The 72,089-nt window shown below is 39.0% G+C and overlaps 1 long non-coding RNA gene across 1 annotated transcript; it reads left to right on the forward strand.

Moving 5' to 3' along the window:
- The first annotated feature begins 15,510 nt into the window (after positions 1 to 15,510).
- Positions 15,511 to 27,291, forward strand: LOC140845493 (uncharacterized). Its single transcript, XR_012124292.1, has 5 exons — positions 15,511 to 15,711; positions 18,472 to 18,567; positions 23,483 to 23,557; positions 23,739 to 23,840; positions 27,157 to 27,291. It is a non-coding gene; the product is annotated as an uncharacterized lncRNA (long non-coding RNA).
- The last annotated feature ends 44,798 nt before the right edge of the window (positions 27,292 to 72,089 follow it).

The raw sequence follows: 72,089 nt of genomic DNA on the forward strand, positions 1-72,089 counted from the left end.
AGCCAATTGGAAAAAAAATCAATTTCTTTGGAAGAGTCATAAGGTGATAGAGCATGATTCTTTTTCCTGCATAAATTACAAGCCAGCTGTGTTCCAGAGCTATATGATTAAAAATCAAGTGATCTGGGGGCCAAACAAATAGGGAATTTAACCTGCTTAACCTAAATAATATTGATTGATTACATTTATGTAAATATGGTTCAAATGAGATAAATTTTTTCTTTCAACATATTTTATCCTGTTAAAAATTGCTGAAGGACAATAGACTTTATTTTCTTTATATTTCTCAGGTTATCTGATTAGTTTATGATCACATGGTAAAGACTGGGTACAACAGGGACAGTAACCCAGGTCTTTTGACTGTGAGGCCAGTCCCTTCCCTGTATTTGTCATTTTGTTATCTAGAGAACATTTTCCCTGGCCATCTGAACTACTCAGTATAGGCTGTTCCAGAGACAACAGGCAGGGAGACATACCAGTGCCCTAAGAAAACAGCTGTTTATCAAACATGTCATAACTGGAAGTATCTTAATCTGTATCCACATGACCATTTCATGTAAGTAGTAGTATTTTTGCCATAAAGCTGAGGTAAGTATATCTTAGACAGCTTTAACATTATGACCAAATCTACATAGATAATAAATGGAGAAATCAGGATTCAGCAATCATGTTCTAGAGTTTCAGCAAAATCACCGAGGATAAATGAACTCCCCTAGCATAGAAGGACAGGAAATGATGAGATGCCATGTCTAGGACCTTCATCTCTCAAACCATGTGCCTCAGTTCAGCAGTGTTTGCCCAGCACATGGTGATGCCAGGCACTTCGTGAAGCCATGCTGGCTATGCAGAATTGATGGGCATCTCCTCAGAAGGATCTCAGGATGGAGTTGCAAAGGAGATGGGTCACGAACGTCTCCAATGTAATGAAAGGAATGCCTACTAGACATAAATTAAAAATTCTGTGACAGCAACAAGGAGGTAGTTTCTAATACAGGCTGGGAGGAGGGAAAAGATTTATTAGAGGCAATGATATGTCCTTATGTCATAAAGGAAAGGGCACGTCTTAGTATAAGATAGGAGTACTAATTTCCAATGAATAAGAAAATGCATGTATCATACAAAAGTATAGGAATGTGGTTTTGTTTTTTATAAAATGGGAGGAAAAAATAGATTATAGGAATGATTTACAGGGATGATGGAAGGAGATCAGACTAAAGAGATAAACTGGACCGAGGTGTTTCAAACGTCCTAGGTCAGAGAGTCCCCTTTGTCTCTGTGTGTATGAGGTTCCCTTGGGCCATCGTCTCTCCTTTACTGCGGGTACTGCTATTGCTCATTCATGCACTGTTCTTACTCATCCTCCAAGGCTGAAGCTACTCATCCCAAAGGTGTGAAGGTGTTGGGCACTTGCACATGACAGGTTCTTGATGCTGACAGTGCGGAACTTCATCGGAGCCCTGTGCTCCTGGAAAACAGGTGCCATCAAGAATTCCCTATCTTCTGAGTTCTGGGAAACCTCTCACTACAAAGAATCACCCTTCGCCATGTGACTTAGTTAAGTATCCAGAATGAGCCAGTCCCTCTCTACCTATGATAAGGCCAGACGCTAGCCCTCCAAATTCCCATTCTTGTGGCATAAATGATGAGCTGAGCTCTTTGTCCATGCTGACAAATCTAGACAAAATTTTAGTAATTTGACTTGACCAATTTCAGTCACTTTTCTCTCCTCCAAGACACCAGAACTTTGACCGACTGTTGAGCTTCAGCAAACCTTGGGAGCTTAAACTGGCATTGGAAGGCAGAACATCTCTGCCTTGACAGTCCTGCCAGAGAATTGGCCTACTGCAGAGAAAGATGTTTCTTGCCCAACTGTCTGGTCATGCCACCTGCTCTTCAAGTGCCCTTATAGCTGCTGTTCTCTAGCCTTGTTTAAACCTCCCTATAAAAGAAAAGTCCTTCTGGCTTGACTTTGAGATGCTTATAGATCTTATCATTGAAGTATTCCCCCTATTGCAATAGGCCCCTCAGGAGATTGCAATAGGCCCCCCCCTGATTGCAATAGTTTTTTCAAATAAAATCTCTCCTTATTTAAGTTCAGACTCATTACTTATTTGACATTGGCTGCCATGGGCTACTGCAACCTGTCCACGGCAGACTCCTGGAACTCAACCACCAGGGGCTAGTTTTACTGGCACTCCACCGGCTTGTATTACTAGTCCCAATCTATGAGATGCTCGGAGTTCAAGTGACAGAATGTTTTTCCAGAGTGGTGCCAATAGAATAGCATAATCTCCCCTCCACAGTCCCCACCACTTCCCACCAAACCAAGAGGGGATACACAGACACTAAATATGTGCTGAAAACACCAAATATTTAACTCCCCAAGGGAAAAATTTGAGAATGCCCTATCCTTAGTCAGCATGTATATAATCACTTGAATTACTTAAGAGAATATTCATTATTGGAATTAGAGATCTCCATGGCCAGGGGTATTTAAAGGGAATGCTATAATTTGCAAATATTGGATTTATCTTTAAAAAATGATGTTCAAAGGACAAAATTACATGGAAAACCCCACAAAACTCCACTGAAATCTTCATGGAGCTGGGGTACTGTATCTCTGAGAGTACTATCTTAGCACTGTGATTAAGAAAGAAATTATTGAATTTTGTGGCTGGCAAGTCTGGGAAGTAATCCCAAGTCTGTGCATTATAAGGAAAGTGACTTTGGGAAAGTCACTCCGATTCTTTGAGTCTTTGTTGCCTTGACTAATAAGTGTGTCATGATGATCAGATGGTGTTGAAAAATTCCCTGGAGGGTTTCAGGTGCAAAGGAATGACCCAATAATTGAGTTTCCATCATTCTTGATTTTAACATGCGATCTTGACTCTCCTATGCTTTGATGCTTCCCAACAGGAGGTATTATATCTCTATACACTCTTGCACTCCAAATTGTTTGTAAGCACCCTGAGAATTGAGGTGATATTTTTTTCATCATTTTGCCTCTGATAACAGAGTGACTGACCCAGAGTAGGAACTCATTATGAATCTATTCATTCAGTGACTGATTAGAGATGACTTACTCAAAATGAACAATAGAAAGTTTAGTCTTATCATTTGGGAAGGTTTCTAGGTTAGAGACTGTCTGGGTTGCTTAATCATCTCATTATGCATAGTAAGAAACATTACAGAGTATTTAGCTATTTAAGTTTCCCCAGGGCAACCAAAAATATACAAGCTTCTTACAAAATGCGTTTCTGTTTGAATATAGATGAAGATCAAGTGTGGGTGGACTTATGATTGTGGACTAGAAAAATTAGCATTTATATCTATTCTCAGATATGGCCTTGTGTGGATAAAATGAGAATTCCTGTGGCCAAGATTCTCACCTGGCCCTGGTTGACTAGCTCACTGCACACCTGTGGGCAATACATGGCTGTTGACTCTATAAAAAGAGTTCTGCCCAGTGCTCTGGGCACGACATGGTGACAGGGCTGCAAGGCTGCAGGAGAGCCAAGGACAGAGGCCCAGTGGACAGCTGTGCAGGATGGCTGTGCAGACAGAGGGCCCCAGAGGACGGCTGTGTGGACAGAGGGGCTCAGAGGCAGAGCCCTGCTTGCTGCATGCAGACTTGCTCTGAGTGAACGGGATTTTAGTGCCTGACCTGCCACCTGGAAATAAAGTTGGGTATAACCCTTTCACCCCAAGAACGTTTTACTGTCGATTTCTTTGGTCACACTGTATCCATAGCAAACTTGCCCGGGGCTCAAACCCATTGGCAAGACACCTTGACATAAACAACAACAATAATAATAATAATACCAAACATTTCAGAAGTATGTTAGGGGAAAACATTGTGAGCAGAGTAGCCTGTATATTTTATTCTACTATATGTTATGTTCCCCTGATGCTTGCATACTCATTAAGGCAAGTCACAAATTCTTATTATCCCAGGAAAAATGGGTACCACATGGACAAAAATTTCAGTTAATAAGTTTTCACTCCAAAGTCACTGTCTTCAACCATTACTGAGAAAAACAGTGTTGAAATCCAAACTTTATATAAAGAAAAAAATATTTGTTTCCCTATATTCTAACCATTCGTTTTATGTTTCAAGTATCAAGGATATTATATTTTTATACTACATAATAAATTACAAGAAACGTAGTGGCTTGAAATAATGCCCATTTATTATCTCTCAGTGATTCTGTGTTAGGAGTCTTGGCATGGCGTCCCTGGGGACTATCTTCAGAGTCTCTTTGGGCCACTGTCAAGGTGATAGGCAGATCACATTCTCACCTGGAGGCTTGACTGCAGAAGATTGGAAGAATCTCCTTACAAATTCATGCAGGTTGATAGGACTCATTTTCTTTCAGGGAAAAGATGGAGCGCCCGGGCTTCTTCCTCACTGTCGGCTGGAGGCTGTCCTAATGTCCTAGAGGCAGGCTGCGGTTTTTTGCCATGTCTCTCTCTCCATAGGAAGTTCATAACATGGCAATTTTCTTCATTAAGCCCATTTTCTCTTTACACTGATTTTTAGCAATTTGATCGGATTAACTTGGTTTTGTTTCTTTTATCTCTCTTCAAGTTCATTGAGCTTCTTGGATCTGTAGGTGTATATTTTTCATCTGTGTTTTTGACTTATTAAATTTTTTTCTATTAACTTTTTTCTCTATAGTATCAGTTATACATATGTTATATCATTTCATATTTTCTTTGGTTTTTTTAATTTGAGTAATTTCCATTATTATGTCTTCAAGTTCACCGATATTTTCTTCTGTAATGTCTACTCTGTTGGTAATTTGTCTAATTTTTTTTATTTAAATACTATTTTTTTCAAAACTAGAAATTCAATTTTGTCCTCTTTATATCTTTATTTGTTTTTACATAATTAAATCTAGCCATAATAGCTTTCTAAAATCCTTATCTATTAATTAATCATCTTTATCATCTTTGGGTCTTTTTCTGTTTTCTAACATATCTTCTTGTTATGGATCACTTTTTCCTACTTCTTTTCATGGCAAGTAATTAATTTTGATTACAGACATTCGGAATTCTACTTTTTTTCATGCTAGATTTTGTTGTATTTCTTTGTACTATGTTGGACTGTTTACTGGCAGGCAGGTAAATTACTTGCAGATCACCTTAATCCTTTGAGATTGTTTAAACTATGATAGAGTGAGTTTAATGTAGTTTTCCTCTGGGTCAACTTCATCCCTATTACGAAAGAATGACCCTTCTGGGGTCCCTATTGAGTGTGGTGGTATGCAATAAGGACTCTTCTTTTCTGGCTGGTTGGAATTCACATGTTTCCCAGCTCTGCAATTCCTTGGGATTGTTTGACTTACAGGTCCCTACCCACGTGAAGCATCCTGTTCATCGACAGACTCACAGTGACAAGGCTACATTATCACGACTCTGCTGTGTATCTCCCTCCTCTGGTGCTGTGTAGCCACCTCTTATTACCTGCATTCCAATCTCTGTCTTTTCAAATCAGCAGGGCCCTTGTGTTCTCCTTGGTATTCTCCTGGCTGCATTGTGGTCTAGAAGATGTCTCTAGAAAAAAAAAACATTTTGCTTGTTTCCCTTCTTTTAGAGTTATTTTTTCATGTCCTTAATATTCAGAACTTCTTGATTTTTATTTATCCAGATCCAGAATGGAACATTAATTTATTTATCTATGGGGCATGATATTCTTCTTAAAGTTCTTTCACCTCCATTTTAGCTTATGCTCATTTGATCGACCTTGTAAGTTAATCATTGTCACCTGCATTTAATGAGGAACTTGAGATAAAAGTATCCCTGAGTTGGAGAGCTAGATTTGAAAGTTTCAAGTCTGGAAAACATGTCTTCTCATTCCAAGTCTGGTATTTCCCTGTTATATCAAGTCTTCTTCAATTGTATGCTAGGTTTATGAAAGATAAAAACTGCAAGGCCAAGCTCCCTGGCCTCAGACCTTCTTGTTCTTACTGATGAGTGTCCCTGACAGATTTGAGGAGAGCAATTTAATTCTGTTGAGACCCGACACTTCACACCCTCTCAAACTCCCTGAGGACCAGTGAGTTCATTACCTCTTTCTTCAGAGAGTTGGTCTGGCATATGGTGATGCCTTTGTGCTTCTCTCCTGCAGCTTTTCTGTAAATGTCAAGGGCCACTCCACAGACACTGGAGGAGGCTTCCTGCAGGGACACCAGCAAAGATGGATACAAAATGTAAATTGAACCCATGCCTTCTGCAATAACACAGTCTGCCAGGGAGACAAGCCTACATTGCATGTTTCGCCAACAGAGTTAGAAATTAATATCTGCATTTTTCAATGGCATGAAACTTTATAAACTAAACAGTTGAAAATTCATTATTTTTCCCTTTGTAATAAATATTGATTGGGTGTTTCCTATCTGTAACTTTCATTAAATATATTAATTGAATGAATATTTTAACCATATAAAGCAGGCATTATTTAATCTTCATATTTTACGTGTGAAAAATCTGTTATTCAGAGACAGGATATGGGTTTCCCAATGTTGCACAGCTAATAAATACTGCAGGAGGCATCAGCTCTTCACTGCTTGATTGAAAAGCAATCTTGACTTTTCTTTGATTTGCTGTCTCCCAAGATGTCCCTGCATAGATCTCCAGGGTGTTAAGGTTGCTGTAGTTTTTAGGAATTTTGAGTTATATACAGTAGAAATCAAATCAAGCTAAATGAAGCAAATTATGAAAGAAATATTAAAAGTATATAAAAATAATTAGAAGAGAAAAATAAAGAACCAGGTTCAGAAAGATAAGTCAGAAAGGCACATCTGGGATCCGGGGAACAGGAGCAGAAACAACAAAATAGTCCTATTGGGTCGCTGCCCCTGGACGCGTTCATCCCGGCCATGTTTCATTTCTTTCTCTTTTTTTTTTTTTGTACTTTTTATTACAAAGTATTCCAAACTCATAGAAAAGTATACAAAATAATAAAGTGAGTATTCGCATACTTACCAGATTTAATAAACTTAGTAGTTTGACATTTTGACTTCTAATATATTTTATTAAAAAAATATGGTAGACATAAATAAAAGCCTCACCTTGGTGTCTTCCCTAAGCATAATCTCTATCCTAAAGTTGTTCTAGATCCTCATTCATGCTTTGTATTTTATTATGTATTAATATAAATACAGTATCAATCAAGAATATATATTTTATATATTATAAAATATTTATATACATGTATGTATACATTTCCAACTAGCATTTTCCATCTAATATTGTTTAAAATTTTATCCATGTAAATTTTTCCTGATCTCATTTTTAATATTTTCCATTTCATTGAATAAATCAATTTATTAATATAATTCCCTATTGAAGAAAAAAGTTATTGGTATTCCTTTTTTTTTGCTGTAAAAGTGCTGCTGTGTTTTTATTCATAATTCCCCTCTAGAAGAGAATTGCTGAGCTGATGAGTACACCCACTTCTACTCTTGAAGATTTTTGCCAAGTTGCACTTCAAACTGCTATACTAGTATAGCAATCAACAATATAACTGGATTCCTATTTTTCTATATTCTTTCTTTTTTTATTAATATATTATTGATATACACTCTTATGAAGGTTTCACATGAAAAAACAATGTGGTTATTGCATTTGCCCATGTTATCATGTCCCCCCATATTCCACTGCAGTTCCAGCCCAACAGTATATAGTAAGATGCCACAGAGTAACTATTTGCTTTCTCTGTGCTATACTGCCTTCCCTGTGCCCCCTCACCCTACATTATGTGTGCTAATCGTAATGCCCCTTATTCCCCTTCACCTTCCTTTCCACCTACCCTCCCCAGTCCCTTTCCCTTTGGTAACTGTTAATCCATTCTTGGGTTCTGTGAGTCTGCTGCTGTTTTGTTCCTTCAGTTTTTGCTTTGTTCTTATGCTCCACAGATGAGTGAAATCATTTTTTACTTGTCTTTCTCCACCTGGCTTATTTCACTGAGCATAATACCGTCTAGCTCCATCCATGTTGTTGCAAATAATAGGGTCTGTTTTTTTCTTATGGCTGAATAATATTCCATTGTGTATATGTACCACATCTTCTTCATCCATTCATCTACTGATGGACACTTAGGCTGCTTCCATTTCTTGGCTATTGTAAATAGTGCTGCAATAAACATAGGGGGGCATATGTCTTTTTCAAACTGGGCTCCTGCATTCTTAGGGTAACTTCCTAGCAGTGGAATTCATAGGTCAAATGGTATTTCTATTTTTAGTTTTTTGAGGAACCTCCTTACTGCTTTCCACAATGGTTGAACTAGCTTACATTCCCACCAGCAATATAGGAGGGTTCCCCTTTTTCCAAATCCTTGCTAGCATTGGTTGTTCTTAGTCTTTCGATACTGGCCATCCTAACTGGTGTGAAGTGATATCTCATTGTGATTTTTATTTGCATTTCTCTGATAATTAGTGATGTGGAGCATCATTTCATGTGCCTGTTGGCCATCTGAATTTCTTCTTTGTAGAATTGTCTCTTCATATCCTCCACCCATTTTTAAGCAGGTTATTTGTTTTTTGGGTGTTGAGGCATGTGAGTTCTTCATATATTTTGGACATTAACCCCTTACCAGATATGTCATTTACAAATACATTTTCCCATATTGTAGGATGCCTTTTTGTTCTGCTGATGGTGTCCTTTGCTGTACAGAAGCTTTTTAGCTTGATGTAGTCCCATGTGCTCATTTTTGCTTTTGTTTCCCTTGCTCGAGGAGATGCATTCAGAAAAAAGTTACTCATGTTTATTATCAGGATATTTTTGCCTATGTTGTCTTTTAAGAGTTTTATGGTTTCATGACTTACATTCAGGTCTTTGGTCCATTTCAAGTTTACTTTTGTGTGTGAGGATAGACAATAATCCAGTTTCATTCTCTTGCATGTAGCTGTCCAGTTTTGCCAACACCAGTTGTTGAAGAGGCTATCATTTCCCCATTGTATGTCCATGGATCCTTTATCATATATTAACTGGCCATATATGTATGGGTTTATATCTGGGCTGTCTGGTCTGTTTCATTGGTCTATGGGTCTATTTTTGTGCCAGTACCAAATTATCTTGATTACTGTAGCTTTGTAGTAGAGCTTGAAGTTGGAGAGCATAATCCCCCCAGCTTTATTCTTCCTTCTCAGGATTGCTTTGGCTATTCAGTGTCTTTTGTGGTTCCATGTGAATTTTAGAACTATTTGCTCTAGTTTGTTGAAGAATACTGTTGTTATTTTTATAGGGATTGCATTGAGTCTGTAGATAGCTTTAGACAGGATGGCCATTTTGACAATATTAATTCTTCCTATCCATAAGCATAGGTCTTTCACTTCCTTCATTAGGTTTATTCCTTCCTAGGTATTTTATTATTTTTGATGCAGTTGTGAATGGAATTGTTTTCCTTGTTTCTCTGTCTGCTAGTTCATCATTACCATATAAGAATGCAACAGATTTCTGTGTATTAATTTTGTACCCTGCAACTTTGCTGAACTCAGATATTAGATCGAGTAGTTTTGGAGTGGATTCTCTAGGGTTTTTTATGTAAAATATCATGTCATTTGCAAACAGGGACAATTTAACTTCTTCTTTACCAATCTGGATGCCTTTTATTTCTTTGTTTTTTTCTGATTGCTGTGGCAAAGACCTCCAGAACTATGTTGAATAAAAGTAGGGATAATGAGCATCCTTGTCTTGTTCCCAATCTTAAAGGAAAAACTTTCAGCTTCTATCTGTTAAGTATGATGTTGGCTGTGGGTTTGTCATATATGGCCCTTATTATATTGAGGTACTTACCCTCTATATCATTTTGTTGAGAGTTTTTATCATGAATGGATATTGAATTCTGTTGAATGCTTTTTCATCATCTATGGAGATGATCATATGGTTTTTGTCCTTTTTGTTGATGTGGTGGATGATGTTGATGGATTTTTCTAATATAGCATCATTGCATCCCTGGTATAAATCCTACCAGATCATGATGAATGATCTTTTTTATGTATTTTTTATTTGGTTTGCTAATATTTTGTTGAGTATTTTTACATCTATGTTCATCAGGGATATTGGTCTGTAATTTTCTTTTTCTGTGGTGTCTTCGCTTGGTTTTGGTATTTGGTGATACTGGCGTCATAGAATGAGTTTGGAAGTATTCTCTCCTTTCCTACTTTTTGGAAAACTTAAGGAAAATTGGTATTGTCTTCACTAAATGTTTGATAAAATTCAGCAATTAAGCCATGTGGTTCAGGGGTTTTGTTCTTAGGTAGTTTTTTGTTACCAATTTAAATTCATTGCTAGTAATTGGTCTGTTCAGGTTTTCTGTTTCTTTCTGGGTCAACCGTGGAAGGTTGTATTTTTCTAGAAAGCTGTCCATTTCTTCTAGGTTATCCAGTTTGTTGGCATATAATTTTTCATAGTATTCTCTCATAATTCTTTGTATTTCTGTAGTGTCCGTCATGATTTTTTCCTTTCTCATTTGTGATTCTGTTTATGTGCATATACTCTCTTTTTTTCTTGATAAGTCTGGCTAGGGGTCTGTCTATTTTGTTTATTTTCTAGAAGAACCAGCTCCTGCTTTCATTGATTCTTTCTCTTGTTTTATTCTTCTTGATTTTATTTATTTCTGCTCTAATATTTATTATGTCCCTCCTTCTACTGACTTTGGGCCTCATTTCTTCTTCTTTTTCTAGTTTCATAAATTGTGAGTTTAGCCTGTTCATATGCGATTGAACTTCTTTCCTGAGGTAGACCTGTATTGCAAAATACTTCCCTCTTAGCACCACCTTCACTGCATCCCACAGATTTTTGTGGTTTTGAATTATTGTTGTCATTTGTCTTCATATATTGCTTGATATCTGTTTTTATTTGGTCATTGATCCATTGGTTATTTAGGAGCGTGTTGTTAGGCCTCCATGTGTTTGTGTGCTTCTTCATTTTCTTTGTGAAATTTATTTCTAGATTCATACCTTTGTAGTCTGAGAAGCTGGTTGGTACAATTTCAATCCTTTTGAATTTACTGAGGCTCTTTTTGTGGCCTAGTATATGATCTATTCTTGAAAATGTTCCATGCGTACTTGAGAAGAATGTGTATCCTGAAGCTTTTGAGGATAGAGTTCTATAGATGTCTGTTTGGTCCATCTGTTCTAATGTGTTGTTCAGTGCCTCTGTCTCCTTACTTATTTTCTGTCTGGTTGATCTGTCCTTTGGAGTGAATAGAGTGTTGAAGTCTCCTAGAATGAATGCACTGCATTCTATTTCCCCTTTTAATTCTGTTAGTATTTGTTTCACATATGTAGGTGCTCCTGTGTTGGGTGCATAGATATTTATAATAGTTATGTTCTCTTGTTGGACTGACCCCTTTATCATTATGTAATGTCCTTCTTTTTCTCTTATTACTTTCTTTGTTTTAAAGTCTATTTTGTCTGATACAAGTACTGAAATACCTGCTTTTACCTCCCTATTAGTTGCATGAAAAATCTTTTTCCATCCCTTCACTTTTAGTCTGTGTATGTCTCTGTGTTTGAAGTGAATCTCTTATGGGCAGCACAAAAATGGGTCTTGTTTTTTATCAATTCAGTGACTCTATGTCTTTTGATTGGTGCATTCAGACCATTTACATTTATGGTGATTTTTGATAGGTATTTACTTGTTGCCATTGTAGGCTTTAGATTTGTGGTTACCAAAGGTTCAAGGGTAACAGTCTAATTTAACTCACTTAGTATGCTATTATAAACACTATCTATAGGTTCTTTTTTATCCTCCTTTTTCTTCATCCTCTATTCTTTATATATTAGGTATCGTACTCTGTACTTTTTGTCTATCCCTTGATTGACTTTGGGGGTTGTTGATTTGATTTTACATCTGCTTAGTAATTAATTGTGCTACTTTCTTTACTGTGGTTTTATTTCCCCTGGTGACAGCTATTTAGCCTTAGGAACACTTCCATCTATAGGAGTCCCTCCAAAATGCACTGTAGAGGTTGTTTAGGGGAGGTAAATTCTCTAAGCTTTTGCTTATCTGAAAATTGTTTAATCTCTCTTCAAATTTAAATGATTATCTTGCATGGTAGGATATTATTGGTTCAAGGCCCTCTGGTTCATTGCATTAAATATATCATGCCACTCCCTTCTGGCCTGTAAGGTTTCTGTTGTAAAGTCTGATGATAGCCTCATGGGTTTTCCTTTGTATGTGATCATTTTCTCTATAGCTGGTTTTAAATGTCTGTTCTTATCCTTGATCTTTGCCATTTTAATTATTACATGTCTTGGTTTTGTCTTCCTTGAGTCCCTTGTGTTGGAAGATCTGTGCACTTCCATGGCCTAAGAAACTATTTCCTTCCCCAGATTGGGGAAGTTTTCAGCAATTACCTCCTCAATGAGACTTTCTTTCCATTTTTCTCTCTCTTGTTCTTCTGGTAGCCCTATAATGTGAATATTGTTCCATTTGGATTGGTCATACAGTTCTCTCAATATTCTTTCATTCTTAGAGATCCTTTGTTCTCTCTGTGCCTCAGCTTCTTTGTATTCCTCTTCTCTAATTTCTATTCCATTTACTATCTCTTCTACTACATCTAATCTGCTTTTAAATCCCGCCATTGTATGTTTCATTTCAGATATGGAATTTCTTAATGATTGAATCTCTGTCCTAAATTTGTCCCTGAGTTCTTTAATATTTTTCTGTACCTCCATGAGCATGTTTATAATTTTTATTTTGTACTCTCTTTCAGGAAGATTGGTGAGTTCAATTTCATTGGCCCTTTTTCTGTTGTTTGTGAGATTTTGCTTTGAACTAGGTTCCTTTGAGGTTTCATATTTGTATGTGGAGCCCTCTAGTGCCCAGACATTCTACTCTCTGGAGCTGCTCAGCCCCTGGAGTGATGTGCAGGGTTGCAGGGGAGCAGCACTGGTGCCTAGGGGAGGAAAGATCTGTTTCCTGCTTCCTGGCTGCAGTGCCTGTCTCCACTGTCAGAACCGGTGGACTTAGCACACAGGTGTGAGCCTCTGTGCTTTGTGTCTATAGCTACCATAAGCACTGCCTCCTTCTGGCTGGCCTGATGCCAGGAGAGGGGCTGCCAGTTTGTGAGCCAGTGCCGTCAGGCTAGGAGGAAGACGCAGCAAGCTGCGAATCACAGTGGGGGGCCTCAGAGTTGAGTAGGTGGCCAGGGGGATGGAGTGCCTGAAGCTCCTGAAAGTTCCCAACCTGCTAGGCAGAGCTCACCCAGACAACCTTTTCCACCTCTCCCTTCCTCTGCTCAGCAAACTGTGCAAACCCCGCCCCTTCAGCAGCCCCCTCACTGCTAGGAAGCCTCTCAGACCGCCCACCTTTCCTTTGTCCCAGAGCAGCCAGATGTGGATCCCTGTTCTTCACAAATGGCTGGAATCTCAGTCTCTCCAAGTATTCCACCTTTCTTAGCTTTCCAACCCCACCAATCTCCAGAGCACCATGCAATGTAGGTCCGTGCTCCCAAAGCAGATCTCCAGGGGTGGCTGTCTAGCCATCCTATTCTTCCACCCCCTCCCCACTCCATTTCTCTTCCTCCCACCAGTGAGCAGGGGTGGGGGAAGGGTTTGGGTCCCACTGGATCAAGGCTTTGGTACATTACCCTATTCCATGAGGTCTGCTCTGTTCTCCATGTGTATGCAGTTTGGTACAGCCTTCTTTCCTGTTGCTCTTTAGGATTAGTTGTATTAACTATATTTTGGTATTGTATGTGGTTTTGGGGGGAGTTCTCTGTCTCACCTCTCATGCTGCCGTCTTGAATCTGCCCTCTATATTCTTATTAATATTTGGCATTTCTGATCAATTTAGCAAGTGCTTATTGAGCACATACTACAACCTAATAATTCTTAACATTTTTCAGAATCCAAAGAGAAAAATGTGTGCCTTATACAACTTATACTTTGGTGTGGAAACATCTACAATAGGTAACAGTAACATAGTGAATAAAAGTTTTTGTTTTAGAAGATGATAAGTGTTATTGTTGGGAAAGATAGTCTCAGGTAGGAAGTCCCTGAGCTCCTCCCAGTCTTGGACCTGGAACACTTCCTTACTGAGGAATAAGGAGCCCACACAGCCTGTGAAGGGCTTATCACCTTGTGCAGGGATATCTTTCCATGCTATAGGACAATGAGAACTCTTGTCTCTGTTTGAAGTGTGTATATATGGCACCTGGCCAACTCCCCTGCTCTGTCTGCCCTCCACTGGGAGAGGACAGGACCTTCCACTGTGGAGGAAGGGAGAGGGGTGCGAGTGGGTGGACTGACTTGCAGAGGCTGCCTGGGAAGGCCCACTGGCAATGGGGAACCAATGCCCCCTGTGGGGGCTGGTCTTGCCGTGTATCTATTCTGTGAAGGTGGGCATTGTTCCATCCACTGCTTAACTGAGCTGTGTTTTCCTTGGCAACTCCAATATGATTTTCTTACTCTCAGCTTTTTTTAATGAGTGTTTTCCTGGTATAGGCTTGGAGCTACTTTTTCTTACTAAGGCCCCTTCTTTATCACTACCAAAAGTGTTAGGTGATGCCAGACTTCTTGCTGTTGCTCAGGGAAAGTGAATGGAATATCCCAAGGCATTTTTAATTGGTACTCTGGCCAAGGGCAATGGCCTCAGCTCCTGCTTTGATCAACCCAAGACTTTGGATGTAGTGTGCAAGTTAGAACCCGTAAGAGCAGTTATTACTGGTCCAGTACCCCACACCTCCCATCCCCTCAGGGCTGCTTTAGCATTAATTGTAACGCTCAATGCTCTGGTTGTAAACTATCTCTTCACTCCTTGCACCTGTGGTGTGTGGTTTTTTTTCTCTTGCAATTTTGTCTATGCATTTAGAATATTTTGATATTTATACAGAGGTTGATGATTTTTACCGGAATGGCTTCCACTATTGGTTGGTCTGCCATATTGATGAACACAAAATCTCCAATGATTTTTATTGTTCATTGGTACTTAAATTCAAGCAGTACTAAGTCTAAGGAGAGAGAGTCCAATTGCTATAGACTTGTTTCTCCCCTCATTTATCTTTCCACAGGGAGGATTCAGCAGCCTGTTTGAATAGCTTGTCATGAACACAAAGCAGTTATTCCAAAAGGAAAGAGGGATGCTCTTAGTACATCTTTTCATGAGAATGAAAAGCCAAACTAGAGTATGGGGCACAAGCAGTGCACCTCTTCGCCAATAACAAAGACAGGAAGCATGTGACTCCCTTTAGCAGTAAGGGGACCCTTGATTTTATCCCAGCATGTTTGTGTTTCTTTCCTACAGAAATGGGATTTTGTTAGTGAACAGAAAGGGGTTTTGGAGTCAAAGAGGATGTTCTCAGACACTGAGTCATGGGTGTACTCATCTGCCCCTGTGACCTCAGGGCTTTTTTACTTGTTTTGCCCAGTGAAATGTGACCACAAGTTACGTGTGGTCATTCCCAGTGGAGGCTTTAACAAGCACACGCCTTGTTTTCCTCTCTCTCTGTCTGTCATAATGGTTACAATATACCACATTGTGCTTCCTTTTTAGCCTCAGTTGTAGAGTGAGTGTGATGCTGGTCTGGGAGCAAAGACCCAGTCACTCTCCAGTGGATTCCAAGACCAGCAGGAAGTACATCTGCATTGTCTTATGAGCCTGAGCTTTGGCAGTTGTTCAGTGCCCCAGGGTCATACAGCCCTTAGAGACTCCTGCCGGGGCAGAGGGATGCACATGAACAATCAGCACTCTCTGCCATAGGTGAGTACTATGTGGTTTCTCGATTTTACAGATGAGGAAACTGAGGCTCAAGCAGGGTGAGTAATCTGCCCAACTGCATATAGCTAAGTTATAGTAGAGAAATTGTCCTCCCGAAACTGTATTTGTAAAACTATGCCACTCTGAATTATTAGATATCACTTTCATGATACACATGGTCCAAACTACTAGATACTGAAAGGATTTTCATATTTCAAAAAAAGACTCCTCCTGTATATGATATTTCCCCAGACAGCCCCAAACCACCAAACACTAAGCAACCCTATTTTTATTACAAATTGAATCTCTCAGAATGTTATCTAGTACACTTCATTTAACAGCAATTAAGTTTTTCATAGGTTTGCATTAAATAATGTATTAATGAACAGTGTTATAAATGTTCTGTCATTATGATTTGCAATTAAAATGTCTCATGGAGTCTTGAGCTAATGATAATAACTAAATTACTGACACCTTTAGAATCACTGTGGCTTTCAAATAAGTGGGCCTGGTATGGAAATTCAGCATATGGTTAATACCAACTTCAGCTGTCACAAGATGCCCAACTCTTCATGAATAAGCATTGTTCAACTCATTTCAAAATATATTCCAAACACCTGTTTCCAAATCAAAATAGAAATCTATTTTCAAAAGCACCAGTAAAATGTGCTAGCATATTAATACAAACCAAACTTTATTTTCGTCAGCCGATCTGCACCTGCGGCTCTTATTCCGTTGGACTGGGACAGTAAAAACACAGTGGTCTCTTTGGAGCCCCTATTTAGTTAATTTGTTAATCAGTGGCCCTAAATTACCCCCTTGATACTGCTAACCTGCCATTAAGAAAAGTACACCTTTAACAATTCCATTAATATCTAAAATTTGTATAGCATTTTTCTCCTTTCAAAGCACTTCCATATAAGCTCTCAGAAACGTGTCGGTTAGATTAATACCATTTTAGAAGTTGAGAAACTGAGGCTTAGATGTATTAAGCTGAGAAGGATGTAGTAGAGCTGTTACGGAGACTGTTCTTTGTACTTGAAGAGCGCTCTCTTGCCATTACACGGCAGAATGCAAGTACCTGCCAAGGACTTCCAAGGGACAATTACTCAGAGTCAAAGTAATTGGCTTACGGAGGGAAGCATCCTTAAGATGGCCAGGTAAAAGCTCTGTGACCTTTTAAGACCTTCCCTACTATTACTACAGACCCAAATGCACATAAACACGTGCAGGGGGAAATATTTAAGCTAATTTGGGGACAGACTCTTTATTGGAGTTGGAAGTCATATCTTGAAAGAGGTGATGTGGAGTACAGATCAAGGAGAGGATACAATTTAAAATGGCTTCAAGGATGGTCTGGTTACCTGTTGCACAGCAGACCACCACGTAACACAGCAGCTTAAAGCCACGGCAGTCTGTCATTTACAGACACTTGATCTGCAGTGTGGGCAGAGCTCTTCAGGGATCCTCCTCTCTGCCCCATGTGACATCATGTGTGTGTCAGAATCTTCTGAAGGATGCTAGCTGCCTGTTTGGACCCTAAATGGGACCCTCAACAACAACATCGACAAATGGCTCCTCCTTGGCTTGCACACAGCACGTAGTTGGGTTTTGAGAAGCAAGTCTTCCGAGGAATTCCAGTGGCAGCTGTGTGGCCTTTTCAGATCTTGTAAGACTGTTAAGACCCGGTTTCAGAAGCAACACAAGGCCCTTCTGTCATCTTCTATTTGTTAGTCTCAGTTGAGACTCTAAGGCTTGTCCAGATTCCCATGGAGGGTCAGTGGCCTCACCTCTCAATGGCAGGAGTATAGTATGTTGGCAGACATATTTTAAGCCATCACAAGTGTTTTAAGGACCAATACCCAAATATCATTAAGGCATGAAATAATGAGAAAAACAATGCAAAGGAATCATGTGCTTAATTTTGTATCATTTATATGAAATGTAACATATATTTATATTCACTTATCTCCCCCAACATGTTTCTTAGAGCCCAATAAATATTTGTTCATTGAATGAATACTGAATGGGCCAAAATTAGGCTCATCCCTGTCACTTATCCTTGTAGGTCTGTCCAGGGAGGCAAAGGGAATCAATAGCAAAGATTCTTTTACTCATGAAATCTCAAGTGAGATGGAGAGCGAGAGATGGGCCTTCTGAGGAGGGAAGGGCATTTTTACAGACACGATTGGGAGAGGTATAGAATATCTAGAAATGTGGGATGTCTTTAGGCCCTCAAATTTTACAGTGGCATTAGGTTCTTTAAGAGAGAGAGAAAGAAAAGTTGAGACAGGAGTGAGTACTAAGGAAAGGAACTGTGTAAAGTGTGTTGGATGGGGAGGATTTCTCACTCCGGGCTCCCTGGCATGGCCCGAGGGAAAGGCATGTGGCTTTCTTCTGAGCAATGAAAGGAGTTAAATAAGTTACATTCAAGAGAAGTCCTATCAGGCCAGACTGTGGGATGGCTTACATTTATTTCAGCAAAAGGGCAGGGCTGGCACCTAGCGGGGCCTGTGGGGACCTGAAGCAGAGAGAAGTAAACACATTGCACATTAACTGTTCCTGGAGGCCTGGGCAATGATGCCCTAAACTGAAGTTACATGGCTATCGTGAGCGTGTGGAGTTTAATGCTTAGCTGTATTTAACACACACCTTATACACTCACATGCCAGATACGGTTCTGATGTTGTTTAACACATATAATTCATTTAAGCCTCATGATATTATGAGAAAGGTACTATTATTACCACTTCTATTTTACAGATAAGGAAACTGAGGCACTGGGATCACAGGCTCCATGCGGCAGAGCAGGGATTCAGTCCTGAAGCCTGTCCTCCCTGAACATTCAGCCTTGCACAGGTAAGATCAGAGCTCTCTGAAGTGACCATTTGACCACTACACCGTGCTCCCTGCCATGAATTGAATCCATTCAAGGCTTTATTAAAATTACTATAAGCCCTGAATTTATGGAAGAGAAATAAAAGGGGACTCCAGTTGTAATAACATCAGTGGCTTCTGAACTGACACATCCTCTCTTCTGAGGAGATAAACTCAAGTACCGTCTAGCTGATTAAAAGCAGGTCCTAGGCTAGAAGCCAGGTTTTAACAGAATCCGTATTTTAATAAAACTCCAACCATAGACCCTGTTTTCCCTTCTAACTGCCTATCTTTGTAGGTAAAAAATGCAATGAGAAATCTGAACATACCCGATTTTGGACATATGCCTTCACACTCAAGGAACTGAAATCTGGAGACACTCTCAGAATCCGGCTTGTAGGTTTATCACACCCCAGTGTGGGAAGTGATTGTCAATTTGCCTTTCTTCCTTTATGGTAGGGAAGGCTTTTTTTCATTTTTTTCCTTTCAGAGTGATTCACAGGGTCTTGTAATTATGCATGCTGTTTAGAATATGTCTAATGGCACACAGAGCATTGCCTCTGAACAGGAGATGAAGGAAGGTGACATCAGGTGACATTTGCTCAGAGATGCAGGGGTAGAAAGCCCACAGGGCTTTGTTAGGAAACACCTCTCTTTGGAAATAGACCCCTATTCCCTTTGAATTGGGTCCTTCCTCCAGCCAGAACAGACCCACCTAGTCACTCAGTGTGACAGTTGCTTGGTATGAGAAGGGCAGCAGCAGGAATTGCAAGAATCCATTCCAAGATAAATAATTCTAACATGCTGCTGACTTACCATAAAGATGAATAGCTCTTCTAAGGAAATATCTACCTACTGGGAAGCTGCTCCTTTCCAATATATTATGGATTAATTGCTTGCTTTATGGTTGTTATTAGCTAGGCTAAATATTCCACTTACAATACTGAGGTCCCCAGACACACTGAAAGTTCGGAATGGAGTACTGTGGACCGGACTGATAGCATATAAGGTATTGCAGGTTTGCTTCTTTTTAAGATTCTATGTGAAACACTCCCATTTGCATTTTCTATGGTTCTTGCTTCCCTGTTTGTTTCTTCCTATAAATTGAAGCCTTCCGGCTCCCCCTCTTCCTCCCCACCCTTACATACTCTGCCGTTGGTGTTTCTCTGTGTCTCTGTTTTAACACCTCTGTAGCTCCTGGATCTCCCATCCCCAGTTCTAACTCCATCCCGTGCAGACCTTACTCCCAAATCCCTTTCTCCCATATAGATCCTTCCTTGGGCATCACACCTGGATATGATGTCACTTGCAGCTACCAGCATCCCAGGCAATAATGACAATATTAACCACATTCTTGTAGTGTTATCAGAGGCTATTAGTATTGTTTGTTGTCCTAGCTGCTGTTGTTTACTAACTTATGTACCTGGCACTCAGCGAAGCACTTAAGTGAATTAAATGAGGGTTTTAGAGATTGAGTGACTCGGTAACAAGTAAATGACTAAGCACGAGCTTGAATTCAGGTTCATCTGAACAAAATCTTTGCAGTGGACCACTTAAAACTACATGCAATCCTGGATTGTTGATGATCCAAATGAGTCTGTCTGTCCACCATGAGACCCTTGGATTTTCTCTACCCCAGTGCACTAGAATCCCCTCCTAAATCTCTGAGGCTATTGAGAAATTTGGCTGAGATCTTCATATCTAGCCATCTCCCACCTGAGACCAAGCAGTATTGTTTTTGTGGGCCCATCACAGCAAAGGCAGTAATCCTGACCACCTGCCACTTACACCAAAGAGCTTGTGTTAGTTACTGTGACTCATGGAAATGGAGTCGCAGCTGCCATTGCTGCGTGAGTGCTAATTGTACGGTGTGTGCCCCTAAAATGTAGCCGAGACAGTGAACTGGAAGGCTGATGTCTCCATGATGATGTGACACACACATCTATAGAGCCTGGGCCCAGAAAATCCTGACAGTATCCTGAGATTTGTTTTGTGGTTTCCACAAAACTCGTGAGCTGTCACAAAATGGCACCTGCTCACTTAGATGCCAGAGTGGCCAAGTATGGCCTACGGGTTCACCATAAATACTAGCAAAGGTGGATTCTTACAGTCAGCTATTGACAGAGCTTCAGACAATAAAGAATATCCAAAATTGCCTATTTCAATTAGATGTGGGCCTAAGAGGCAAAATGCTTACAGTATCTTCCAAACAATTTATGAATATAGGAGAAACACCTTTTCTTGCTCTTTGGTTGCAATATCTCATCAGTGGCTGATTCCAGGTTACTAAGGGCCATGTTTACCAGTACGTAGCGTAGGGTCTCGCAGACATCCTGTCCCCACATCAACTGTGGCATAGCCCAAGATTCTGGCTGTGCTTTCAGCTGAGCAATGAGCATCTGACATAGGGGTCGGTAGCTAATGAAGTTCTCTCTCTGCTCTACTTCCATTCAACCTTGAATATGTTTTCCTTTGTCTCACCTGACTTTACTAATATTAGGTGTTTATGTGTCCAATTTATGACAATACCTTACTGGGAAGGAAGAATGAGTTTTATTCACCTTAGCAATCCCATAATATTATAGAATGTTTCTGTGACTGCTAATATAGCTCCTCAAAATGTAGTGTCTTAAAACAATGACTGTGTATTTTACTCAGATCTGCAAATCAGGCAGGGTTTGGTGGGGACAGATCATCTCTGCTTGTCTTAGCACCGTCTAAGGCGACGCAATGGCTAGAATCATGTGAAGGCTCGCATGCTCATGTGACCACAACTGATGTTATTAGCTGATACCTGAAATGGGACTGCTGGTAAGGACATTTATACATGGCCTCTCCCTGTGGTTTGGGCTTCCTCACAACATTGCAACCGGGTTTCAAGAGTGTTGCCCTGAGAGAGAAATGGGTTAGGCACAGCTGTATCAGCTTTTATGGCCAAATCTCAAAAGCGACCCAGAGTCACTCTTACACATAATACTCATTAGGTCCTAGACTCAAAGACTGGCCCATGCTCATATTCAAAAGGAGCAATATAGATGGACCTGCTTATTGGAAGAACATAAACACTACATTGCAGGAAAAATATTAAGGGTGAAAGATATTGGTAAGACCATCTTTGGAAATTGCAATCTGCCACATGCAGTGTCTGACATTTAGAAATTTTTTTCTAAGCGTTTATTAGAAAGAATGAAGGAAGGAAGGAACAGAGGAAAGTATGTAGAAAGAATAATTTACTGTTTATATATGTTAGTAGCTTCCAACTACTCTTAATTTCCATTCCAAGTAAATGACTTGCACCCTGTACATTCTTGAACCTCCTAAATATTTGCTACCCCTGAGCGCCAAACATAGATACCCTCTTAATTGTTAAATCTTGCCTGCACAATCCCAACATCAGTCTCTGTATTCCTTGCAGCCAGCTTTCTCCTTTACTTTCCTCCTAAGCCTGATGTATAATACAACTAAAGATTTTTTCCTAAAATAAGAAATTGACCATGCCAAATATAAATTTTCTTCTGCCTTTCCTTGCTGCTAATACAATAAGCCCAAATTTATGTGGACTGTGATAAACTGATTTGTTTTAAATTTACTACACCCTTTCCTTGTCTTGAAGGCTGTTACTGACATTATGCTTAAGCTAGATTTGCTTTAATGAAGCTCGGGAATCAAGTGAAAAGTGGCTAGCATCAGAAGTCATTGCCAAAGTCCATGCTTCCTAGAGTGGAAAGACCACATTTGTTCTTGAGCATGACCATGTACACAAGCCCCCCTCGCTTGTTTTACTTTGCTTTCCCTTTGTCTTCTTTTTTCTTTAATGTCATCAGTTCCATCAGAAGAAGGTACACATCACTTGCAAAACCTACTGCTGTGTTTCTTCCTCTTTAGGAAACAGGGCATGAGTAAAGTAGGTGTCAGCACCCCCAGGAGCCTCTCCCCCCACCGCCAGGATGGAGTGGAGTGTTTGGCTGTGACATGTCACTCACTGGGCGCTCCACATGGCAAATTCCAGTCATTGAAACAGGGTCAGGTTTGCTTCCCTGATGTCTTCTTCAAACAAGATCACAGCCTCCAGCATCTCAAGAGCCCCTCCCCAGTCCAGCTTGTCCAGCCCCAGTCAGGAAGGCAGACTTGCTGCTGAAACAGTCATCCAGGTCCAAGAGAGGCCATTGCCCACACATCAGAGCAGATTTAATAGATCGGAGTCTTCCCACACTGTGAGCTTGCTCATTTTGCTTTGCCAGAAGGAACAAACGCATTTATGAAATTGAAAATATCCAAGAAATCATTTTTGAGGAAGAGCTTTCTTCTCTCCGGCTCTCTTTTCATATCCAAGTTCCCTGAGGCAAGAACAGGAGCAACACTCAATATGACTCGGCAGAATCACTTCCCTAGAAATAGTTGTTCTCAACATAATCTTTCCTATAAGCTTCTGGCCTAAAACCCAGGTCATCTATTGATAAAGACAATTGCTTAGTCATATGTTTCATAAAAACACTCAGCATGAATTCAAAGAATCTCATACTCATCTCAGAATCCTAGAATATCAAAGGCAGAAGATACCGAAGTCCATAGGATGCCAACCCATTCTTTATTCTCATAGAAGAAGGCCCTTTATGAGGGAGTGTGGGCATACAACTGTCTCAGATTTTCAATGCAGGTGTTTGCAATTCTTGATGCTATGCATCTATTGGGTATTCATTTGTTCATTCAATCCTTTATTCATCTACTTAACATCCTTGAATATCTACTATTTGCTGGACATATTGAGATGACATGGTAGCTAACTCTCACTGCTGTGCCTGCCTTATGCCAGGCTTAATTGTAAGTGTGTGAAATTCACTTAGTCCCAGTAACAACCCTATAAACTCAACACATATGTCTGCCCTCCTTCTTACAGATCAATACAGTGGAGTTAAGAGCTTCAGTCACTTGCCAGAGGCCACATGTGGGTGAACTGTACTTCTAGGAGCAGGTACATGTGTGTGACCTCAGTGTTTACCCTCACAACCAAGGCTATAATATAGGACATGCCTGTTCTGTCAAAACTGCTTGCAGTTTTGTAGAAGAACCAGAGAAACAATAAAATAACAAGTGCTAGAATAGGTGGGTACATCTTAGAGATGCTAAATACAATTTGTTTTTCCTCCTTAAAGTGAGCGGTTTAGAAGATAAGAAAGTGGACTGACACAGCTCCTTTCACTCTACCATCTTACTGCTGGAAAACAGGCACCAAAACTCTTATTATTTCTTCTGAGGTATGGGCTCATTATGTTTTCCTTACATACAACTTTCTGCAATCATTGTATAGCCAAAATATATGTCATATATGTTCAGAATGACTTATCCAAATCTATTTTACCTCATGGAGGCAGAGACATACTGATTTGCATACAGAGAAAATTAGAGTGATAAGAAATTATACTCCACAGAACATGCATGCAGATCTCAATACACGCTTAGTAACTATTTACTGAGCAGTGACTGTATGAGGCACTTCCTCTAGATTTTGGTCTGACACAGCATTATGATATGGGTGCTCCCCTTTTAAGTAAAGGCATCAGATATTCAGAAATGTTACCCAAATGCTTAAAGAATACAGAAAATCCAGAATTCTAATCCAGTTTTCTGACCCCTATCCAACTGCTTTTCCTCCTGGGCCATGCTACCTCATTCTAAAAAATGCCTCAGACATTTTTTGTCCATTCAGATGGTGTCTCCTCCCCACACCTTTATCCACTAACCACAGAATAGAATCCTAAAAAATGGAAAATGTAATTGGCTTTAGGATCACAACACGTTTAAAAGGGATAAGTCCTCACATAATCAGATCAAGGCAGATGTATACAAAGTTCACATTTTAAAATCATATGTGGCTCTTTCAAAGTCACACTAAAAGGATAAATTAATCAGCTTATGTTCTCTGAGCTGTCATAATGCTTTAAGTATCATTATCTTCCTGAATAGCACAGGCCTGCAATAGTTAACTTTATTCCAGTCCTAAAACTTATAATGCACTCTGTTTGACAGTAACATGAATTGTGTCATCAAATATTTAAAATCTGTGGATTTTTATTCTAATTTTACAGATAATGAAGCCAAAACAAAAAAATATAAGGTCACTTCCTAATGTGACATGATATGAAGTACAGATCCAAGAATCAAAGCCAAATCCATCTGACTCTAAGATTAAACTGTGACAAACATCCCTTCATGGAAGACACCAGATCGTCATATTTGTTTGACAGTTCTGGATGTCATTAATCATTTTATGATTTTCTTCTAAAAATCCTAAATTTCTATTTTGGGTGTGTGTGTGTTTAAGGTATCTAACAACCCCAGGAAACATGTATGGGCAAAGGGTGAGCAACAATCCCTATATGATGTTTTGTTACTTTCTAAAGTTTTATTTATTTACACACAACCTTTTCCATGCAAATGGAGAGCATTTACGTAGCCATGGCTACAATGTGGACTAAATTCTCTAACTACCACCACGGGATTTGGAGAGAGCCTGCTAAGGGCAGCTGTGGAGGTGTGAGCATTCCTTGGTGGTAGCTAATATTCCTACTTTGGAATTTGACAGATATCCCCTTGATTTGTTGTACAAATTATTTAGTAAGCATACACTGTCTCATTTTTAGGCTTCTGTAAAGCGAGGCCACTTCTTTTTCTCTCACACCAAGTCTTCAGTGGAGTTCTAATGGCTGGTCTTCCTTCTGCCTTTTTGTGCTGACGCACAGGCTCAGAAAGAAAAGTGTTGAATGGACAGGAGAGGAACCCAGGCCTGCACTCAGGGTCAAAGTCCCAGGCAGCACGGCAGCAAAGAAAAGTCAGCGCTTGGTTGCAGTGCTGCACTGGAGCTTCTGTTCTCCCTGGCCCATCACTGCAGCGGGGTCAGGAACGAGGTGGGGAGAAACATGCTGCGGGCTTGGCAGGGCTAGAGAAGGTGCCCTGTCTTCAGGATACATAGCCTACAGACTGTAGGCTCTTTGAGGGGACAGATAAGTTTCTTTCTTGCTCATTTCTATCCCCAGTGACCTTCACATGGCCAGGTACATAAGCACAGAATAGGTTTATGATAAATAGCATAAACAGATGGATAGATGGATGGATGGACAGATGGATAGATGGATGGACTACATTTAGCTTCCCCTGATGAAAGAGTAATCATTTGCTACAGATTTTGTGGACAGGATTGCATAATTATTGCAGCTTTGACTTTGACTAGGGAAGTTCTCTGTGCTTCATTTTATGTATCTGTCATTGTAGGGTAATAAAATATTCTGTACGCTTTTTATAAGTTGTTTTATCAAATGCTAAAATAACTATGCATTTATACATAGCAAGGTATATGGTACAGATAATGATCCTCAAGTGACTTCTGTGTTCTAGATGGTAATGCAAATATAAATAGGATATTGCCACTGAGCCCAAAGAACTTGTAGTCTAGTTGGTGGGATATAGAACAGGAGTTCAGCTAAATAAGGATGCAAAACAAATTAAGGTGTGTTCAGGTCTGTATGGTTTGGAGGTGAGATTTGGACATGAGACATGTAGATTTAATTGATGACATATCTCTGCTCCCTATTTCTGGGATGTAGTCACTATGGCTGGCTTACTTGATTATATAAACATATTAGGTATTTTGAATAATCTGTGGCTCTTGGACAGCTTTTAGGCTTCCCCTCATCTTGAAAGAGAAAGACTGTGGATAACATGAAAGTTCCTGTGGCCAGGATTCTCACCTGGCCCTGGTTAGCTAGCTCACTACACACATGTGTGGGCAATACGTTGCTATTGACTCTACATAAAGAGCTCCACCCAGTGCTCTGGGCAACACGCAGGGCTGCGAGGCTGCAGGAGAGCAGAGCAGAGGCTGGAGTGGTGGCAGCAGCGAGGACAGAGGCCCAGAGGCAGAGACCAGCTCGCTGCACGCAGACTCGCTCTGAGTGGACAGGATTTTAGTGATTGACCTCCCACCATGGGAATAAAGTTGGGTGTAACCCTTTCACCCCAAGAATGTCCTACTCTCATTTCTTTGGCCAGACTGAATCCATAGTGAACTTTCTGGGGCTGAAACCCATTGGCAAGACAAAGACATAGTCCTACTAATTTTCAATTTCCTTGGACTGCCACGTCTCCTCACTTCAATCCGATGGGACTGGCCACATCCCCTTATTTCCATGGCATCTGGGAAAATTGTGAAAAAGAAAATGAATCTTGGCTATCGTTCAGTTACTAAGATGTGAGTGATGATCTAGTGTGGAAAAGTCCCAAGAAAGTTCGAGTACTGGGAGAGACAGAATGTCCATGAGAGAAAAGAGCATCGCGACTGTGTTAGAGGTTAAGCACAGATGACCACAAAGGGAGGGCCTGCAGTGGCAAGGAGACCATGAGCAGAGGTGAGGCTGGTCATTACCCTACTCCACCCCACCTCAGTACATTTACTCCCCTGCACCCCATAGGCTGTAGCCCGTGAGCTGCATCCCTCAAGACCCGGGACGTGTTTGACATATTGGTTAAGCCTGGAACAAGTCTATTAAGAAACCTGCTTTGTTACAACACCTACAGGCCCGCCTCCTCACCCCCACCTGCGGGAGGGGCTGAGAGAAAGCACAGACAGCTGGCTGCTGAAGAGGGGACAGGCCGTGGTCATGGCGCTGGCGGATGAACTGGCGTGCAGCAGCATTGGCATGGGACAGCAGGCAGAGGGTAATCGGTGAGTTGGACTCGGTGCCACTCTATAGGCAGCATTCTAAAGTTGCCTTTAAACTGGGTTTGTGGAGAGATGGAGGCTAAACAAGTGGAAAATTGGGAGTTGTCATAATAGAGCAACAGCCAGCTATAATGTCAAGTTATATGTGAAAGTTTCCCGCAAAACTTCAGGCCCTTTGGGTAGGATAAAAACCCTTACGATGATTCTCATCAGCATCCACAAATCAGTGCTAGCGAGGAGGCAGGGGGGTCGAAGTGTACTATATGGTGATGAGAGCTGAAATGGGGACGTCCACAGCAAGTGCTTTGGCAGCCAACCGTTCTGCTTCCAGTGGTCAGGGGGAGGTGACATTTGAGCCGGCCTTGAAGGAGGACACAGGCAGCATGTATCTTCTGATTGCACAGCCTCTGCACATCCCAGAGACCTCTGAACTCATCAGCTTTATACAGAAACGTTAGTGATGGTTGGCTAGTTTGAGCTATTGCACTTCTCTGTACAAGTCAAATTGAGTCTAGTCTTGCTCATTTTGCTGGGGAGCGTTCAGATGCTGTGCAATAATTTGGCTATCCATCTGCATCAAATGTTGTATTACCAAAGAAAATCATTTCTTCAATTGGATGCAGGAAGTTCAAGGCTGACTGCAAACACGATCCATCTGTGAATGCAGCTTTCCTCTTGCCCTGATGATTGAATAGTACACAAAACCCCACGATATGTGGAATCCATGAAGCATCTTTTACTTTGAAACCTCAAAAAAAGGAAAAGTGATCATTTGGCTTTTGTGTCATGTTATTTTCCCTGAGTTTCCCAAGTGATTTTTTTCAGAAAACAGTCCCTTTTGGTGATATTGTCCATGCCACCCAATGCAGAAATCAGAAATTGAACCAGTTTCAGTGTTCACAGCTGACCAGTGCTCTGGGGCAGAGGCAGTGTGCCCCCTGGGTAAGGGCCCCTGTTCTGGAGGCAGCCTCCTGGGGTTCGAATTTCAGCTCCTCTCCTTACCAACCAAAAGTTCCCTGGTAAATTACTAAGTCTCTCTGCACTTCAGTTTCCTCATTAGTAAAAAGACAATCATAGTAGTACCCATCTCATGTGATTGCTTTGAGGATTAATTATGAATTATTTCTAAGATCAACAAATGTTGGCTGTAGCAGATTATTTTCTGAAAGGCTCAATGAAATGCTTAGAATTAATGGTTGACTCATCTCAAATCTCTTACTTTCTTTGAATCTTCCCTTAGCCTTACCTATTGCTAAATCAGTCTTTAAAATGCATCATTCGACTATACTGAAAAAATGTCTATTAATATTCATTAAATGATAATGGTTAAGATGATTTTAATAATGGCATTGCAACAGCAACATGAGTGGAAATTCTCTAAAAAAACAGTCACATCCAACATTCTCTGGCAATTGTATGCTCTGTGCAAATTGCTTTACCTACATCTTATCATTTAATCCTTCTCCAAGATCAGCAATTGGGATTGTGATTATTCACATTTCATAGAAACAAAAAGTGAGGTTCATAGCAATTAGGTAACTGGCTGCATGTCTCACTCCTGACAAGTACCGGGGCCTCGATTTGAATTTGATCAGTTAACTCCAGAACCTCCTGTATTAATCTAATTACTCCAGTCTCTCGTCTCTCACCCTGCACTGCACTCATTAATTTAAAATACTGTATCTCCCTGTACATTGTGACATAGAATCTGCCTTCTTTCTCATTTCTCCTGTACCCTTGTGCAAAACCCAGATCATTTTTCACATTATGCCAAGAGCATTAACACTACTTACAGCAAACATTTCTTTGACTTATTCATCTTCATTCAGTTATTGATCATTTGACAATTGTTTTTACTCTTTCTCTTCATCCTACCCCTTCACTTGAACTCAAATCTGTTCATATTAAGACTCTGCTGGAAACTCATCACTTTTCTTGGCGTGAAGACCAGATCTTTACCTTGGCTAGCAGATTCTGAAAGACGCAGCCCCACTGACCGCTGCCATCACAGGCAACTTGCTGTTCCCTCCTGTCTCTGCACTTCAGACACACTGGCTTTTTTCTGTCTTGAAGAACCTTGTTGTGCCAAATGGCAGCGACTCCTCTACCTGAGTGTGCCCTCCTCCCCATTTGCCCAGTCTGTTCAGTATTTCCTAGAGACCTCACATCAGCCAACATTTCCTGCACCTCCCTGGCTGGAACTACCCTGACTTCGTCTGTCTTCGTGGTGCCCTGCACCTCTCCTTCAGAATACCTGCTTCATTGTGTCTTTCTCAGTGAGGCTGTAAGCACTCTGAGGGCAAGGGCCAGCTTTTTTTAATATCTAATCACCATTGGGAAACATGAAGACAATTCATTCACAAAATTAATATGCTTAAAGGCCCTTCAGTTCTTTCCCATTAAAAAAATCAATTATATTTTCACTGCAACAGAGAAGATGGATTTTCATAATCTTATGCACACATACACACACAGGCTACAAAGTCATTTTCCAACTATTTGAGATGCTTTTTCTAAGCAGTTTTCAGTCAACCAAATGCAAAATTAAATTCAGGTCACTACTGGGACACCAGGGGATGCAGTGTCCCCAGGCACCCTGGTGGGTAGTACTTTATTACTTAGCATCTGCCACCATATGACCCCACTGTGTATATGCAACCTCATCACAGCCATGCTCTGAACCCACAAAACACCCTACCCCACCCAACTTCTGACACACTTGGCTGTCACACTTGTGAACTACCTGTCTTACATCTGGACCCTCGATTTATCTGGGCTTTTGCTTACTCCATTCCCTGTCTCCGTGCCTACTCATCCCATTAACAGGGCCCTTTAAAGACCTAAGAAGTGGAGTCAGACAGTGTTCGAGTCCCATCTGTCAAATGTGAATGTCACTGTTAGTTCTACAGGGATGCTGTGAAGGTGACCAGAGATAAGGACTGGTTTAAACAGGCACTGAGTAAATATTCCTCTACCACAATCCATTATTCAGGAACCAGAGCTAAATCCAGCTTCTCCAGGAAGCCTTCCTTGATTACACCCATCCAGTTTGACTTTCTACTTCCACATTCCACAGCTACTGACTGTGTTATACATTCCTAATTTCATTCCCTGGAATTATTCTGTAACTATTTCATATATATATATATATATCTGGTCTTTCAACTAGATTGTTCATACCAAGGGCAGAAAACCTGTGTCATGCCAACTTCTTTATTCCCACGCAGAGTCTATTAATATGTTAAGTGAATATTACAATAGCTTAATTTTGTAGAATGGAATTTATATCATGTAATATGTATCAGCTGTCAAATAGTGTATGAGGGTATTATGTATACCACTTCGTTAATCTCTGTAATATAGGTATTAGCCTCTGTGGACATCTAACTTGAGCTTTCTAACTAAGCATACAGTCATTTTGTTAATAAACAGCTTTGGCTTAAAGAAAGTATCCATATGGAAGAAGAGATTTCGTTAATGTGTTCGTTTTAATCTTATCATTGCATGATTACATTAACACACCTAAATCATTTTATTATTGATTTACACATGCAGGCATAAACATATTTGACAAAATTTTTAATGGTGTGAAAATATTCATAATATAATGTTAATTGACAAAGGAACACATAAAATATGTAGAGTGATCTCAGCTCTGTATAAAATTATAAATTATATACTAAAAGGGAAATCATTAAATTTCTACAAAGACTGATGTAAATGTGATTTTCAATATGATTTTTAAATATTTTTACATTCATTAGCATTTTTTTCAATCCATATAATAAATGCCTATTCCTTTTGCAATCAGAACACTTCAAAAATTTTTATTGTACAGATGTACAATCTACATGTTATAAATCTATATTTTAAATTCTTAATAAAATTACAATATTCCATAGGAAAATCAGAAATATATTCATTTATTACTTAACCTGTTTTTTTAATTAAGAGTTTTTCGTGAGTGTCTATTATGTGTTTCTGCTGATGGCACATAGCGCAGTTGCCTAGGCACAGAGAAAACGATAGCAAAATGTCACCATACTGGTCCCTCAAGTCTCCGCCCTTAGACTAGTAGCAAAAAAAGAGACAAGTTCAAGTCTAAACACGTATGAAAAGTGAAACTAAATCAATACAAGGTGTTAGTCCTCCAGGGAAACAACCCACGGAGAATGAGGGAGAGGGAACCTACTACAGGATATTGACGGCGTGGGCTCTTGGGATCACAGAGGCTGGGAAGTTCCGCCATCCGCTCTCCGCAAGGTTGAGACCTGGGAAAGTCGGCGGTGGCCAGGCTGAAAGTCTGGGAGCAGAGAGCCAACAGTCCGGGTCCCCATCCCTGTCCGAAGGCGGAGAGCCAGGACCGCCGAGCAGTGGCAAATGGATGTCCAGTGTCAGCCGGGCAGACAAGCGTGAGTGCTGCTTCCCTCCACCCTTCTGCTCTAGTCAGTCCCTCAGCAGGCAGCATGGAGCACACCCCTCCGGGGGGCGCCCTCTGCTTGAGTCAGCTCATCAGTTCTAGAGCCGATCTCATCCAGAAACAGCCTAGTAGACACACCCAGAAATAATGGGTAACCAAATATGTGGGCCTCCTGTGGCCCAGTCAGGTGGACACATAAAATTAGCCATCATGTACAGTAAACACAAACTGGCAATGCAGGTCACAAAATCTTTCAAAGAACACAGGGAGTAGAATGAGATGTCGACGATGATAGGCGTGATGCAAGTAAAGAAGAAGAGAAAGTGTAGTGTGAGTGTGTGTACGTGTGTGCTGGTGTGTCGGGGCCTGTGTGTGTAGTTGCATGTTGGTGTGTGTGTTGGCACGTGTGTAGAGGAGCTTAGCGGGAGAATCATCTGCAAGTGTACAGATGAACAGTACAGTTCAGGAAGGTGGATGTTGAAGTGAACTTACCTCAAAAACTCTGGAAATCAGCTTGCCTCTGAGAGGTTAACCATAAATTCAATTTCAATCTGATCACAGCAGGGGTAAAGTCACCAACATACACACACACACACTCACACACACAGATACCTATGGATTCTCAGTTCAGGAAGATTGGATTGATTCCCCTTTTTATTAATGGATCTTAAAAATAAACAGGAAGATTTATGCAAACACCATCTGGGGGAAAAATGTCTCTTGAGGGTGTGCCACGTGCTCTGCCAGTCCAAAGATCGTAACAGAGTAACGGTAATAACTCATTGTTTCAGTACTCTAAGTGAGCATTTACTTGCATCACCTCATTTACTCTCACAGAAACCTCCGAGGTGGATGCTTCTCTCATCCTGTTTATAAATGATGGAATCGAAGCTTAATCTAGGGTTTCATTACCTTTTCCCCAGACACATCTTAGCCTCCCTTAATTTAGCTTGTCCTGCTTGCAACCCATCAAACATATGGATTCACTCTCCGCGCTTTGTCATCCCATCTGGGCTCAAAGAAATATGGTCATTCATTCCGTATGCATACATTGCCCCACTCTAGGATGTATGTTACTGGTCTGGATTCCACTGTCTTGGGGGAGTTATACAATAAAAAGAATAAAGGGCTTGAACTAAGTCTTTGTTTCAAGACCCTATTCTGTCACTTACTTGACTGCGAGTGCTCAAGTAGGGTGGCAAAATTCTCTAAACTTTATGTCCATCAGACTCAAAATGGAATTGTAAGATAAATTGTCTGTCAGTGGTAAACTAGGTTACATCTCAGCAAATATTCACTCCCTCCACTTGCATCACCGTGAGAGTTGAAGTTTACCCTCTGAGTTTGTGTCCTGGGGCTCCCGTAGCAGAGGACTACTGACTGGATGGTGTAAACAACAGGAATGTGCTGCTCACAGATCTGCAGGCTGGAAGTTCAAGGTGCAGGCAGGGCTGGCGTCTGGTGGGAGCACCCTCCCTGGCTTGCAGACGCCCGCCTGCTCTGTGGCCTTGCCTGGTCTTTGCCTCTGGTGTCTCTTCTGCTTCTTCGAAGGACGTCAGTCCTGTTAGATTAGTGCCCTACACTTATGACCTTATTTAGCCTAAGTTAACAGCCTACCTCCAGATGCAGTCACATTGGGGGCTAGGGTTTCAACAAATTTGGGAGGAACACAATTCAGCCCATAACACCTTCCTACCAGTTCATGCTGGACATGGCATTCACAGGGTCCTCAAGGCAGGTGGAGGATTTTTCCCTGTGTCTTGATTATGGGTTCAGCTATATCCTTTGCTTTAAATGGAATGTTAGCAAGGTAACTGTGGTAGGGACTTAAAAGTTGCTCACACCTTAGGCTTGCTCTTCAGAGCTTCAGTTACCGTATGAGAAGGACCCAACCTGGGTATCTGCCTCATTCCAGATGAATGAATAACTGCACCACAGAGAAACCCCCCGGCTCACAGTCCTGCAGCCAGACGTGGAGTTGCTCCGACTGGCCCACAGAACCGTGAGTATGGTTTTATGTGCTTGCACTGAACTTGGAACAGTTGACCCTGTGGCATTGCTAACGCATATGGCATCCATTCCTTTATTCCCTCATTCACTAATTCAGCAATTACCTAAAATGCTACCACATTCTTCTTGTGCTGACAACGTCAGACAGGTTAAGAGAACTGGCCGAGTCCATTGAACTGGTAAGTTGCAGAAACCTATTTGGGAGCCTAGCCCTTGCCAGGGCCAGTGACCTGCCTCGAGCAGCTGAAATGAAAGATCTGTGTTGCTGGCTGATCTCTAAAAAAAATTCATTTTATTCATTGAGAACACTGCTATTGAGTACAAATAATGATCTGTGCTGTGTAGTGTGAACTGCCTCTGATGGCACCCAGATATTCTAACCTTTTGATGCAAAAATGCAATGGCATTACTATTCCTGAGGGTTTGAGCAGGTCCTGGCATCATTCACTCATGATGAGAATGGGTGGGACAAGCCAGGGCCACTTGACACAGGATTCTGTGTCCTGTGGGCAGGGTAATCTTGAGTCCATCTCAGCATGAAACATGAGGGGTCAAACTAAATGATCTCTAGGGGCTCTTTTGCTCTACAGTTCTAAACATTGATGATTATGGAAGGACGGGTCTCTGTCGCTGAGGTACTGACCCTAGCTTGGATCTCCCAGATATCTGTTATTCGTCACATCTTGATAATCACAGGGAACCAATTTTACCACCTGCAAAGTTTTTACATTGCTTAGAATTGGACTTTATATTTGTGTGATGCCTCCCCAAATACTTCCAAAATACTTCCATCGTATTGTCATCTTGAATCTACAGAAATGCACCATGAAGTAGAAAAGGGAGAACTTAATCCTTACTTAATGATTGAATGGACCAAAATTAAATAGAAAGTTAAGGGCATTGTAGGAACTGGAAATCAGATATCTTAAAATCTAATAGTATGTTTTGGGACACTATCTTTAAAGAGAACACATACATGTTGAGGGTATACAGACAAATCTTTTCAATTCATTTATTGTTCATTCATTAATGTACTTGTTCATTCATGAGTGTATTCATGCCTTCAAGGAAGTACTTATGAGCGTTAAAACCACACAGTGTGTCCCAGTTGCTGAAGTTCATGTCTCAGCACTGCTGGCCTTTTGCTGTAAAGGGTACCACTTCCCTCATTGGCAGGATGGAGTCGATCACAGAAGCTACCTCATTATTTTGTAAAGGTAATGAAAATGTTAATAGGTCTCAGGGGCTCAGGGCAGTGCTCACTGTACAGAGCATACTGTGTGCCCATCCCTAGGCTTCTGCAGTCTCTGCTTGGCACTGAGAAAATAGGATAAACTTAGAACTTAGTTTACGGTTGGAAGTAAGGGAAGAAGGGGAGTCAAAGGAGACATTTTATTTCTCTCCTGGGTTTATCTCTACAATTTCACAAATGTGTACAGTGCTCTGATGGGGTCAGTGCACTCTGAGAGTAGGTGACCGCTGTTCAAACATTCTTTAGTTAAGTGTGACTTGTAAAATTCTGACTTCTGCGTCCAGACAGTAGCCTCTGAGCTTCAGGATGGGGGTTGTCTGTGGCTGCCTCCAAGTTTCTGCTCTCTGTTCTGCGGCTGCCCACAGACATTCCTCGGAGGAATCTCCCGAGCGTAAGGCAGCTGCACGCCCAGGCCGGGGCTCTTCTGCCTCCCCGTCCCCAGCAGCAGGCCTTGTCCTCTATTGCCAGCTATCTGGAGAGCACCATGGTGGGCCAGGCTTAGGGTAAGCCTGGCTGCCTGGGAGGCAGCAGAGAGAGAAGGAACTCATCGTATTCTTATTTGCATTTTTTGGCCTGTTAAATCAACCTCAAATGGAGACCAACTCCACTCAGAACTTTACAATAAATAAGCTGATGAATCCAGTTCCTAACTTATGTGTTTAACCCAGTTGAAGGCATGCTATGACTTACCAAATTCGTGCTAATACAGAGCATAACTTGGATACATAAAATTGGGAAAGTGGACTTACGTAGTCAAGGGCAGAGCCCCAGGGGCTGCCCCTCCACTGCGTCACCATCACCTCCCCCAGTCCGTGCCTCCATATCAGGACACAGGTGAGCAGTCAGCTTGGACCTCGCTGGTTCATTCTCTTCCATCCTGGCTTTCTCTCTGAAGCAGATGAGGGCTTGCTATTTCAATTTTTTGGTATTGTGGCCTCAGCTCCATTTATCTCTACCCCCAGCCTCCAGTCGGTAGTACAAATAATTGACTTCTGTCCTGCCGTCTATTTTCTCTTCCCAGCACAAAATGTGGTCTTTTTCTCTACCTATCATTAGCATATCAAGTTTACATCCAATTATTATAGTAATGCATCAATAATTCATAAGAACCCAAAATTTCATAAAGGAGAACAGGTCTTGAATACATGTTTCAACAACCATAAGGACAAGTAAGAGTCCGTTTCTGGAAAGGGGTTCTGGCAATCTCATTTCAAACATTTTTTCTTCTTCACTCTCAGTCTTCTGAAGATGTTAAAAAGATCTCCAGTTTCAAGGCTTGCTTTGATTTACTTGTTTCCCGACCATTAATATATGTAAACAAATGATAAAAAAGTCTCACAACAACTGACTTGTCTGATAAAGACATCCAGTCCCTTCTAACAGAAGCTGAAAAATATTGATGCTTTTTGCATTAGTTATCCTCTTTAAAATTGTTCTCACGTTTATTATTCTACGAATTAAAATGTCTATTTTTAAAAATCTCATATATCTTCCTCTGAATCTTATCACTATCTGTTCCTGCCTGCCTAATTTTCCATGGTGACTTCAAGTAATTTATTTCCATCTCCTCATAGCAAATGAAATTTCCTTAACCTTTCTCCATGAGACATTGAAAGGATATTACTCAGTGCTTAATTCCTTCCCATCTCTCTGGCAATTATATGCTCAGTGAGGTATTGTCAAAGGCTGAATCTCCAGGTGATACATAAACCCAACTTCATCCAGAAGAAATAGATCCCCTGTTGTTTTCCTTACTGTCAGGATTATGTCTATTCCAATTTTTATTCCACTGACTTTTTTATATTTTACACTTGTGGAGTTCACTCCCTTTAGAATCTTCTCCACTTTGTTTACATCCCAGTACCTGCTGATAGAATGAGGTATATGGGTGTAAACCATCTTAGTCTTTCTTTGAAGACCCATAGAAATAGGAGCTCCATGTTTATTGAATTCCTATCATCAGCAAAACACTGTATTTTGGTTATTTGGCAATCATCATTATTAAATTATAATACTAATTGCGAATTACCTCTCCAGGGTAGACTCTGCTCTGAACCCTAGATTTATATCTACAGCTGCCTACATGGCCTTTCTAATTTATGGCCAATGGCATCTCAAAGTTATCATGTCCAAATGAAACCTGTTCTCTTGATCCTGCTTTTCCTGCAGAATTCCTATATTCATCTCTCATTTCTATTTTTCTATCCACATATTTTACCCACCTCCACGTCTTTTTATTTCTTTCTTAGAAATATGTTCAGAATCTTGTGAATTCACACCTCCCCTGCCGTCATCACTCCTGGTTCAAGCCCCTGTTATAGTCTGGCCTTACCTGTCACACTATGCTGGCTATTTTTTCAGTATCACTAACAGACCCATTCTCTGCACTTTGCTCTGCTATGTGCCTCCAATGGTAGATCTCAGCTGTCTACATCACCCATGACGGCTTGCTGATTGGTCTCCTTTGCATTCAGGCACTGGGAGCACCAGGTGGAGATCAGTACGGTGCAACATGGGTGAAGTTAGAAGAATATTTCTTCTCTGCATTGCCTGCTTTGGAGCCATTACTCGGGCACTAGCTTTGTTCTCTTAGACTGCAGCTCCTTCTGTGAGCTCCCTCCGCTACAGACCAGCCATCCCTGAGCTCTGCTGCTGCTCATCTTTCCTTTAGCCTTTAACCCCAATGATGGTACTGGCCTCATGTTGTTGTTAGTCGCTTGAATTTATCAAGCCCCTTGTTTGGTCCTTTAACTCTCCTCACGTCTCCATCACGCAGTCCTGCATTAAAGTAATTCAGTTTGAACCTCGTGGGGTATATCCTGTTTCCTGCTAAATCCGGCCTGATAAAGTGGTTAATACCAAGGAAAGAACCCTCCACATCCTATCTATGTGTGTGTTGAACGTGCAATCCTCTTACAGATGAGATGGGTTTCTGAAAACTTGTGACATAAGTGGTCTCATTATTATACAAATTATCTCCAGACATGGGGGAGGATGGAGTTCTGTTTGGAGAGCAAAGCTTTGAATGACCAAGGGGCTGCTGAATTTGATGTTTATAAAAACAACAGTGATCATAAAGTCTGTGGGGCAGGCTGGCTGCATTTGAGTGTTCAAGAAAGCTTATGAAAATGACAATAAACTTAAATCGTTCAACTCCCTACCCAAAGAAGTGTTGGAGTACCAGGAGATTTCTATGCCATCCATAAAGTTATCCATTCACTTGTGCAATTTTAGCATGATTTTATTAGTGGAGGGATTGCAGAATTTGTAGAACTGTAGCCCCAGTTACATGCACCCGCTCAACTAGTCTTCTACTGTAAGGTGAGCACTGGTTGGCAAGGGGACATGGAATGACAGATGTATGGACACAGAAAGGCTCAGAAGCTTGAAGCATGACATTGCTCTTCATAGTCTTTGTCTCGGCCCTCCCCCCGAGACATCCCTTTTACTAAAAACCTCGCAGACTTTACCTAGAACAGGTGCTTCGGAAAGGAATGCTTTTTCTCTTCAAGACTCTCCCTCAACACATGTTATTTTTTCCTTCAGACCCATAATTAAAGTAAAATTCCATTATATCCAAGGAAACAAGTGTAAATTTTTCACTTGGTGGAGGCAAAATATACATGAAGGAATTATAAAGTCTCGTAAATATTTATTGTCGAGGAATTGGGAAGCATATATAGGGATAAACCCTAGTTGTAAATTATAAAAAGGATAAAAGATAAGATTATCTGAGAAAAAATACTGATATGGGGGTGCTCAACTAAGATATAAAATCCCAAGTGTTAGCTTGAAGGACAGGTAGTGTTTGTCATAGATTATTTGGTGGATTAATAGGAGCCTAGATTTAGTGGTAGTCTATAGTTCACAAGCTTGATATGGCTAGAACTTTCCTCACAGGCTGTGGTGGAAGTAACCATCTGAACTGAATATCAGAGTGAACACCTGCTGTGATCTAGACTGTGTGTGCACTTAGTCACACCCTAAGTGTAACTCTGGGAAGGCCCAGAAGAAATTCATTTCATCATGCCATTGAAAATGTATTTTTAAGGAAAGTGCCAGGATCTTGAAGCCCTGTGGTGATGCTCTGTATGGGCTGAGAAATGACGGGAGAATGTTTTTCAAAGGAATTAGGCCCTTTGATTTCAAAGAGAGTAACAGGATCTCATAGTAACAAGATGCAGATGTTTGGGACACTTAACTACCAGAGATGAGGTAGACACATGATAGTAAAAGATTTCGAAGATGGAATATTTTGACCCATAGGAATCTGCGATGGTGGCTAATTGATCCTGTATCCAAAAGAATAGGATATATACCCAACTAAGCTGTTACTTGAAGAATTAAAAAACCACACATCTGATGAGCAGAAACCTGATTTGAGAAGCTGAAGTGAGAATTCATGGCCTGAAGTCTAATTCTCACAGTTAACTAAGTCACAGAGCCTGGAGCCCTTGAATGAAGAAGAAGCTAGATACATTTGAAGATGTATGTCCCTTGCAGTTACATGCAATCCAACCTTAAACGTGTACTGTGAATCTTCCTCTAAGCTTTTCCCAAAGGCACCTAGAGACATTTAAAAAGGTACTATGTAATGGGGAAAGTGACATACCCCAAACTTCTGGAGTTCTGTATTAACCAGTCCATCAGAACCCAAAGAGCCTGCCTATAGGGTCGGAGTAAGAGCTTAACAACAACACAGGCAATAACAGACTTAACCTGAGTCATCACGCAGCAGGTACACACAACCCAGGCACCCTTCTGTGCTCATTTCCCTGATTTTGGAAGAGAAGTGCTTAGCAACTGGCAGAAACTCCGTCTTGATTCTTTAACATGTTGGTTAAATGCCCAAGATGGTTTTTGAAGCATGACTGGATTGCAGTAAACTCTATCAGGCATTAGCACCAGTTGCAGGATGTATCCCAGATTTGACCTGTTTACTCAAAGAAGTCAAACAGCTTCTGGCAACAGATATGCAGCTCTTAACTGATTGATCAAATAATTTGTTTATTCTTCCCAGTTAGTTGGGAATAAGCCTGTTTCACCTGCCAAAGGTGGCAATACCCCTTCACTATATTATTTCAAGATTTTATCAACTAGACTGTGCTCTTTCTTAATATAATATGCAATAAGTTTATCATATTAATTTTTCCCATCACACCATGCTGTTACCTAACAGAGATACCATTTTGCATTAGATAAAGAGACATTTTAAAAAAAGGTTTTTTAATAGGAGACATTATGCAAGAGTTTCAGTGGTACATTTATACGTTAATGAAGTTTTTAAGGGTCTAATGGTCTGGGTCAGGTTGGGATGCAGCCCCTAAAGTAAATGATACCTTGTGGTATCTGTACTACCCAACACAAGAAAAAATAAATCAGAACTCCTGCTGTGAATCTGAGTTTTGGGTACAACATATACCATGTATTTGTGCTGCTCTGACCCATTTATTGAATAATCCATAAATCTGACTTTTTTAAGTTAAGAGATTTTATTTATTTAGAGGTTTATGTTTCAGAAAAATTAAGCATAAAGTACAGAAAGTTCCCAGATACTTCATCCCACCACCATATACCTGCCTCTATTATTAACACCTTACATTGATGTGATAAAATTGTTATAATTGATTAACTAATACTGATACATTATTAATTAATTAAATTCCATAGTTTACATTAGGTTTCACTCTTTGTTTTGTAATGTTCTATGGATTTTGACAAATGTATAATGTCATATATCCATTACATGTATCATGGCCCTAAAAAATCTCCTCTGTTGTGATTATTCATCCTTCCCTCCCCCACCAAACCCTTGGCAACCACTGATCATTTTTTAATTGTGGTAAAATAGACATGAAATAAAATGTATGATTTTAGCCATTTTTAAGTGTTATTTTTCAGTAATATTTAGCACATTTGTATTATGTAATCCATCTCCAGAACTCATTTTATCTTGCAGAAGTGAGGCTGTATTCCCATTAAACAGCCCCCCCACCTCCCTCCTCTCAGCCCCTGGAAACCACCAATCTATTTTCAGTCTATGAATTTGACTGCTTTGGAAACCACATATATGTGAAATAATATAGTATATCTCTTTTTGGAGACTGGTGCATTTCACTTAGCATAATTTCCTCAGGTCATCCCTGTTGTGACATGCGTCAAAACCTTCCTTACTAAGACTGAATAATATCCCATTGCATTTAGTAGACGTTACATTTTTAAAAATCTGCTCATCTGCCTTTTGACTATTATGAATCCAATAGATTCAGTAGTACTTTAAGTGATGTATCAGATAGGGATGCTCTATAGGGCCTCTAGTGACACTAAAGTAGTAATTGCAGCCTGAACTCCTACGGTTTTGGAGTAAAAACCATGTTTTCTGTACAGACGTCCTCTGAGAAGGAGCTCCTGGCATGCTGGCGGGCTCTGGTGCAGATGGAACGAGGCCTGATCAGGCAGCACGGAGAGACTGTATTTGCTGAGCTGCCCAGCATGAACCGGGCGACTTAAACCATCATCTAAGTACCATGAAGTTGGGTGTACATAAACGGAAAGGATCATTCCAAGATCAGGCCTGAGCAGACCCGGAAATCGCGAGTGAGTGACACGGGCAGAGGGCTCCCATTCCCTTGACCGTCGTCTTGCTGGTGCCCTGCCTCTCCCCGGCCCCCACGTGAGAACCTTTAAGGGGACTGTCTAAGGATGGGCCTTGTATGAACTTGATACCAGCTGAAAGTGAGCACTACCGCATCCTGTCTGTTGTAAAGATGATGTCTATGAACAACTTACCTCAAAACATAATAGGTTAAAACAACAACTTCTGTTATTATTCTCTGTGAGTCCGGCAGTTGACAAAGTGCAGCTGCGCAGTACTGAGTCAGATTTTCTCCAGGGCTTCCATCAGAATCTGACTGGGTCTGGGATCACAAGAAGATTTGATCAGCCGTATGTCTAGGGGTTGATGCTGGCTGTTGCCTCAAAATCAGGGGTCTAAAACTGATGGTGCCCCTTAAGCATTTACGTCTTCCCATGGTTTCTTCTGCATGGACTTCTCATATGACATCTAAGGCTGCAAAGGAGCATGTCTAAAGAAAGACACAGAAATCGCATCCTTTTGGTGACCCATCCCCAGATATTAACAGAGCATCATTTTCACCTTTTACTCTTGGTCACACAAGTCACAAGCCCCCACCCAGTTTTAAAAGAAGGAAGCAGAGACGTCACCTCTTGATCAAAATAGTGTCCATTCCACTGAAGCAAGGGTTGAAGAACGTACAGAAATATATATGCTGCACACATACACACATGCACACATGTGCATGCACACCGGCAGTTCTCCTTACTACAGGTATGTCCTGTGAGGTTGCCTTGGATGCTGAATTAGTGAACACTGCACCACTGCTCCTGGGAGAAATACAGAATTACTTTCCATCAAGCCTCTCATCACATATTTTCATCAAATGACTAATACATAACTTTGGTTTGCATGTGTTTCTGTTTAAAGACACTTCATTTAACATATACTCTTGATTCACTGTAATTAAACTCATGCCAACAGAACTACAGTGCATGCCTGAATGAAACTTCTCTAAAAAGTGTTTTCCTTCTAAGGTGCACCACGGGCCTTCTAGCTTAGAAGCACTAGAGAGCATGTCAGTATACCTGGGGCTCATTTAAAGCAACAAAAAGACCAAGAGAAAGTACGAAAATGTGAAAAGCATGGCCCTACATAGAGCACAAAAGAGATACACGTTTACAGTGTGAGAGCTGAAGCAAGACGCCTTGTCTGACCTCAGGTGGGAGCAAGCATGCTGGGTAATGCAAATGTATGCCACCCTGTGCACATCTGCAGATTACCACAGAAAGCACTAGGGCTATTGATTTTGGGTTTGTAAATAAGTCTTGGCAAGTAGACGAACGTACAAATATGGAATCTGAGAATAATGAGGATAATGCTACATGAACAGGTGTCTCCGTGCTGCACATCATTCAGAAGTGGCCCAGAAAACCGTGGTGAGTAAAGTCTTCTCCTTGAATGGCAGAACTCCTAGTATTGTGTCAATTTGTCTACCTTGCATGTTCTGAAAGATGCCCAGGGTGATCAGGAACTCATAAAGAACAAGATTAGAACATTGATTGTGAGGTGGTAGAAGGCAAAGCTACATTTATGCACCTCTCAGAACAGATGTGGAGGCCTTAATACTCAGGCCTCATGTAAAAGTTAAGCTCAACAGTGGCTTAACAGCTCAGCTGCGGGGATCTGAATAAGCAGATGGAAATGATGCCTTCGGTGAATGCCAGTTGGCCTCTTTCTCCAGGTAATCAGCTACCTGCTATATAGGCCTGTGTACAAAGTGACCAGAGACAGGAGAATGAGTACCTGGGCTCTACAGCTTGGCCACTAATGAGTGCCTAACCTGCCCGTAGCAGAGACTACAGCCGAGCCCTGATGATGCCGCATGAATGGACCGACCAGCCCCTGCGGACAGGCTGATTGCATTGGTCTGCCTTCCGTCATGGACACAGATTTGTCCTCAGCAAAATAGATATGTTTTCTGGATATGGATTCGCCTTTCTTGTCTTCAGATATTTTGCCATCCTTACGGCTACAGGAATGCCTTCTTTACATTTAAGTCCTTACACTTAACATTGCTTCTTACTAAGGAAACACTTGATAGTGAACTAAGTATAACAATGCCCTATGCCCACTGATCCCATCACATACCCACTCCTGCAGAAGCAACGGGCTTGCTGGGAAACTGGGAAGCCCTGAAGCTCCTGACAGAGCCTCCAGTGAAGCGGGGATGCTCTTTTACAGGATGCAGAACAGCCAGTGTATGGTGCCCTTTCCCTCTGGGTGAAAATACATGGACCCAGAAGCAAGGCCCTGTCTGAGTCTTGCACAGTTAAATATAGTAACTGTCTTCTACAATCTTACATCCCTTTCTTTGCAACATTGTATTTGATGAAAGTTGAGAATTTGCCCTGCCCACTTGCATCCTTGGGTTATTGAGAAAAAAATAGGTTAAAAGTAGTATGATTAACTTTGATAACCAAAGAAATATTACTTGTCAAGAATCTAAGAGGTTTATTGAATTTCTCTTCATACTATTGTGTTCAATAACACAGAGCAATGGAAGAGTGTGATCATTCAGTAAGGGCGGGACAAGTAAGAACTCTAATCCTCTGATATTTATAAAGTGGAACTAATAAGAGTACAATTATCTCAGGGAAGAGTGATGACTAAAATAACTTAATAGTTGCAAGATATGTGTAACAATACTAGAATACATCATGCACCATAACTTGTTATTTTTGTTTCATATCAATTTGATGGCTGAAGGGCACCAAGTTAAATAAAATCCTGCTAGATTAAAGACAAAAAAAAAATAAACAACAATAACTAAGAGATTATATATTCCCACCAATTTTTTCCACTCAATTCTCCACCCACTTAATTTTCTTACAATGTCCACTAACTACCCTCTCAAATATAGTTCAATCCATCTTTGAATAGCTTTTCCCTTTTCTGTTTTTTTTCTGTCTTCCAATAGGTTCAAAATTTGCATTATCCTTAATAAATTACTACATGTCTGTTTTGATGATGCACTTTATGCCAATCCCCCCCCACACACACACATGCATGTACCCACATACACATTCCTTAGAGTCTGCTCTGTTCTTTACTTGTACTGCTTGGAACTGGGACACTGGCCCCTGCTCCTGGTGTCTTTCTCCTTGTTTATTACCATTCTTGTAAGTATTCATTGTCTCAGTTCATCCATTTTCAATGGAGTAAGCTCCCAAAGGGCAATGGGAGAGAGAGAGAGAGAGAGAGTTATATGTGTATATATATTCTGGGTCAGGTTTTCCCTAACAGGTTTTCAAAAACTTGAGTGAATAAATGAATTAGTCAATGTACAAAAGAACGCACCAGTATCAACTTGGTCACATCTCCAGCAATGTGTCTGGAAAACTGCATATATTAGCAAGCTAGACAAGGTGGGTCAGTGTCAAGGAAAGCGCTTCTGCAGGTCTCGGCATTAGTAGCGTAGTAGCCTGCCTCCCCTGTCGCTTGCCTGCTCCATGGCGTCACCAGCGGGGCACCTCCCTGACCACTGGTCTCTCACTGTATCTGTTCCCTTTCCCGAGCTCACCTCCTTCTCATATCACTTATAAATTTACACACTCATTCTTTCAGTGACTTCCAGGAATAGCAATTACTTTTGGCTGATAATTTTATATTCTTCCCAATTTTAGGAAATTCTATTGTTCTTTTAATTCAAAAAGTGATTTTTATGTTCTTTGGCCTTCATAGACACTTTAAAAATTATGTTAAAGTGGGTTCAAGGCCTATGATGTGAGGAAGAATGTTCTTTTTTTTTTTAGCTACCAAAATAAATGACAAAATATAAAAGAAGAAATGAAATCATATGTGCAGAAAAATGCACATGGGTAATGTTTCCATAGGCTATGACTCTGAGTCAGTGAATTAAGGCCTGGGCTTTGATCTCATACTTTTTGCTTAGGCTGCAGCAGCAGTTCCGTCAGCACGCTCTTTACTTGAAAAGGATGAATTTAGCAGTAATGCAAGACCTTAGCGGAGATTTTGTGAAATGGCAACTTCATTCTCCAGCCTGAATGAAAGTTGTTTTTTTTTAAATCTGATATCATATCCTCAAAAGCTTCTATCGTCTGTTTAGGTTTTTCCATTTCACGTAATCTTCTCTCAGTCATCTTGGGCAGTGTTTCCTCTGAGCACATACCCATTCTCCTCTTCCCTCATTTGCACAAACAGATGGAGACCAATTATTAAATATATTTGCTTTCTCCTTTATTCTCCAATTCTAAATCATTGTAGATCACCATTCTTAAGAGAGTCCTCTCTTTTGGTTTCTGTGTTGTTTATCAAAAACAAAAAGAAAATGATTGCCTTTGTTCAGAGAAGCAAGATACACACATACGTTTTTATAATGCACAAAAATATCCTGTTATTTGGTTCAATGGCTTCTTGTTTGTTTCTTTCAGTTTATGATTTAGTAGCTAAGGTTTATAATTATCGAGTTGATTTCTTACTTTTAAATATTTCCAGTGTGTCTCTCATTTGCTTGTTTATATGGTCCACTGCCTTGCCTTTTGTCCCCTGCTGTCTCTGACAGTTAAGACACTGTTTGGGAAATATGTACATCATTAACATGACAATGGTGGGAAGGAAATGTACCTGTCCAAAGTAAATTGCCAGTTTTCAGGATTCCTCATTCCCATACCATATGCCTGGCAAAAAACAAAACAAAATGAATATTAATATCATCTTAAGAAGTAAATATTTCTGTGAATCAAAATTATGGTCATTTTTTCATTTCCTTTGAAAGGCTAGTTAAGGAAATATTTTGTTTATATTTGGACTCCTATATCAGGATGAATAAATAGTCTATTGCTATCTGCTGAGACTTGACTAGAACAGGTAGGCTTTAAAGATTCTGTGAATTTTAACTTTACAAATAGTCAAGCCCTTTTATTCAAACTTCCCACTAGGCAATCCTGGAAAACATAGCAGTTCTTTTTTATTCTTAGCAAGCCACTAAGATTTCTATACTTAGTCCCAAATTGTCTGTTGAACTCCAAATTAGCAAACCTAACATCATTCTGGAAAGCTTCACTATATATTGCAGACATAAAATCAGTATATTCTAAACCAGAATCATTAAGTCTTTTTTTAACCAGTCCTATCCTTCAGCACCCACCCCGCCAAAAAAATATTCAGTTTACTATTTTCTTAGTTAGCCTCAAAATCTAATGAGTTTAGAGGGGAATTCCTCAACTTGATAAAGCATATCTACATAAAACTTACAGCTGATATCGAACTTAGTGGTGAGAAACTCAAAGCTTTCCCGATAGGATAAAAAATAAGGAAAGGATGTCCCCTCATGACTCCTTTTCAATATTGTAATGGAAGATATAGCTAATTAAATATGACAAGAAAAGGAAGTGAAATATATACAGTTTGGAAAGGAAGAAATAAAACTGGCTTTGGTCATAATGACACAATCATCTATATACACAAAAACTCTTGGCACTAATACATACTTACATGAGAGTGCAGGATACAGGGTTAATATACAGAACTCAGTTGTTTTCTTATGTGCCAAAAATGAGCAAGTAGACTTTAAAATTAAAAACACAAACCATTTATATTAACAAACCACAAAATGAAAGCTTAGATGTAGTCTGATAAAATATGTGTGACATCTACATGGGGAAAACTATAAAGTTCTGATAAATAAAATAAAATAGCAAAAAAAAAACAACCCAGATATTCCATGCTCATGGATAGGAAGACTCAATAATGTCAAGATGTAATTTCTTCCCAAATTGATTCATCAGTTCATTGTGATATGAAGCAAAAGCCCAACAAGTTAAAAGATATTGACAAACTGAGTCTCAAGTGTATATGGAGAGACAAAAGACCCAGAATAGCCACCACAATACTGCAGGAGAAGAAGGAAGTTGGACTGACACTACCTGATGTCAAGACCTACTGGAAAGCTATGGTAATCAGGATAGTGTGGCATTGGTAAAAGAATAAGCAAACAGATCAATGGAACAGAATACAAATCCCAGTAGATCCACATAAATACAGTCAACGGATCTTTGACAAGGAGCAAAGGGATTGCTGAATGATGAAGCAGAAGATAATGCTCTCAACAAATTCAACAAATGGTCCTGGAAAAATTGGACATCCATATGCAACTAACTTATCTGTTCTAAATCTCTGAGTCTTTCCATTACCATCAAGATAAACTCTCAGAGTCCAAACTTCCAGGTAGGACACCATATCGAAGATTTCACACCATCTGCACCTGCTGTTACATAGTGTCTAACTTTGATTCATCCAAACTTGAGTTTTCCCCATCTATGCTTTGTTCATACTGATCTGTCCTTCTTCTATGTTTTGGAAGCATTTAAGGTGTATTTAGTGTTAATTCTTCTTTGGATATTTGGTAAAACTCACCTGTGAAGTCATCTGGTCCTGAACTTTTTCTTGGTTGGGAAGTTTTTGATTACTGATTAATCTGATTTGCTACTGATATTTTCAGGCTTTCTATTTCTTCTTGATTCAGTTTTGATACATTGTATGGATTTTATCCATTTCTTCTAGGTGATCCAATTTATGGGTATATAGTTGTTCATAATAGTTCCTTATGGTACTTTTATTTCAGAGGTACTTTTGTAATGTCTCCTCCAATTTCTCATTTTAATTGTTTGAATCATCTTCTCTCTTTTTTTCTTTGTCTAATTAAAGGTTTTTCAATCCTGCTTATCTTTTCAAAAACAACTATTTTGTGATTTTTTTTCTATTTTTTTTATCCTCTCTTTGATTTCTTTCTCCTCTAGTCTTTCAATGGCATTTCTACACACTAACAATGGACTATCTAAAATGAAAATTAGAAAACTATACCATTTACAATAGCATCAAAAACAATAAAATACTTAGGAATAAAACTTAGCCAAGGAGATGAAAGACTTCTACTGAAAAACTATAAAACATCAAAGAAGACGCAGATAAATGTAAAGACATCCTATGATCATGGATATTAGAAGATTTAATATTATTAAATGTCTAAAATATCCACGTGATTTAAAGATTCAATATCATCCTTCTTAAAATCTCAAATACAGAAATAGAAATAGAAAATGCAGTCCTAATATTATATGGAACAACAAAAGACCCCAAATAATCAAAGCAATCTTGAATAAGAAGTATAAAGCTAGAGGTATCATTCTTCCTAATTTCAAAATATATTACAAATCTATAAAATCAAAGCAGTATGGTTCTGCCATAAAAACAGCATTAGACCAATTGAACATATAAGAGATTTTAGAAATAAATGCACACATTTACAGAACTTATCTACAAGGCTTCTAAAAACACACAATGGAGAAAGAATAGTGTTGTTTCAAATAAATAGTTTCAGGAAAACTGGGAATCGCATGTAGAATAATTTAACTGAATCCTTACATCATGCCATACATTAAAAAATCAACTCCAAACAGATTTAAGTGCAAGGCCTGAAACTGTAAATCTATTGGAAGAAAACATAGGAAAAATATTTTCTTGATAATGAAATTTTGTCAGGACATCAAAAGTACAGGCAACTGAAACAAAATAGACAAATGGGATCGCATCAAACTAAAACGCCTCTGCATAGTAAAGGAAATAATCAACAGTGAAAAGCATCCTGTGTAATGGAAGAAATATTTGCACATCACATGTCTGGTAAGGAGTAATATCCAAAAGATATAAGGAACTCAAACAACTCAGTAATAATAAAAATGATTAAAAAAGGGGCAAAGGACCTGAATAAAGAAGATATACAAATGGTCAACAGGCACATGAAGATACTCAACATGACTAATCATCAGGGAAATAAGGACGTGGAGAAAGGGGAACAATGGCGCACAGTTGACGGAATGTAAATGGGTAAAGCCAGTATGGAAAACAGTATGGAGGTTCCTCCAAGACTAAAAAATACAACTGCCCTATCATTCAGCAATCCCACTACTGGCTATATATATATCCAAAGGAAATGAAATATGCATCTCAAAGAGATATCTGCATTCCTGTGTCAATAGCAACATTATTCACAGTAGATAAGATATGGAAACAGTCAACAGATGAGTGAAGAAAGAAAATGTGGAGTGTGTGTGTGTGTGTATATATATATATATATATATATATATATTCATATATTACACCCTTTAGAAAGAAGGAAATCTTGTCATTTGCAAGAATCTTGAACATTATTCCAAGTAAAATAGATTAAGCAGGCACGCAAGAGCAAGTAGTTCATGATTCCACTTACGTGCATAGTCTAAAACAGTCACACTCAAAGAGGTGAAGAGTGGAATGGTGGTTGCCAGGGTAGCAGTGGGGAGGTAGAAGAAAATGAGATGTTAGTCAAAAGAGTTTCAGTTGTATAAGATGAATGAGTTCTGCAGATCTAATGTGCAGTAAGGGACAATAGTTAACATTACTGTATCTTACACTTGAAATTTGTTTAAAATGATAGAGCTTAAACTGGATCTGCTCATCACACACACTTATACAAATGGTAACTATGCAGAGGTGTTGAATATATCATTTAACTCGATTGTAGTGCTCTTTTCACAATGTATACAAAAATCAAAACATCGAGTTGCACACTTTAAATATGTACAGTTTTTATATTAAAGATATCACAAATAAAAACATAATTTCTACCTAAATACAAAATTGTCTCTCAGTTTCTGTAGTTCTCTCATGTGCAGTTACACAACATTATATTTGATAGCTCAGCAGACCTTTTTACTGCGTTGATAGCGCTCCCTTTTATAAACACAAATCCTTCCTTGGGCTTGGTTAGACCTTACACTAAACCTCTGACCTCTAAAAGCAAGTTGCCACCTTAGCTACATTGCACTTAAAAACAAAGTAACCTCCAAAGGTCATCTGAGTATTTTTAGCACAACACTAAAATTGCTTATTTTTGGACAATAATAAAACCAAGTTTACATACTTTTCAAGTTCTATGATATATCTGAGGAAAACTAAATTTAAAGTTTCCCTTAGCACTTAGGTAGAAACCAATGTTTTAAAAAACATAGATATTCAGCAATTTATTACACCTATTTTTCTGTGAGTCTTCCTTTTCCATTCATATTCTAAACTCCTTGAGGATGTAAGGTCAGAAGCTAGAGTAAACAATTTTTGTAATCAGATCTAATAAAACTAAGTCACAGATCTATGCCATATAAGTATGAATTACAAGAAAAGACATCTGCAATTAAGTCCCACATTGGCTGTTTCATCTCATTGTACTTCATTCACGACATAATTCCTATTTCTTTACCTATAGAATGAAGTAAATAGGCTGAATTAGATGGATACTCCCAGCAGGTCTACAGTGAGTTGAGAAAGAACCATTTACAGTGTGGAGTAGCTAGTTTGGGTCAGTGTTAGCTAAGAGAGAGAAGTGGCAGGCAAGTCACTTCATCAATATGGAAGGCTAGTCATAGACTGAGGGGAGGGGTGGACAGGATATAGTCTGCAGTCCAGAGCATTATGGGTTGACCTATAGGAATGGGCAAAGGAAATATGTCCAATGCTCTGTTTATGACTAGCAGCTAGAATACCATATTTTAGAGTGTTTAGAGCCTATTGTGGCAGCAGTTGTGTTGTTTTAGAAAAGACAAGTAGGGTAGTTTCCATACTTCTATATAAGATTTAAAATTATATTTACAAATTTCTCTTGAAAGCAGATACCCATAGTTGATAAAAATTTTTTAAAAAGCAGCCCTAGGTATGAGCCCCTTGTTAACATTTGCATGAATCATATCCATCTCATAAAATCATAATGCTGTTATAATATAATACAGAAATTCTTTAATGCCTGCTCTAGTTAATTTGCATATATAATTGACAGCTCATTAGAAATGATGAAAACATAATTACAAAAACAAATCTAGAAGAAAGGACAGTTTCAACTGGTGAATTATTGCTAAGTGTATATTTTGTTTCATATTGTGGACTTGTTATTATGGACACTAATTAAAATTTTTCCTCTAAGATGCCCACTCTAAGAAATCAGAACATGAGATGCAAACACATACAAGAAAAATGCTAAGCAGTTTATTCATGGTTAAGTAGAAAATTAAAGCCTCAATTTCAATTTACTATGATGTCACCAAATCTAGGCTACAACAATACGGTTTTATTTAGCCAGAAAGCTAGAACTGAAATTCAACAATAAATTGTGTTGAATTTTATGTTAAGGATTAAAGATGTCTATTAACTCTATAGGTCTCTTCATGTTTCTGTGAAGCTTTCTAAGATATGTCTGTTTACTTCGTCTATACTATACATTGGATCAATTTATTTGCTAATGCCTCCATTCATTTAATTTATATTTGTTAAATGCCTGTGATTAGAAACCATGAAACAAGAAAAAGAAAAAAGAAGATTAATAAATTCAGAACTACCTCACTAATACCTCACGTCTCCTAAAAAGAAAAGGAGCACCAATCACCAGATAGAAAAATGGGCAATATAGCAATGGATAGTTCACAGGAGAATAAATAAATACGATATTGAACAGAAAGAGGTATTTTTTCTTGTTTGTTTTTTGTTTCGCTAATATTAAGAAAAATGCAAATTAAAACTATATTGAGAGCCAGGTTTCCCATTTGGTAGTGGTAGAGTACCTTTTAGTGAATTAATTATCCATTACACTATATAGAACTACACACTCTTGAAACATAAAATAACAACTAACTACAGGCACTGCGGAGTGACCCAAAGCAGGTAGAAACTAGAGGATGCTCTAAACCTGGGAAGAGGGAGAGCTCCTTTTGGATGAAGCCCATCTCTTTTGGCAGCATGAGGGGTAACTAAGACTAGGGAGGGAAATCTGGAGTCTTTAACAGCAAAAATGAAAGGGCAGAGCTCTAGGGAAGCACAACAGCTGGGAAGTGTGTGGCAATACTGCAGAAATGAGAGCTAGAGAGACAGTGCTCTGAACTCTGCATACAATCTCTGCCCAGATCTTTCACTTACTCTCACACTTCTCATGTGTGGGGCAGATTCTAAGCATCCATCTAAGGTTATAATAAATATCTCAGCTACTGCTCACTGTAGTCGTGGAGACATTGGAATTTGAATTCAGCCATGTTAACTGCCTGCTAAAGAAGGAAACAGAACAAAAATAATATTGTTGAGAGAAACATAAGAAAATCTGTCAACTACGTCATTCACAAAGTCCAGGATACAATTTTAAGTTATTACATGCATTTTGAAAAACAGAAAATATGACCCATACATAAGTGACCAGATAGAAAGATGAACCCTGAAATGACTCGGGTGATTAAATTAACAGATGATGATTTTATATAGCTGTTGTTGTTATACTCCAAAATGATAAAAAATACAATGATGGCGAACGAGTAAGTAAGTAATATTGGCATAAAAACGAAATCCATAAAAATAACTAAATGAGACTTCTAGAAATGAAAAATGGAATATCTGAAGTTAAAGAAGAAAAATATACATTCTTTGCATGATAAACACCAACAGATTGGAAATGAAAGAAGGAAGAAGTATTGAACTTGAAGGTGGAGCAATAGAAATTATCCAGTTGGAAGTGCTGAGAACAAATATAATATTTTAAAAGTGTCACTGATGTGTAGAACAATATCAGAAGTTTAACAGATGTGTAATTTGAGTTACCGAGAGAAAACAGCTAAGAATGGGTAAAAAAAAAAAAACTTTTTTGAAGAACTAATATATCGAAATTTCCCCAAATTAGCAAAATATATAAATGCAAAGATGCAAGACGTTTGAACCCTAAGGAGTTAAATTCAAAGCTAGGAATAACATAGTCATTTGGGCAAAATCCGGAGTTACATTTTAAAGGATTGGGAGGAGAGGGAACTGCTCCATACAGAACAGTGGTATGAATGGCCGCTGACTTCTCATCACGAAGAAGGCCAGAAGGCACTGGCATCACGGTCTAAATACACAGAAAAAAAAAATTCTCTGAAAAAAAAACTTGTGCCAATAATCTTTAATAATAAAGGCAAAATAAAGACATTACCAATGAGCAAGAAATGGAATTTGTTACCAGCAGGTCTCTGCTATTTGAAATGCTAAAGGAAGATTTTTCAGGCTGAAAAGAAATGATAAGAGAGGGAATCTCAAATTGTCAGGAGGAATCCAGAGTCCTAGAAAGGGCAATAGGTGGGTAAATAAAGCAGAGAATGCTGCTCATTCTCTTTAAAATACGCACAAAGTTGAAACCAGAAGAAGAACATTGTCTTATGGGTACGTATTGTATGTCACTGTAGTTTATACAACATTAGAATAAAGGACAGTGACAGTGGTAAATCAACCTTTTCACTGCATGGTTCTTATACTTTATGTGTAGTTTAAATGCTATCTCTGATATTGTATCCCTTGGACAACCACTTAAAGTGCAGAAAGTTATAGCCAAAAAGAAAATGGGTAAATTAAAATAATATTCTGAAAGAATACTGAACTAACTGGCAATGAGTATTTAAAGGAGAATATAAAGGCCCCCAAATATTTGGTAATTTAATGTTTATCCATAGTACATGGATCAAAGAAGTAAATCATAGCAGAAATTTTTTAATAATTTAAATTTAGTAATAAAACATCAAAATTTGTAAAATGTATAAATTAGCACTCAGGAGGAAGAATACAGCTTTCATTGGCAACATTATGAAAAACAAACTGTATACAAGCAATGACCTAAGATTCCTCTTTAAAAGTCTAGATCAAGAAGAGCAAACACAAAGTAAAGTGAAAGGAGGAAATTAATAAAACAGGAGAGGAAGAAGTGATATAAAACTTAAGTAATGTAAACATCCAAGAATACTAAACTTTGAAAAGTGACTTTTCTTTGTTAAAACCATCCCACAAAAAACTCTAAGTCCATGATTTCACTAGTGATTACTTTCAAATACTAAAATGTAAAAAAAAAGTCCTATACAAACTACTTTAAAAAATAATAGAGCAAACTTAGTATCTTGTTAATGAGGCAAGTATAAGCCTTACATCAAAACTTGACAAAGAAATTTTACACACACACACAGACATATACAAATAGAATTGTATATCAATATCCTTCATGAATATATATGCAAACATTCTTAACAAGATATTAGCAAATCAAATCATGCTACGTATACTTGCCATTGAAGATAAAACGGACTTTCTTTATTCAGAAAATTGGCAATGAAGGGAAAACATTAAACATTTGTCCTACTTTCCTTTGATAAATGCGTTTTAGTGAAATAACTTCAGATGATGAGGGTTAGTTCTTTATACGATAGTTTTAGGTAATAAGAACAGAAGGAATTATAGACTTAAAAAAATCGCCTTATTGCCATTATGCTTTTGGCAATAGATATCAGTGATGAAACCATTAGATAAAATATTCATTTAAAAAAGTGCATATCTTCTCAATGGAGTCATCTGTCAGTCCTCTGAGATTCTGAGACCACTGATGAATTACTGCTTAGCTAAAAGTGAGAGAAAGGTTCATATTAAGAGGCAATATTTATTCTTTTTAATGTAATAAGTAGAAACTGTTGGGATCCAAGTGTGAAAAAACACTTTTAGACTATTGGGAAAATTTGAATACAGCCTGGCTATTATATAATAGCACATAATCATTGTTAATTTCTTAGATGTTATGTAAGAAAATGTTCAGAAATATTAGAGACTTCAGATAAGGTCTGGATGGGTAAAATCACGTGATATATTTTTTTTCTTTATAATACAAAAAATTTTTTTTAATAAATGAAGTAAGGTAGATTTAAGAAGCAAATGTACCAAAATCTACACAATTTCTAGGCCCACTTTATAGTTACATAGAGGGGCATTAATACACCCCTCCCTACTTTGTGAGAATTTAAACACCTCTTAATTAAGAAATACATCTGCACACACATTGTGAAACACAGACTCTTCTATATTCATATCTAATCAAAACTATTTGGACGTTGACTTTTGCCTATTGAAAAAGTTATCATTTTTAATTTTCCACCCACAACAATCAGGCAAAATTCATTATGCATTTTGAAAATACTTCAAACTCAAAGTTCTTCAAAAGAAATTTTAGATTTTCTTTTTCATTAAGTTGCAGAAACTTTCCTTTTGCAAAATGTCATACTAATTTTGAAATGGAAAGATGGATACAACTTAAAGAAAAAGGACCCCTCTAAGTATCAACTTCCAGGAGTGTCAGTTTTTCATCTGCCAAGTGGGCTATTAATTACTTGTTTCATAAATCAAAGAACTTCCAACAGGAATCAGATGTGATGATGCCATTAAAATGCTTTCCTAGAAATGGAACTGTACAAGTGACTGTGCCTCCACACTCACACAATACCTCTCACTCCAGGCTTATGAAATATGTTTGCAGCCCCTTCTGTGTTTCCTTGACACTTATTTACCCACCCCTAGTCCTTCACCCTGGCGTTCAGATGTATTTAGAAGACAGCTCACAGATTCTGACGCCACTTTTCTACCTCTCTCCTCCCTGACCCGGAGATGCGGGTAAGGTAAAGGGGGAGCAAAACAAACAGCTCTCCCAGGGGACCTGGAGACCCTTAGAGCACGGACAGAGGGAACCATTACTACCATGGAGACTGATTAAAGGGAGAAAATATCATTACTGGAGTTCCGTGAGAGCTTGGACCGGGAGAAACACCAGCCCGGCGTTCTGAACCATAGTTTACAGAAGGACATTGCTAATGGCAGAGAATGTGCCACATCAGGAGGTACCAGACAACAAATACCCCCACCTCTGATTACTTAAAGCCCCTCAGGGACTGAACCCAAGTAGAAACCATAGAGAAAGTGTCCAAATGGGGCAAGCGAGAGTGGGAGAGCCAGCCAGGAGTCCCTGAATGTAAGCTTCCTCATTTTATGTCATTAAACTCAGTCACCCTAAGATTACTGGTCCTGCACATTCACGCGCTTAGAAGAATAGGGATTGTTTTTCCTCTGACACCCTCGCTGCTACGCTTTCCAACGATCCCACTGAAACGAGCAAACAAAGTTATTGTACAGCAAATTCCTACTTTAACTGCATATTTCAAGGTCATGGGGCAAACTCTTGCCTTCTGTGCTGCTCTACTCCTAATAATTAAAATATGATGGGATTTGTAAGTATTTGTTAAACAATGAATGAAAGAATCAGATATTTTGCATATGAAACAGTCAGTATTAGAATTACATAACTAGAAAAATATTTCAAGGGAGTTGTTATCAAGCTGCTTAAAATGCTTAGAGAATCTTTTAATTAAATTTAGAAAATAAATACAAAGAATCTGTTGCAAACTACGCAATAGCAGTGTACAAGTAAAACTGTAAGTCAAGGAAAGAGAATCTCTTGTATGCTTTTTAAACAAACAATGAAAAACACAATTCTAGCCAATAACCAATAAGATAAAAAGAGCTACTTCAAATCAATATTAATTCCAAAGTAAAGAGATGGATGAATAGAATTTAAAATTAACAAATGAAAGTGAGTAAATGCTCATAGGCACTTGTAGAAAGTCAATGGAGAGAATGTCAAAATCTAATAGAGGAAGAAAAATAAAACAGATAATCACATAGGTCTAGAGCTAATTTCTGTAATGTTTTTATCAGCTTGTCTTTTGGTTATTGTGTTTAAACATTTTTGAAGTATGCTGCAACTTTGCAGAACTATGGAATCTATTTGTCAAGTAAAAATATCACTGGTTGCTGTAATAAATGATGCCCAAATCTTACTGGCTTATTTTAGCATAACAAAGATTTATTTCTCACTTAAGCAGACTTAGATGTGTATATATTTGCTTGGGCATGTCTCCTTGGAAGCTTTCCTCTAGGCGGTAGTGATCAAAGTCCTTTTCATCATGTAACTGCCGTCTCAGAGTTCCTGCGTCCATCTTTTCCGTGGGGAAGGGGGAGACGGTATGGAGGATCTTGTCTAGGAGGTGAGTCTGGAAGTGACAAACAGCTCCAATACATGTAATGACCAGAATGGGCTTCACTCATGTACAAGAGGATTAGAAGCTGTGGTCCTTTTGTGCATCCAGGTTAGAAAATGAAATGACTTAGTGAACATAAGTCAATGACTCTGCCACTAAAGGTGATCTTGTCCAGGAATTCTGCTGATTCGTCTGTTAGGTGTTCTGTGACAACACAGCCATTTTTTGTTGATACATCTTCCTAAAAGAGGTGGTGTTTATCTCTTTCACAAATGTCTCATCCCATACTGAAACATGTCATTTTTAAAAACCTGTTCTCTGTGTCAAATCAACATCGATCTATTCTTAATTGTGCTCAGAGAGTAGCTATTTCACTCCCTACCCCATTCTGTGAATATTTATATAAGGAGATAGATGCTGTACAGGAGAATGTTTCCTGGAGCACCCTGTCTATGTACACTCCCAGATTTAACTTTTTCTTTTTGCATACTCATTGCTTTCTGAAAATAAACCACTCTGTTTTGCTATTCTCCATCAGGGTTAGTTTTGTCCTGACACCTGAATCACTCTCCCTAAGAGTTTGAGTAACATCAGTTCAGATTCCTTGGAGTTGTTTTCAGTTAAAGATATAAAAGCAATATGATTGCTCACTGCATATGTATCTCCAAAACTGCTGAGCATCAACTTTTTTTTAGAAGTTGAAAACAGTTGAAAAATTCTCTTAAAGCACAGCATTAAATCAAGAGGAAAATTTCCACTGTACGTAAACTTGAGCATGCCACCATCAAAGTCATCAGCAGGCTCACTGTCAGTTGGAGGAGCTGCTTTTCACTGCCTGCGGTTGTTCTCAGGATTATTTGCCACCTTGTAGAACATCAGGTATTAGTGTTGGAATGAGCATCAGAGACATTCTAGCTCTACCCTCTCAATACAGGAGAAGAAAAGAACAGGAGGAAGGTGAGACCAGCCAGGCTTGCTATGTAAATCTCCACAGCTCTGGGCAGAGAGAACTGAGACCTCACCGGAAGTCCAGACCCTAAAACCATGTTCCCCAAGAAGAGCTGGCAACAAAAATGATGATGATGCAGACATCTTTCCCCAGGCATGGGGTCCTCTGTTCTCCTCATACTGGGTATCCTGAAATTCTCTCGACTTGTCATACCCATTTTCATCCACTTGCTCTAGTATATGCTCTTTGTACTCCCTGAGAGCACCTACTGCCCATATTCTGAGTGTTACCACGGGCAGTGGCTCCTCTCTGAATCCAGCAGTAACCACCACAAATCAAATACTAATTTGCTGCTTATCTAGAATTAAAACCTAACTGGGCTTCCTGTATTTTATCTGGTAACCAAAATCTAATGCTCTGAACTCAATCGCTGTCACATAGTAATAGACAAAAAGAATGGATGAGTAAATAACTGTAGCCATTCTTTTCAATTTTTTTTCTATAGAATTTGTTTCAATAGCATCATAGCTGCATAGTATTCATACATCTAAACTAAAATTAATATAGTTGATAGCACACTTTTCTGGCATTTTCATGTTAATATTTTAGAAAATGCTTAAATAAAATTTAATGTTTGGGTCATTCATTGTTCATGTAATAAATAGGTAAAATATTGCATTGCAACTTCTAATTGCTCGGCATTAACTATCCTGCTTTGAAATGGATTAAAAAGCCCTTGCCTTTGAATATCTTACACTTTAGTGAGAAAATATGCAAATACCTAATACCTTTTGAAACACTTACAATTCTGTTTATAATTCATCCTCACCTCCGTGTCACAAATAATTGAAACTCATAAGGTAAATAATTAAAGCAAATGAACTACAATTTTGGAATAAGGTAAAACATTATATCTCTTTACAGGATATTTCCTAAACTGCTAATATTGTTATTAAAAATTAAAAAGAAGACCATAAATAAGAGAAAGAGAGAAAGTTCTTTATGCTGTAGATATTTTCTACAAATCTTAAAAACATTTCTATTTTGCTCTCTGTAACCATCTTTGCTGAAAAGTGACTAGGATGCATTACACAAGGCAAAGCTCTTCAGCTCTCACATGACCAGCTATCCTGCAGCTGCTGGTCTCTTTTTGATCAAGAACTTTAATTCTTATGTTGTTGTTTTACAAAGAACTAAAACTTGTAACATTCTTCCCTGGGATCCTGTTTAAATGGCAACTAATTTATATTTTTCCTGACTCACAAAATGGGTGATATTTTTCTTGTTTCTTTTGTGTTCTCTGCTCCCTCTTTATAGACTCATTATTCAGATGCCAAGGCAGCACCAGTATTCTCTTGTACAACTGGAGTTTTTATTTAAACCTTCTCTGTGTGGATATACATGTTTTATGTCAAAACATTAAAAAGAGCCAGCCGGCGGTAAGGTGAAGGGAGTTCAGGTGCTGTGAAACTGATAGATTTGTACAAAATTATTCATATTTTTAATAGCATGGCCCAGAAGGAAAATTGAATTCACATAAAGAGGAAATCACATCGTTCTGTGATTGAGATAATTAGAATCTTGGAGTACCTAAACCCAAGTGAAAAAAAATATTATGTTTCATAGTATATATATATGTATGCATGTACATGTGTATGTGTGTAAATGTATGTATGTGTGATATATACACATATAATGTGTTATACATGCATCATACAGTAATCATATATGTATATGTATATATGTATATATGTATATATATATTAGGCTTCCCAGATTCACACAAGTAGTTTGTGTCAAATACTTACATTCTGTTTGTTTTACCGTTCACCCTCAACTCAAGAAATAATAGAAACTCACACATACCTAGGCCTTACCCAAAAGAACTTTCTCCCATATTCCCAGATTGAGAGTAAGCAAAGAAATAGCAAGTAAAAAGATAAATACAGTAACCTTAGGCTTTGATTTCAATGTTCTCCTTGTATTAAGTAAAACAAAATAATACTGTAATATAAAATGTAATAAAAATCTTAATTCCTCTGATGAGAGCACATTGATTTTTCCCACATTCTCCAAAGTTCTGCTCGAATGCCCTCTTCTTCAGGGTCTGTCTCCCGAGCCTGCCTGTGGGCTGCTCCTTCCAGGGCGCCGTGCCCAGTCCTTTCTGTGACTCTCACCGCTGGATCTGTGTAGCCTGCCTTCCTCCCTCAGACAACCTCACGATCCCTTAGGATCCTTTGGGGTGTGTTTCCCCGTGGCTTCACCTAGTGCTGGTGTGCAATGGTCACCCAAATAATACTGAATTGATTAAAATTTTGCATCCCCTATGAGACTTCTTCAATTATTTGCTTAATGGGAGCATCATTCATAGCGAACATAGATGTGCCTGTCTCTTCACTGGTGTGATCTGGGTCTTAGGTGAAAATGTTCCGGACAGATTTTCAAAGCCTCATATTAAGGGATACATGCTAGACCTCTTGCGTCAGTAGACTGATCTAATTCCAGGTAACGAGGGCTGTCTCTCACCCCAGCACATCCTCTTTCCAGGGGAAACAAGGAGCATGGACCAGCAGTGAGTCGATTTCGGTGCCAGTCCAACTGCTCTGTTGAAATTGCACCCTAAAGTAAAAATCATGGGAATGTGGAGTAGGTAGTGACTTCTCCATAAATAGATGTATAGAACTTTCTTTCTTGCACAGCTTTATCAAGTATAACTGGCATACAGTAAACTGCACCTATGTAAACTGTGCAATTTGGTACAATTTGACATGCGTATACATTTGTGAAGCCATCACCATGTTCACAAGAATGAGCGTGTTAATTACTTTCAGAAGTCTCCTTGCACCTTGTCTGCCCACCGATTCCTACCTTGACACACAGGCCCCTGTGCCTGGATCAGAACTAGCGCCCGCCGGCCTGTCCACAGGTGGCGCCTTGGAACATATGTTGCTTTCTCAAATTTTCAGATGCCATTCTTATCTGTTGTCTGCTGTGCTTTGTGAAGAATCTGTCAGAACAGAATTCTGGGAATGATCTAAATAGGCTTGTACGTGACCTTGCCATCTAAATTGCTGCTGCAGATTCCACGGGAATCTTCTCAGCATTCTACCAATGGCCCTATTGGGACCACAATATCTTAATCAAATCATAGCTATGACGATTTCTACGTACAAAGCTAGAGTCCAATCTTACGTGCTTTTAAGATGTTTAGGGTAAAACTACCAATGAGAACCATTTTCCCCTTTTAATCATATGCTATGTTCTAGGCCTCATTCAAGACTCAGATCAGAGACCACCTCCCAGGGAGCCCTCCTTCCTCTCTGAATGCTCACTTTCCCACCCCTGTAAATGGGCCAGTGCTATTTTTTGTGTTTCTTTACAACTTTAATTCTACCTAACAACGTAAAATACGACCTGGGTATTGCATGTGTGTTGTCTGTCTTGCTTATCATGCAGGGGATGCTCCAAAGTGAGCGCTGCCTCCGCCCATCCTTATGCCCTGAGAGGCCAGCGCAGTGTCATGCCCACAGTAGAGCCCAATCACTGCCCAGTGGCAGGAGCAGAGCTGAGTTCCAAAAATAAACATAGGTTAAAAAATTTCCCAAATTGTAAATTTCATGACAATAAAGCTTCTGGGACCACAGAATATTGCTATTTTTCAGATTCCTCAAAGAACTTTTCCCTGGTAACTTTCACATACTTCTACTGATACTATAAGTTTTCATAATTTTTAATTCATTTAAATACCCTCAGAAACCAAATTAGATCAAGTCTTACTACCTCTTTCCCTGAAATATGAAATCTTCTAATGCTTTGTCATTGCTTGCAAACATACAATTTTTAAAAATATCATTCTAAGAGATAAGTGACTGACTGAATGCAAAATGATAACATTGTCTTTTAGATTAATATCATATGCAGGAATTAAGTGCACCATCACGATAGTAGAAAGGATATGGGAGAAGAAAGGAAATAGTTTGTTTGAAATTTCTTACATTATATATGAAGTATTATTACTTGGATATATATTGTGGTTAAATATATTTTAAGGACATATAATAAATATATATTATACATATGTACACACACACAGAGAGTAAAATTGTTTTCATAAAAGGAGATATACATAATAAATCAACAGTGGATAACATGGAATCTTAGTGATACACAATTTAAAATCTGGCAGGAAAAGGTAAATAAAATCTACAGAACAAATGGAACAAATACAAAACAACAGTTAAGATGGTAGATTTAATTCAATCATATCAATAATTGCAAGAAATATAGTTGTATAAAAACAACAATTAAAGTAAATTATTGTTAGTCTGAATAAAAGCTAAGAACCAAATATATATGTTGTCTCCAAAAATCTTGTATAATATAGGTGGGTTAAGAATGAACAGAGGAAACACACATAGACTCTCAGTCACTAGTGAAAAGGATGGGAAAGCTGGGCTGACTGCAGGAGTGTAAGACAGAATCCAGGGCAAGGGTTGCCAGCGTTGAATAATAACCTTAGATAATGATGAAGGAGTCAAGTCCCCCAAAAGACATAAATAATCTAAAAGGGATTCAAAATACATGAAGCAAAGACGGATAGGACTGAAAGTAGAAATAGGTAAGCCCAGGATGAGAGCTGGGCCTGTGCCTCCCCTCCGTCAGTGATCCACAGAACAAGGACCCAGGAAACCAGGAAGGGTGCAGAATATCTGATATCAACAGACTTGTCCAAATTGTCCTTCACAGAATACTTCATCCAACAATAGTAGAATAACGTTTTTTTTAATGTACATTCAGCATTCACCAATGTAGAATATATTCTGGGCCATAAGACTAACCTTAACTATTATTATTGAATTGTATGTTCTATAAAAATAACTGAATAAAACTTGAAAACCAAAAATTGAACTAAAAATGAATAACAAAGATTTCTGGAGAAATACTGGATATTTGAAAATTGAAGACTATATTTCTAAATAACCTTATGGGGCAAAGATGGAAATTAGAATATATTTTTAATTTAAGGAAAATGAAACATGCAATATATAAAAATTTGTAGCATGTAGTCAATGTACTATTTAAAGGACTTTTCAAACATTACATTCTTACATTAGGAAAGAAATAAGCTAAGATCTAAGGTTCCACCTTAAGAAACAAAATGAAGAGTGAATAAAACCCAAAACAAACAAGAAAAGAAATCATAAAGATGAAAACAAAAATCCATAAAATTGAAGAGAAAAATAGAAAATCAGTAAAATCAGTGGGGTTTTGGAAAAGATCGATTTGATTAACCATTAGGCATAATGATCAAGAAAAATAGGGAATAAGACCCACACTACCAAACTCAGGAATGATCAAGAACAATAATAAAGAACTCACAGACATTAAGAGTCTAATAGAGAAATATTATGGAAATATGCACATGATTTGACAACTTATGAAATGGAAAAATTTCTCATAAGGCAGGTACTGCCAAATCTTATTGAAGAAGAAATAAATAATATGACTACTATTATATCTACTAAAGATACTGACTTAGAGTTGAAACATTTCCAACAATGAGCCAGATGGCTTTACTGACAAATTTTACCTTACATTCGTTTATTGCAAACTCAGGAGCTTCCTGGGTGAAATCTGGGACCTCCCCATACGCAGAGGACAGGGAGCAAGATTTGAAAGGCAGGCCACTTCAGAGGGGTTGGTGGCAGGTTGAATAAGCAAGGGAACTTCCTTCTGAGGCTTGTCTCAGGCACCTCGGGATGGGTAGATCTCCACCGCACCTGCTGGAGTCTTCAGTTTGTAGAGAGGCCTTACGGGGTTCAGTCATGGACACCATCCAAATGGGCTTAGCAGCACATTGCTCTGCCAAGCTGTGTCCTTGAAGACACCTCCCACTGTGGGAAGAGGGGGTGCGGGCTGCAGAGCACACCTTTTAAGGACAGGGGAGGGGTGATGAGATTCCAACTGCAGGTCACACCCTCGCCATATCAATTTGACAAGGCAGTTAAATATTTAAAATATGTGATGGATACTTGATAACAGAGAGAGATCATGAGTCGTCATCCTCAGACTGTCTTGTAATTAAGGCCACCAGGAGCGAACATTTTGCAGTACCTTCACCTTATACTTATAAATACATTTGTAAATTTGGACAAATGTGAATTTAACTCCATTGGTAGATTTATTGGAGCCCGTTCAACAGTTAGGATTATTCACTATGCAAGAAGTTCTTTGGCTGTGCAATGTAATCAATTCCAAGTACTTATCTGCTCTGTTGATTTCTTAGTTTAGGAAGAACATTGTTTTTATCATACATTTCACTCTGCCAAACTTGTTTTTCTTATATTATCACCACAAAAACAAGTGATTTGTATCTTCCTCTTTAAAATTCTGGACTGAATTTTCAAAGCACTCATATTGATGTCATATTAATGTTTGTCCTCAACATAGTGAACTTCAAAAAGATATACTTTGACTCAGTGAGTTGGATTAAAAAAAATCAGTATTTGAATGAACAGATACCATATTTGAGACATTTAATGGCACCCATTTAAAACCCTCATTTAACTGTCTGCAAAGATCTTTTTCTGCTAATGGAGCAATTATCTTTTACTTCTCATACTGCCCAAAAAAATCTTGGAGTAGAAAAATAAACAAGTTAATTCATAGCAATAAGCATTTAATCCACAGTAAAAGCCCTGCTCCACACTGATGGCAAAAAACAACCAGATTGTTGAAATTGTCCTCTTTAGGCACTGGCTTGTTAAAATTACTTCTAATATTTCCAGTAAATGCTGAGCAGGTTGATGTTTTTTGGGTTTTGTGTGGTCAGTGCTATTACTGTTGACCCCCATGCTGGAAGGTAAATACTATCAAATAAACATTTTGTGCAAGTTTCATATTCTTCACCAATTTCATTAAGAAATAGAAATGTGGTACTAGAAATTTTTGTTAAACTTTTATCTCTTTGTTGCTAAAGGGTTTAATTAGATTAAAGCATTATCATAATAGCCTTTGCATCCATCCATGTTGTCACAAATGACAGAATTTCTTTGTATGGCTGAGTAATATTCCACTGTATCTATGTGCCACATCCTCTTTATCCATTCCTCTATTGATGGACACTGTGGTTGCTTCCATATCTTGGCTATTGTAAATAGTGCAGCAATAAACATAGGGGTGCATGTATGTGTTTAAATCAGAGATTCTGTTTTCTTTGGGTAAATTCATTATTTGTGGAATCTAAAAACACAACAAAACAAAATGAACAGAATAGCAGACTCACAGACACTAAGAAGTGACTGGTGGTTACTAGAGGGATTGGGATGGGTGGGTGGGGAGGGTGAGGGGGATGAAAGGGCACACAAATTCTCAATCATAATATAAGTTAGTCACAGGGATGCTAGCATAGCATGAAGAATATAATCAGTGGTTCTGTAACATCTTTCTAAGTTGACAATAACTGCACTAGTTGGGGTGAGGATTTAATAATGTGGGTGATTGTCAGACTACTCTGTTGGGTACTTGAAACCAATATAAGATTGTGTATCCACTATACTTCAATAAAAAGAAACAAGAAAATTAAAGCATTGTCAAAAATAAAATAGTTATAGATCTAATAAATGGCAACACCACTGTTCAGACAATTCTCTGTTCCAGGAATCAGCAAACTTTACCTGTGAAGTTTTGCGGGTCAAATGGCGTCTGTCACAGCTACTCAGTTCTGTTGTTCTAACACAAAAACAGCCAAAGACTATGCATAAAATGTTGTTTCAGGGTAAAACTGGCAACTAGCAGATAAATAAATTATGGAGATCTAAGGCATAACATGATGACTGTAGTCAACAATACTGTACCAACCATTTCAGATGTTCCAAAAGAGTAGGTCATACTTGTTCTCAACACACAAAAAAGGAAATGGTAACTAAGTGACATGATAGAGGTGTTAATTAGCACTATGGTGGCAATCATATTGCAATATATCAAATATCAAGCCAATATATTGTACAACTAAACAAACTATTATATGTCGATTATATCTCAATAAAAAATTTTAGGAAGAATGAATATGGATGTGTTCCAGTAAAGCTTTACTTATGGTCATTGGTGGTTGATTATACGTAATTGTTACATATCATGAAGTATCATTGTTCTTTTTATTTTTGCAACTATTCATAAAGGTGAAGACCCTTCTCAGTTTGCAGATGGCCCTAAAATTTTCGGCAGGCTAGATTTGGTCCATGGGTGCTGACCTGCAGACTCCTTTATTATATAGCTTCAAGAACATACTTTTATTTTCCCAGATGTAATGTCCTGGGTAGTCAGGATGGATGGTCATGATAGTTTGAGGCCAAACTCGACAGCATTGCACAGGAAAGGTACTGTGAGCAAGCGCAGTGTTTGGAATCCTGGAATCATAAATTATGTAGGTGTCAGAAGTGGTCCTTCAGAAGCCAGCAGCTTGGGAGCCTCAGGGGATAAGAGGATACTGATGCAAACCATGACATTCTTTTGATTGGCAGGGGCAGGAAGAGGTTTCTCCCAACAGATGTGCAGGCTCTTGATGTGGATGAGCAGAAATGGGACTGAGAGAGAACTTGGTCATCGAGGATGTGCCCAGTAGTGGCCTCTACTAAGGAAGTGGTTATTTGACCTCTTGTGTCTCTCAGAAATACCAAAGGTTGTTTGTCTCAGACACTGCTCATCTCTGGACAGTGGACATACACAGATGTCTATTTGAGAAGTTTTTCTAGTTTACTCCAGGGATTTCTATTTCTTCTTTTTCTGAATTTCTTCTAGACTGTACATAATTATTGTAGCAGGTCTTACAGATGACTGTACTCATTTACTTCATGTCAGTCTCTCCAACTAGACTGAGCTTCTTAAAGCCTTGGGTCGGCCTTTGTTTGTCTCTCTAACCCCAGGATCTAGGACAGTGCTTGACACTGAGTTAGAAACTCTATAAATATCTGTTGCGCAAAACCTAATTATAGCATAGATGTGTTTTTGCATTCCGCCTTTGTCATTCACTGTTTTGTTATAAGCATTTCATCGTGTTTTATAGTCTTCATGATTATCATTTTAATGACTGCATGAAAGTCCATCAGGATTGTGTGTCATAATTTGCTATATTTCTGAATTGTATACAGAAGTTATCTCCATAATTTTACTATTCATTAAACATTTAATTAGATACTACTTTGTTGAATTGTGAAAGCTTGAAGGCATGATTTGGATTTCTCGTGTCTCTTAAAAAAGCTTTGGTAATGGAATTTGATTACTTTTCCATAAACACATTGATCAAGTAACATATATTTAATATTGTTTTATTTAATATTCCTTTCCATAAACACATATTGATCAAAGAAACATATATTTAATATTATAAGAATATGTATATATGAATAAATACTGTATAAATATTCAAATATATAATTCTGTGTAAATAAAATAAAAATTTTAGGTAGGAATATTTTTATTGAGGAATAATTCACATATAAGATATAGACACTATGTACTATATACATAAATATAGGAGATGTTTAACCATTTAAATTGGAAACAAATTTGGAAAAAGAAGGACCTTACACTCATGCTGAAGAAGTCTGAAGCAAAAGGTTCGGTCTGGCAGAAAAACCTAAGCATCAGAGACAGGAAAGAGTGAGTAAGCTTTGGAATATAGGTTTCTAATAATTATAACCTGGAAATCAAGGGACCAGCTGAGGAACCTACAATTTTCTCATTCTTCTCTAACCCAGTTCATCCAAATGTGACTGGCTACAAGTTTAAATTGCTTATATACAACTATCAATCAAATTTCAAAAGTCACTACCAATAATTTCTATTTTACACAATTCTGTTGATGTGTGATTTATATACAACAAACCACACATTAAACTGAAATGTACCATTGGATACGTTTATACACATATGAAGCCACTTCATATCAAGACATTTAACCATCTCATCACCCTGCATAATGTCCTTGTGTCCCTTTGTATTCTCTCCTTCCAGCACTTCCCTGTGTCCCCTCATCCCTTGCCACCACTTACCTGATTTCTATCCTTATAGATTAGTTTGCTTTTCATAGAATTTCTATATAAATGGACTCTTCCAGTGCATATTCTTTTTGTCTGGCTTACTGTGTGCCAGCAGTTATGATAAACATATTTTATGTATTATCTATGTCACTAATTTTAAAAAGTGTCAGATTCTGTAGGTGGACCATAATAAGAGGCACGTTTGACATTCTGCTATGAAAATAAGAGTCTGACCTGATTCTTATCCTATTTTATGTCCCTCCGATTCTCAGACTATGGAGGTGGTCTCTGAGAACAGGAAAATACACCACCACCTCTTATTTGTACACTACTTATCCCAAAACCTTGTACCTAGTCCTAAAAGCATATTTGTGTTTATTTGAACCAAATTAATATTAACTGAATTTAGAGGAGCAGATAGAATGCTGTTCAACAACTCATGAATTCCTTGTTGAAGAAAAGTTTCATTAAAGACTAACCAGCCACACGAGTGACCGGGACTTCCCAGAATCCTGGAGGATTTTTTAAAAGTGAAAATGAGAACTCTTGAGATGCTGAGAATGTTTCCAGATTCAGATTTCAGAAATATTGGCAAAAACAGAATATCAGCCTGAACAATGTCAGAATACAGGGGTTCAAGATCTAGTTCTAATATTTCCTCCTGTGTGATCTCACTAGGTTTCCTGAATTCCAATTGCCTTATTTGGTCAATATGGGTAATAGGAACCAATTTACAGGGCTGTTGTGAAAAGAGAGTAAAAACAGGTTTTGCATAAGCTTCAAGCAGACTATTTTGCATACTGCCTCTGATGAGTAAGTGTGAGTGTAACCAACTGAGAAATTAGATGGGTTCTGGGCACTTAAATTTGGAAAACACTGATAGGGAACAAGGAAGCCAGATACAACGTCAGGAGGCACTTGAAGTGTGACTTTAGTAAACCTGTTTCAGGCAGTGCTTTTGACCTTTGGCAATCCACATTCCTGTGAACCTAAAGACAAGAAGTCTGTGGTAATCAATGACTAGCCAGTCAGCCTTTGGCAAGCCATTCAGTCGTCCTCAATCTCGGTGGACTTACTGATACAATGGTAATAATTGTACCAATTTGTCTTATCTCACAGGGCTATTTTGAGGAATAAATAGGATGATTATGTGAAAGTCCTTTGCAAATGACTGCATAAACTGCCAGGAAACTGTCAAAGCATGGCTACTTATTGCACCCTAGAGCAGTCATCTGGGTGATTGGCTTTATTTGCATCCATCCACCTTTCTGGTCCAGGTATTTTTGGTTCCACTGAGAATTGCTTCACAGCATTTCATTGAATGTATCCATTAAACTCATAAGGGCCATTCTGACACATCATTTAACCTGAGGTCAAGCCTGGAAACTAGCAGGAAGGAAAAGACTGTGGTTATTGACTGAGAGACCCATGGCAGGTCCAACTCTTCCCACCATTACAAAAGCCATCAGCTGTGGACGGCTCCCCTCCCCTGCCCCATGCCTGGCGCCACAGCTGTCCCCAAGCGGACACCCTCTTGTTCTTATTGTGCAGCTGTCATGGGTGCTGACAGGCAGCACGCCCTGAATGAAACAATCTGATGTCAGGACTTTCCAAAAAGATTTGTAAGTTAGTCAACAACCATTTCATCTCATTATGAACGCCACAGCCCTCAGAGAGTCTTCTTTCCATGTGTCGTGCCCTTTAAGTCACTTTGTGATGATCTTTTCTGCCAAGGTATTTTTGCAGGAGGCAACGTAGTCAGTCTGCACCGGGAGGGTCAGACATGAGTCCCATGTTCTATTCACAGAACAAATTAATCAAATATGACTGGAAGGAAAGTCCTGCCCTGGATTTCTGGAGACATCAGCAGACACAATATGTAAAAAGCCTAGTGTATCAGGAGAGGTCTACAAATATAAAATGTTGGAAAAGAAGTAATGTTTATTACCAAGAGATATAAATAAACTAATACAAATTTTAAGTGATAAGATGTTTTTTTATTTACTTATCTAATAGGTAATATTATTTTTTGAGAAGTATTTTCCAGTGGCTATAAAGGCCAGCACAGATCACTCTGTCCACGTCGGTGAGGGGAACCAGAACAGAAGTGATCTGTGCTCCCTTGAGACCTATTTCCCAGTCAGAAGGCACACAGATCACACACACACACACACATGAGTGCAAATAATGAATGATTTTTGAGGGAGTCATGACTCCCCCACCAAATTCATAAAATAATGCATAAGAAAAGTCTCTAAACAAGAAAGTTAGACCCTTAACTTGACTTAAATAGTGTTGTATGAGTGTAAAGCTATGCTTTTTTTCTTTTACTTCTTACCGCTCTTCGGATGGAGACAATCCATTTTGTTTTGTTCTAAGAGCCTGAGAAGAGTTGCCCCATATTCAAGAGTCCCAGAGTTCTTTTGGTTACTGTAAATTCCAAATGGCTTAAAAAATAATGGGGTGTGTGGTGGGGACTTGGGGGGAAACTAGTCACCACAGTGTTGCTCATGTAAATGTATATTAATGATACCAAAATTAAAAATGAGTAAATAAATAATTGAAAAAAGCAAAAATCAGAGACCATAAGATTTGCCTAGGCATCTGAGGGAGCAGAAGAAAGCTACCCCCAAGGCTGGGCAGTGGTGGGATTCAGAGCTAGTGGTGTTGAGGGGACAGGGGCAGGTAGGCAGGTTTGGAGGAGATGGGGCCAGGCCCCTACAAATCCTTCCTGACTTTGCTTCAAGATACAGCCATAAACATCCGCCTCAACATGCCCACCCTATGCTCTGCTGTCCAAGTCACTGTTGTGTTTCCTGGGTCCCCAGGTGAAAAAAAGGGTGAAAACTGTGGTAGGACATTTGATTTCGACAACTCCTATTGTAGTCTTAGAGATGGGGACAAAAGAGCAATCTAAGACCACGGTTACTCAGAAGTGTCTGGAATAAACCACTAAATAGAGCTGCTCAGGCAAACCTCAGAATGCGGCTTCCTTCTCTTTCTGTCTCTTGCAGTGACTTCTTCTGGGTTGACTTTATGATAAGGCAGGTCTTTGGGGCAGACTTCAAGGATTAATTTGGCTAAAAAAATGAAAGTAAATAATGGAGGGAAATGAGAGAGTGACAGAGAAAGAGAAAGGCAGGGGGAAATGGAAAAGGAGACAGACAGAGACAGAGAGACAAAGAGACACAGAGAGATTCTTGAATGCAGAACACTAGGCAGCCTAGCTGGAGTACAGAATCCACATCTCTAACACCACCGCAGGTTGTTACAGGTCCAGAATGAAGCCATGCACGGGCAATTCTCTAGTTTTTTTAGTTCCAGCATATCACAGATGCACAGGAAAAATTGGCTAGCTGAATCTAAATTCAGTGAACACCTCTTCGGCGTTCAAAAGACCTTTCTTCATAGTCCAGTATAAGTTCATTTCAGATATAAGAAAGAATATAACTAAGAAATGATGACTGGACTTCCCGCATCAACCAAGGCGGAGAGACCTGAACTACAGCGCCGCGGCTTCTGATGTCCTGTTCCGCTAACCCAGATGAGCTCCTTTTTTATTGATATGTGTTCCGATTATT

Source organism: Manis javanica, chromosome 2 (assembly GCF_040802235.1).
Source record: "Manis javanica isolate MJ-LG chromosome 2, MJ_LKY, whole genome shotgun sequence".
Lineage (NCBI taxonomy): Eukaryota > Metazoa > Chordata > Mammalia > Pholidota > Manidae > Manis > Manis javanica.